Source organism: Tripterygium wilfordii, chromosome 2 (genome assembly GCF_013401445.1).
Source record: "Tripterygium wilfordii isolate XIE 37 chromosome 2, ASM1340144v1, whole genome shotgun sequence".
Classification (NCBI taxonomy): domain Eukaryota; kingdom Viridiplantae; phylum Streptophyta; class Magnoliopsida; order Celastrales; family Celastraceae; genus Tripterygium; species Tripterygium wilfordii.
Genome location: NC_052233.1, coordinates 1,680,476 through 1,736,565, shown reverse-complemented (window position 1 = coordinate 1,736,565; position 56,090 = coordinate 1,680,476). Strand labels below are relative to the sequence as shown.

The window sequence follows — 56,090 nt, the reverse complement described above, 5'->3', positions numbered from 1 at the left end:
CATCCTTGAGATGCCTACATTCTTCAGTGTCATGACCATGATCCCTATGGAACAGACAATACTTATCTGAAGTATGATTTTCTGCCGGGGCCCTCATTTTCTTAGGCCACTTCATTATATCCCTGTTACTTATTTCAAGAAGGATATTATGCAATGAATTATTAAGAGGAGTATAGGAACTATACCGAGGGACTGGACCCTGGTCAGTCTTCCTACTCTTCCTACCAGACTGATCATCCTTCCTCTTGTCATTCTTTCCTTCTACTCTTCCTTGCTTCTTGCTTGGAGGGGGTAAGTCTTTCTCAGTCTTTCCCAAGGCGCTCGAGCCTTTTTTGGCAGGGGTCGAGGAAGAATAGAACTGAGAAATTTTCATCATGTCCTCAGACTGCATGAATTTATCCCCCCTAGCGTAGAGTTCTCCCATGCTCTTCGGACGCTTCTTTGTTAATGAACGTACATATGCTTCATCCCTTACCGTTCTTACTAGGGCCGAAATAGCTACCTCTACTTGGACATATGGGATCGCCAAGCATGCTCTGTTGAACCTAGCAAGAAAAGATCGAAGTGATTCTCCTGGCTCATGGTCTAGATTCATCAGGTCTAAACTTGTCTTTGCTGTTCTACGTGCGGCGGAGAAGTGAAGGGTAAGTTTCTCGGACAAGTCCCCAAAACTAGTTATACTATGTCTTGGTAATTGATTGAACCATGTTCTTGCTGGCCCGAAAAGGGTTGATGGGAAGATCTTACACATTATGAGGGCATTTGCCCCCCGACACTCCATCATTGATTTGAAACCCTGGATATGGTCACAGGGGTCAGTCAACCCTTCATACTTCTCCAGTTTTAGAACAATAAGGTGACGTGGCATTTCAGCTTCAAGTATCTCCGAAGCTAAGGGTGTTAACGTACTGTCCCACACTCCCTCCATTGGGGACACTCCTTGTAGTGCTGCAATCTTTTTGTTCATTTCATCTAGGTGTCGGCCGACATCTTCATTGTAGTTTGTTCCCCTTCTAGTACTTTCTCCAACAGTACCCTCGGGGTTCACTCTCCTGGTTGTTTCTTTAGATTTATCGGAGTGCGAACTTCTTACTTCCTCATTATCCCGAATTTCTTGGTTTTGTGGGGGAATTTCTTGTCGACCTCCAGGCTGATTCGCTTGTGACTGCTGGTTCATGATTAGTTCGGTCAACATTTGCACCTGATGAGAGAGTTGTTGGAACTGTTCCTGAGTGCAAGGTACTTGGGACGGTTCGGCTTCCCGGTTATGTCGATTGGTTCGGTCAGCAGCATCCCCCTGGCGTTCTACCTCCTGACGGGGGTGATCACCCTGTTCCCGGTGGGGATCATTAGGGTCAGCAACTCGACGGCTTGTTTCTGAAGTAGTAGCGACGTTCCTTCTCGATCTGACCATTGTGAGTTTCTTTGGGAAAGTGTACCTTCTTTCCCACAGACGGCGCCAAACTGATGACGTCTGAAACAGGTCTACCCTATTAGACGGATCAGCCAAGTCAGACTGAGCATGAATAACTAGCTTCTCCTTTGCGGGTACGTGATCTCTTCCTTCCTTCCTGCACAAGAAGCGAACGTAAGCTTCGGTAGGGCCCCGAGGGTGTACTCGGGGGGACCTCTCCGACGCTCAAGTCAGTACAGTACTAAACTTAGGAGGATGGCTCGTTGCTTCGAGCGTTGCCTCTTGCTCAGTAAGTATTTTAGAGTGCAGGAGTTAGATAGCTTACCTGAGGGCAGAGGTTCCCCTTTTATATGAGTTTGAAGTGTTTGAGTTGTAGTAGGAGTCAGACTCTCTCTCATTGGTTTTCCAGAGGGTTTCTCGGATGGTAAATTCCATCCGTATCCCTTTCCAAAGGGGAGTAGGACTCTTCTATAACTAAACCTTGTTTACCGAAGTAGCCCCTTTCGTCATCCACTGAGATGGACACTTCGGTTGAACCGAAGCATCTCATTGCTTGTAGTACCGAAGTGTATACTTCGGCTAAGAACCGAAGTACACCCTTCGGTTCACCTTCAGCCACAGCTTTTCTCGCGTTCTTTCCGTCACGTGGCCCTCATTAATTCATGAGGGTTATTTTAGGAATATCAATGGTTTTATTATTTAATTTTTTTTGTCTTTGGCTTTCTTTAGAGTCTGAACGGTGAATAGTTGTATTTACTAGACAAGTTGTTTGGTTTGTTCCAACTTAATGAATTATAGGGTGTGTTTATCCTTAAAAAAAAAAAGTTGAAGATTTACCTAGATTTAAAATATACAATTTACTCGAATAATGAAAAAAAAATAAAAAGAAGCATGCAACCGTTGCATCGTCAATAAAATTATAAAATTTGAAGCCATACAACTAACTTCAAATATTTAATGAAAAAATTAAAAAAATATATAATGTCCAAATAAAAAACTAAATTCCTTCCCAAAAAAGCAAGCCACATCACATATTATGATCAAAGTTCAACACAAGATGACAAAAACTACCGTTTCAGAGCCTGAAGAGTCAATCTGTGTTCGTAAGGGGGGACCATTAAATTAACTTGTGGATTTTTATAAGCTGATTAGTTATTATTAAATCATTATATATTCATGTTTATCATAAACCTTGACTTTTCCAGCTAACCCGAGCCGCCCACGTGGCTAACTTATATCGAAGGCACGCCATAAGCCTAATCACAGGGATTTGGACAATATCCTCTATGCATTATAAACAGATCTTATGATTACATTCATTGAGACCTCACATACCCACTAACAATAAACAATTGCCATTTCAATTGCCTTTGTCGGGAAGCCAGATCCAACGGTCCTAATCCTCCCACCTATCACGCTTCCATTGGCTACACATCACATCATTTCTCAAGGCCTTCTCTGATTCGTACACGTTGCGCGACCTACGTTGGCAATTGTCTTAAAAAAAGAAATTAAAAAAAATTTGGAAAAACAGAAAAGCTGGAGACTTGGAGTTGCTTAAATAGGCGACTTGTGTTGTGGCGGCAATAGACACTTGTCGCCTCCATCGAAGACCAGGCCACCCGAGCTCGGAGAAAGGACACTTCCCGATTTTCCTCAGAGGAGAAAAAAAAAAAGGAAAAGCGAGGTAAAAGCGCGATAAATTTGAATTAGATTGTTATTTTTTTTTTACAGTGATGTTCAATAGTAACTGTACTGAATTTGAATTAGGTTGTTTTTCGCTCTTCTTGCATTAACATTTTCTTCATCTTGTTATTTCTTTTGATGAATTGAAGGAAGTATATTGATTTGGATTAGAATTTTTTTTGCTTCTTAATTTGGGTGTAAAATTTTAATTTGCAAGTGATTTTTACGGAAGATAGTTGTTGTTAGTTACTCTTCAGTTTCGATGAGATTTTTGGATCTAAAACGGACAACATCGAGGACGATAGCTGCTCGCTCAGATTTTACAGGAACGGCAGCTATTGATTCTTCTTTTGTAAGAAAGATTTGTTGAAACTTTGAGGTTTAGTGGTTTTTAGTGTTTACTCTGTTTCAATCTGTGAATAAATTTTGGTTTCTCATATCTTGGAATCGACTGACAAAATTATTTTTGATGATATGCTCTTGCTCAGATTGATTTATTTTGATGGAGTATGATTTTCCATGGTTTTATCTTCTTGACGCTGTAATTTGACTGTTTCATTTTCATGATGGGTGTTTTTTTAATGGTCTTCTGCAATATCCTTTCCAATTTTCCAGCTTAAGTATCTAGTTAATTTAATCTGGGTTCTAAAATTATTTACTGTAAATATTCTCTGTTACTTACCCACATCTTTTTTGCACTCATCTTTTTTTGGGCTTTTTGAATGATTGGATCATGATTTGAAGACTGCTAAATTCATAGAATTGGGTTCAATTGGGAAAAGATAAAGAACTACTAGGTTGGCTCAGCTATTGGCACCAATTCAGGACTTTCAATTATGGGGTCTCATTTAAACTTCAAAAGCTTTGGTGATATGCCCCTGGGAGAAGGGAATAGTGGGAAGTCACCGGGCAGTTTTACATTGACTCGACAGTCTTCGTTGTACTCATTGACATTTGATGAGTTACAGAACACCTTCAGTGGACCTGGAAAGGATTTTGGATCAATGAACATGGATGAACTTTTGAAAAGTATATGGACTGCTGAAGAAGGTCAAGCAGTGACATCTGCAGCTGGAGGCGCTGAAGGAAATGTCACTGGTGGGAACTTGCAGAGGCAAGGATCATTAACTTTGCCAAGGACCTTAAGTCAAAAAACTGTCGATGAGGTTTGGAGGGACTTCATGAAAGAAACTGTTGGTGTTAAGGATGGGAGTACTGTTGGGGGAGGAGGATCAAATATGCCACAAAGACAACCGACTTTGGGAGAGATGACTTTGGAGGAGTTCTTGGCGAGGGCAGGAGTTGCAAGAGAAGATACGCAACAAATTGGAAGGCCTATTGATAGTGGATTTTATGCTGAATTGTCAAAACCCAACAACAATGCTGGTTTGGTTCTTGGGTTTCAACAGGCCAATCAAAACAATGGTCTAGTAGCTAATCGGATGATGGAAAATAATAATTCAGTTCCTCTCCAACCTCATAGTTTCGCACTGAATGATGGTGGAATCAGATCATCTCAGCAATACCCTCAGCAGTTGCTGCTGCAGCAACAGCAGCAGCTGCACCACCATCAGCCCTTGCAGCAACGTCATCAGCAGCCAATATTTCCTAACCAAGCAACCGTGGCGTTTTCCTCTCCTATGCATTTGGCGAGCAGTGCTCAGCTTGCTAGCCCATCAGTAAGGCCCTCAGCTGTTGGCACAGTAGACCCCTCTCTGAACAATAATTTGGCCCAGGTTTCTGGGTTGGAGAGTGGGGGAATGAAGATGGTTGGTTTAGGAGCTGGGGGTATTACTGTTGCCTCAGGATCTCCAGCAGGTCAGTTATCACCTGATGTGATTGCAAAGAATAATGTAGACACACTATCACCGGTACCTTATGTGTTTACCCGGGGAAGAAAAGCCAACCCTGCTGTAGAGAAAGTAGTTGAGAGAAGGAAAAAGAGAATGATTAAAAACAGGGAGTCAGCTGCAAGATCGAGAGCTCGGAAGCAGGTGAGCTTGGTGATTAAGCCATTATAAATATCTCTGCTTTTGCAAATTACTTCCTATGTTTTTTATTGTATCAACCCTTCATTTCGTCGTTCTTTTCATCTAAGATACTGTTGAAAGGAAATATGTCAACTCTCGTGGTAATGGTTTTTTGAAATTTGAATGTCCGATAGATACCTTTCATGCATATCATAGAAGTCCAGAGACACTGTTTTGCGCACATTTTTTTGTCTTAATTAGATGTACTAGTGGTTAGTGAAAATGTAGTTTGTACTTGCCATTTTTAAAGAAACTAATTTTTTTTTCCTGAAAGATTACTCGTATCAGTAATCATTTGAAGAAAGGATAGACTTAAGATTAGTCCAGTTTGAAATTGTCAGGGCAGTAAAAATCAGCCGTAGTTGTGTTCTTGATGTTACTTGTGGTTATTGGTTAACATTGGTTATTTTCTCTCGTCAACATGCCCGCTGCCTGAAAATTTATGTACTGCGGTCTCTGGAAGCTAAGAGAATGATGCCATTCCTGAAGATTGTAGGCAATAACTTGAAATAGAATCTCGAACAGGTGGAGATTTTTGCGTTTTTGGTTTATCTAGTTTCCTTGATACGCTTCTCCTTTAGGACTCGTATAAAGCATGCATCTGGAATGGGTACAATGGTGGTTTTATGTGCAGATCACGATAAATAAATTTATTTATTGCAACTCAGAAAACAAATATTTGCTTGTTAAACCAAAATGAGTTTTAGAAATTCATAATATACTTTCACACCAAGGTCAATTTAAGCTAGTTTGCTAATCGTAATTTTGTTTCTTTGAAGCAAACAATTATTTATGGTAGTTACCTCTTTTGGTTTCTGGCAGGCCTATACCTTGGAATTGGAAGCAGAAATTGCAAAACTTAAAGAATCGAATGAAGAACTGCAGAGAAAACAGGTCTGTTCTTTCCTAAGTTTTAACTTTCAGGCCTTTATTTGGAGAGCCTTCCTTGAGCTGCTGAACTTTGTTTGCTGCAGGTGGAAATTATGGAAATGCAGAAAAATCAGGTATGCATCACGCCACTGTTGTCATTGACTTCGCTTTTATTTGTCAGCAGTTCTCTTCTTTTTGTTCAAGAAGTATAGAGAAACCATACCCGTTTCCTTGCTGGAATCCTGGTAACTTGTTTTGGATGTTCCATTGATAAGTCACACTCCTATACAAACAACTAATGATTTTTTCCGCTCTATAGAAGTGCTTGTTCTGTTATTCCTTTTTAACCATGGTAGCCTTTATCAACATGAATAGTTAAAAAAAAGGAGCTCTTGGCCTAAACTGCCTTGTGGTAGTCTGTCCTTGAGATTCCGAACAGGTTTGAACTTTGACGGTTTGCATCTGCTCACACGTCAAAAATGATCAACAATAAAATGAATATATACTTCATCAATTAATTGTATTGATACTGCTGGTTCTTCCAACTAAAATCAGCTATGCTTTTTACTCATCTTCTTTTCTTGTTCTCTTCTGCCTCGTGTCTTTTTAAATGCTTGGCTCGAAATCTTGTTGGACCAACCAGTTAATCTCTCGGCCAAAATTGGAAAACAATTACAGTAGTAGAAGTTGCTAGTGAGCCATAAAACTGAAATTTCCACCAATTCTGGCGCAGTTAGGAAAATCTATTGATAATACAAGGGTCTGTTTCCTAATTACATATTTAAAAATCACGAGTTGAAACATATACTTCTAATGAGCTCTCACCATCATCCTGCTCTTTCTTTTTGTCTTTCCTTTCTGCAGATTATAGAGTCAGTCCATCGGCCGTGGGGACTTAAAAGACAAGGCTTGAGGAGGACATGTACAGGCCCTTGGTAGAGTAAATTTGGTTTGAAGGCTGTAGAACTTCTCTAGATAGTGTTGGACTGTGCATCTGTGACTTGTCTTGTACTTCAAACAGTAGGTAGAAGTTGAGTAGGAGATTAGGTGGTTCAGTTGTGTATCATGCACTATACTAGTTCAGAGATGCAGATCAAACCTTATATCCTTGTGCGCTCTGTTTGCTTCTCATTTTACCAGTGAGGCTGTGGAGTACTGTAACAAGAAGTATGCTTTGTTATATGACACTGCTATACATCTTGATTTGAGACAAATAATAGAAATTTGTTTACCTCATGTCAGTATATTTTTTATCAAGCTAAGTGGGTATTTACAAATTTCTGGAATGTGGAGGTGATAAGGAGTTTTGGGATGTTGATGTTAGCAAGCACCAATGGATTTATTGGCTCAAACTTGACTATCGTTATAAGATAGTGTCCGCTTTCTCAAGCCCAACCCATTACAAGACTTCTAGGGACAAAACCCAACTCATCACAGAGCTTTCATGGCTCACGACTTTAAAGCACGTCTTACTAATAGCCTTGAATGTCCTAGATAAACTAGCTAATAAGCTCCAAAATCATAAAATAATTTTTGTTTTGTTTTTTTTTGTTCTCCTTTTTTTTCCTTTCTTCTTTTCTTTCATTAAGATCATATGTTGTATATATATAATATTATAAACTTTTTAAATTTTTATTTTATTTTATTTATATAAAAATGTCTTGTAATTTATAAAATTAAAATTAAAATTGAATTTAATAAAAATATTATGATAAAAATAAAGAAATTTACCATAACATAACAAACTACAAGGCTTTCTCAAGCCCAACCCATCACAAGGCTTCTAGGGACAAAACCCAACTCATCACAAAGCTTTCATGGTTCACGACTTTAAAGTACGTCTTACTAATAGCCTTGAATGTCCTAGATAAACTAGCTAATAAGCTCCAAAATCATAAAATAACTTTTGTTTGTTTTTTTTTTCCTTTTTTCTTTTCTTTCATTAAGATCATGTTGTATGTATAATATTATAAAATTTTTAATTATTATTTTATTTTATTTATATAAAAATGTCTTCTAATTTATAAAATTAAAATTAAAATTGAATTTAATTTAATAAAAATATTATGATAAAAATAAAGAAATTTACTATAAAATAACAAAGTACAATGATTTATAGCGTTCTCATTTTTTTTGTCTAGACTTTTCACAGCTTATAAATTAGCGTATAAGTTTTACCAAACACCTCACAGAGTATAAACTAACTTATTTTGACAACAAATAAAAACTTAGCCAAATGTAAATCAACGAAACTGAGCTTATAACATGTCCATTAAATCTTTATTTTCGCGACGTGAGATTTTTCTCAACAATTTTCTCCTCATTTGTGAGTCGGGGTCAAGCCCATCAAGTGGAACTAGGAATCCCACAATTACAAAGCACTTTCAAACTAAACAACCAGGTTCTGATACCACTTTTAGGAAACATCAATGGACTCACTTGCCCAAACCAAACTTGACTATCATCGTAAGATGGCTGCTTCTATTTACAGACTCCTATTTTGTTAACTTAAGGCCTCTACTATATAGGTTTTTACAAAAAAAATTATTGCACTTGTTTTTATTCCTCGAATGTGACATTTAACCAGCTTTTTGTCAAATGAAATATGCAACTCGTGACTTTCTTAATAACTTTTATAATGATTTTATTTTAAATTGATTTTAATGAATCCAAACACACGTGCAATAGATCATGCCCATTGAATTAAATCGTCACGATAATTAAACACCTATAAAAAAAGAACATGATTAGTATACGATATAAATTTTTTGTACATTTATTCTTATCGTATATGTTATAAATTGCTCTGTGTAATCAACTTTCTGTCTAAATGTTCTCTTATGATTTCTGTTTCATGACGTTCAATCGATCATGCTGATTATGGTAAGGAACATTAAACATATGTGAACAGTCTATATGTGTGTGTATATACATGCCTTTGTAAGTATGAAATTGGTATAAAAGTACCTCACTTGACCATCCGCTAGATAAATGCAAATCTTGAGCCCATAATCGAATATCATTATCCTTATTTTATACTCATAAAAGAGAAGATGTACTAAAAATTTAAGAAAGACCACTCAGATCTAAAAAACTAGACATGTTGAAAGAATTAACAATGATAAAAGTTTTTATAGTTAATTTCGTTGGAGTGATAATGTAATTTTATTTATTAAATTATTGGAGTTAATATTGTACTTGTATGTTTGTAATAATTGCAGTTATTGACAAATTTTGAATAAATACTTAATAAAGATGCAGATTGAATAAAAGCTGCGTGACTATAAAAATAAAAGAAAAAATAATAGTAAAATTTGGAGTGTAGCAAAATAATTGAACCTGCAAAAAAAAGAATATTGATGATTGTATTTTGAACAAACACTCAACAAAGTCAGGTGAATCTTGTCTTTTTTATTGGTTTATTAATAAAAATACCAAAAGAAATATATATTCATTAAAATTAATTCAAAACAAAATCATTATAAAATTTATAAAAAAAGTCACGGATTGCATATTTGATTTGACAACAAACTGTAAAATGTCACATTCAATGAATAAAATCAAGTGCAATAAAGAAATTTGAGAAAGCCTATTTAGTAGAGGTCTTAAGTTAGCATGATAAGAGTGTGTAAATAGAAGCACCCTTGTAAGACAATGTCCATTTTCCCCAACCCAAATCCAAAATCAACCAATTACGAGGCTTCCAGAGCTTTTTAGGACTCACGGATTAATGTGACTTTAAAATATGTCTTACTAAGAAAACCCACAAGTTTATAGCATGTACATTAAATCTTTATTTTAACGATGTGAGACTTTCCGCAATAATTGATACACTACTAATCAATAGGGAAATGAAAATCATTCATCATTTTTGCAAATTAAATGAGTACTCCTCCCTATAGTTGGAAGGCATCTTTATGTTCAAGATCATACAATTTTCTCCCAATGAAAATGTCCACAGAAATACAACATTAATCTCGGACCTTTCACAGAGCCAATGCCATCCTCTTATCTTAACTTCAAAAGGAGGGAAATGCAATATGACAATCAGCAATGGCATGAACTTTATTGGCTCTTGAAGCGGAGCACATTTGGCATTGTTCCCATAGGAGATAGGAAGCTTTTCTATTCCTCAGACCTCTTCATAGGAAAATTTCCAGTTTACTGACTGATGCAAGTCGGACGGGAGAATCTTGTCTTCGTCGTTTAAGATTGCTTTCATCCACAGGGACTCTATATTAGACTTCTTAACTTCTGGGTAACTCGAAAACAAGGCCTTCAGCAACACTCCTTGCCCTTGCCAGACCAAAAAGCTTGGTTACAATGGCCATCGCAAAATCAGTGACGGTACCAAATCCTCGGCCCGTGATTAGTTTTCCGTCGATGACTACTCTGGCATCATTTATAACTTCATTGGTTAGTTTGCTTACGACAGAAGGATGAGCAGTGGCTCGTTTATCCTGCAATCAATGACGGAACATAAATTTAAACATATGGTCTTCGACGCAGGAAGAATTCAACAAGTTGGAAAGTACCTTCAGCAAACCCTGTTTATCCAACACCACTGGCGAAGAGCACACTGCTCCATAGATTCTTCCAGCAGTATTCTGTTCTCTAAGCAGTTTTTTTAGAATCCTGGATTTCTGCAGTCTTTCGGCCCCTGCAACTCCTCCCTGAAAGTACAAATTATGCACAGCTTTAAAGTCTCAAAACCGAAGAGATAGGGGGAATAACTTGGAAAAAATAACATTTAAGCTCAAAAGATATTAGCTAAAAAGGCGTATACAAATTTGTAAATTAAAATGGATACCACCATCCTATAAAATTAACTTCCTGCGAAAAGATTCAATAAGCCAAGGAAATGATCTAGAGAATGCGAAAATATCAACGGCAAATGCTTTCAAATCAACCAAAAGGTAGGCACATACACATCAAAATATCAAATTATAACATAAGCTCGGCTCACAAAAAAAATCTTCTATACATCCTTTCACGACTTCAATATTCATTTCATCGGTTTGTTCCACACTATGACCTTATTTTATTTACCCTTCCAATTTTCAATTGTATTGAATTTTTTTTTAAGCTTTGTTTGCTCAAAAATATTGATGTCAAAAGTGGGGAATTCAAATACCAACGGAAAATCTCTAAATGCGGCATCAATATTGAAGAGAATGCAAGGCAAGCCAATAATGCCAGTAAATTTTGGTTCATCTCACCGGAAGAATAATTATATCATATATTGAGCCCGCAGCATCACCAATTAATTTGTCAGCAATAATTCTTGTGCCTTGAGATGCCAAGATAGGTAAAGATCTTTCAACTGAAACAACTGTAACTTCCACCTTTGCACGGCGCAAAATATCTGCAATAGTTACTACTTCCGACTCCTCTGAACCATTCGCAACAGGAATGAGAACCTGTAATATTTCAATGATGATGCAACACCTTAGACTTTGGGCAATGCAGGCAATACATCTTTTTGATGATCACACTTCAAAACAAGAAAAAGCACTTATAAGTGAAAGCATTATTACCATAGAAAACGACATAAATTTATAAATCAGATCATCCTGCATTTGCAGAATCCTACATCGCTTATGGTTCTTTTTAAAAATGTCAATAGAAGCTTGTAATGAACAGAAACAAGAGCAAAGATTGGCTTACTTGAGGGGTGTGATTAACAGACCATTCAACACTGTTGAACTCTTTCTTTCTATTATCAGCTCTGTGCAACATCTAATAAAGGAGGCAAAAAATCATTAGCTACATTTGATTAGCCATACTGCATCTTAAGAGGCGAAAAATTAGAACACATGAGAGAAAAAACAAGATTAAATGAAAGATGAGTTTGCTGCTACATATGGTAAGTCAAAAGTTGCAAAGAAGTTCCTAAACATATAGCCAAAAAACATTTATTAATGACCCCCACGGTCCCACCCAAAACAAATTCTCAATTTCTTTTTACCATTATAATCTGTGCATTTGCGAACCTCATCTAGTATGGGCTGTCAAAATTGTTTCTTGGAGAGTATTACCCCCCTACTTTTAGGAGTATTAAGGGACATCCACAATGCTAGAAACCTTAACTTCTACCATCCTAATTACATTACCAATTACCATGTTCACTCCAGTAACTAAATTCCTACTAATTTATAAATGACATCAACATCTGAGGACAAAAAGCTTTTATGAAGCTAACAAAAAATAGAGCCAGATAACCAGAATTGAGTGTTTATGTGCCAGCCAAAAGTATGCAGGAGGACATCCTGATTTACACACAGAGACAATAATCTTATGAAACCCAGGAGAAATGCGATATACTTACGCCCTCCAGAGTAACGGCATATTCGTGTACTTGTCGTACCTCCTTGTGAACGTCCTTCTCTATGAAGAGATTATGTTTTTATAGCCAAGTGAAGCATTGTCACAGCTGGGATAATACATATCATTAAACTCAACTTTCACTCATCTGTACATGAGGTCTCTCAGTGTTAAACAAAATGACCAGGCTACCAACTAAATATTAAAGTCTCCTAGATGTAAAACATTTTAAGGCATCTAAGAGTCTAAGCTGCAAATCCTTGATGTCATGCAAGCACAACAAAAAAGGAAAGGGACCATACGTTCTGCTTGGACAGGACTTCTAACAGCAAAGAACTTTTATTGACATACAAGACATCTATATAGCAACTTAGCTAAAGTATACCGGGCAAATATACCGGAAAATGAATATATTAGAAGAAGATCATACTAGCGATTCTCCAATCTTGCTGGCAACACTCTCGCCAAAAAGCTGCTCTACTAAAGATAAAGCAAATTCAAAAGAAGTTCCAGGTCCACGGCTTGTTGTGAGCTCCCCTGAAACTTGAATATTTGATTTCACAGCCCAGAAAGTTGGGAGTTTGTCCATGAATGCAGGGTGACATGTTATCTAGCATCACATAGTAGAGAAAAATTAGCAAACCAAACCTTATTTGTATGAATCTATTCATCAAAAAAATTTCACATTCAAATGAAGTAGCCTACCTGCTTTTTTCTTGAGAGGCCCCATGGCAGAAGCGTGACAGCTGGAGCAGCACATATTGCTCCATATAGTCTCTTCTCCTCAGCCTGTCTGCTAGTAATTTGTTTGAGGATTTCACATTCTCTTAATCGCACTGAGCCAGGCATTCCACCCTTAAACAATGAAATAAGCACTAGATGAAATAGACAGGCAAACCAATTCACCGGATATATTATAATGACACCTGAAGTCCCAGAACCAACACAGATCTCATTGTTCATTGTTCTCTCTGCTTAAGGCATTTCAATTGCTAATAACATTCAATGATTTCCTTGTCCAGATTGCTTATTTCTTCAACAGTATACCTCATACCCAGTGCCTATCTTCATTACTCTTGGCCACTAATTATTGATCACAGAGTTTGTAACTTCGAGTTAAAAATATTCATTTATACCAACATAAATTATTGCTTCAAGTCATTAAATTGGAATAACTACTTGAAACTCTCACTGATTAAGTGCATTTGGATGAACTATATATATACACACACCAAAAGAAAACTTGAGGTCATTAAAGTACTAACCGGCAATGCCACAAGATCGAAAACCTGATCAGAGCAGGTGGAGATAAAGGTATCAGCAACAAGTCTAGTGCCACCTGAAGCTTCAACCTCAAGCTGTGGCTCCACTGATGCCACAGTCACTTGTGCACCTGAACGCCGCAGAACATCAACCATAATAACAGCTTCCATTTCTTCTGTGCCAAACCCAATTGGAACAAGAACCTGCCAAAGAGAACAATTCACACCTAGCAGGGCAGTAAACATTAGGCCGTCGAAACACCCCAAGGAAAACCCACCATTTGATTTTTAAACTACTTGTCTTTCCTTTTGTTTCTAATAACTATCTATAATTACCATTTTTTCACTACCCAACTACACAAAAAGATATCCCTATTTTTTCATTTAGCACAAAAAAGAAAATACCTTCTTGGGAGGAATGGAGGTGGAGGAGGAGGTGGCGGCTGCATCTGAACTGGTGGTTGTTGTTGTTGGAGACTCGGTTTTGATAATTTCGGCAGAGCGTTTTCGCGGTTTGGGTGGTTTTCTCTGTGGGGACGAGACAGAAGCAAATGATGCAGAGAACGCAACTGTACAGAGCTTAGGAGAATAGAACCTGAGAGAAGCAGAAGCAGAAGGAGGTGGTGCTGATAACAAACTCGACACCGACTCCATTAACAATTGCTTACTGGCCCTTCCGTAGTAGCCGCTGCCGCTCAAATTGACAAGGGAGAAGTGGAAAAAAAAAATCCACACTGAACCTCAAACGCAACAAATTACTGAAATTAGTCTAATTTCGGTTTAACAGAAAAACGAAAAATAAATATTTATCTTAAATAACTTTTATTATTAAATTAATTTTATTTACACCACAAATATTTTAAAATTTACACCATTTTTAAAATCTTTTTTATTTACATCCATATCCTATATGAAATTCCTATTTCCTAATATCCCCTAAATATAAATAAATCTTAAAAATATGTATTGTTAGAGTATATGTACTATTCTTGATGGAGTTCTTGGTTTCTTCGGTGTGCTCTGTGGGACTTTTAATCGGTATATGATTCCACCCAGATTTCTTGGAGAATAGATTTTAAAGAAAGCCAAGAATTTCAAGTGGTTTATCCAAATTTTGAATCTCTTAAAGGGTACTTCTTGTTTCTACGTTCTCTCTTTGAATTTATTAATTTTAGGGATTACTAATCACTCGTTTGATTACTACTTATTCTCTAAAAAAACCCATTGAATTGTCTCCCCTGATTTTCTCTTTCGCTTGGATTGTTCATATCGCTTTGTCACTAAGAGAGAGGAGGAAGAATCATTGGAATTTCAGAGGCTTTTGCGGAGCAAAAACATCAATTTCTCCAAGGTTCACACAAACCCATCTTTGACTATCTGTTTCACTATAATTTTCATGGTTGTCATGATTTCTATTGTGTAGCACACTGATCGTTTTCGTTCTTGTATGCGATTCTTTGTCTGGTTTTGTGTGTTTTTCTTGATGGTTTCTCTCTAAGTGAGATATTTTAGGTTAATCATTATTAATTTGGTGTAAATTTATAGTAATAGATTGTTGTAAATTTGAAATTTTGTTTTGTAAACTTAATTATATATATATAGGGCTAGTTTGGTAGAGCATTTATAAAGTAACAGATATGCCAACAGAAATGATGGTAGCAGAAATGTTGGACAATTTTAGTAGCAGATATGCTGCTTGAATGCTGGATAGGTGTTTGGTTGAACTTTTATTGTTAACATTTGTGTTGTATAGCATATTGAATAAATTACGTGTAAGGGTATTTTACATTTTAGTTGTAAAAGAAAAATATAACTGATTGTATCTAAACATAAATATTAATTTATAAAATTCATATAATGAATTAAAATAAATTAAAGATATTTAATTTATTAAAAATAAATTACAGTAGTTACAGTAGTTATTTAATTTATTTAACGAATTAAAATAAATTAAAGACATGGGTAAAGAGGGAATATCTTTTTAGGGGTATAATGAGAATAATAATGAAATACTAAGGATATAATTGGAAAAAGAATCAAAATGCTATCAAAATTGTTTTTTCAAATAGCATATGAAAAGTAATAGAAAATACTATTAAAAAATGTGTTATGTACCAAAAAAATACCTGTTCAGATGAAAGTAGCATTTATATTATAAAGTAATATAAATGCTACTACAAAAACCTTACCAAACTCACCCATATATATGTTCACGTCTTATCCTGTAAACGTCTTATCCTGTACACGTATATATATAATAAAAAAAACTCTTATCGTCATCGGGTTCTGAATTATTGTTTGATTCTTTCATAAACATGTATGGTTTGTATCCCGCTCTCTCTATAAGAGCGATTGCTGTCTACCATCTACTACTCTTCTTTCTTCGCTGTCCTGTTTTGGTTCTTTCAATTTGATTTCTCTTTTTCCTTAGAGTGGGTATCTGGGTTTATTTTTCGATCTTTGTTTCCGGGGGACCAAGAGCAGAACTCCAAAGCAGCCGGCCGCCGCTATGATCTTCAATGGGAGGTACTTTCTACGACTCTGTCTCCGGTACCAGTTTCTGTTAATTGATGATTGAAGTTCTCAGCTTTTCGAAAGTTTTGGGTCTCTGCAAAAGACTTGTTAAAGAGAATAAAATTGTGTTTTGAATTTTGGGTTTTGATTCTTGGGAAGCTTGCCTATTGAAAGATTTCACATATAAATAACTTCAATAGGGAAGTAAAAGCAATATGACCAACACACCATAGTAGTAAAGCCAAAAGCTAAGGGCTTGTTGGAACAATTGAAAGAAGAACTTCACTAACAAGTGTAGTTGGTGCTTCGTGACACCTCTGATTTATGCATTGTAGATGCTTGGAACATTTGCTGATGGAATTGTTATGAGGGCTTTACTATGCTTATCTATCATGTGATTCTCAAAAGAAATTAAATTGGTCAGATTTACCCGTTATTCACATGTTTATCACGCTTGTATGAGGTGTATGTTGAACAGAAAATTTAGGATAAAGGATTTTGGTTTGCTGCAATGGATGGCAGGCGATTTTTGACATGGAAAACATGTGTGGGATCACATTGCGACCATAGGACTTGGAAAACATGTGTGGGTGTGGGATCATATGGTGAGAAATGAGAATAGAAGGATGCAGGATATTAACTTTGACTCTTGGATGATTCTATTTAAATGGTTGTGTTTTTTTTCCCCATTTGTGAAGGTTAGCTGTCATTACCAGCTCACTCCCCTCCTAACTTGTACCATTTTAAAAGGGAAAAACACGCTAGAGGAACTATCCTTTCTATCTTTGGGTATGTTGAGAATTTCGCTCTCCTTTGTAACTTTGTTAAGCATATAAGTAGACAGTCAGAAAGGACCAAGATAAACTATCCTTGTGATCTCATTCCTTCACGTTTAGAGCCATCACGTAGTCATGGTTGACGACAAGATTGACAAAAAATCTTTGAGGACCCCTACCCTCCAGTAGTTTTGTTCCAACTGTACACTAATATTTGCATATATATTTATATTTGGATATGTATAGATAATATACTCACATCTATATATGTATGCGTAAAAGAAATAAATGTATATATGCAAATATACTTGAGCATACATTAATTTTTTTTTATATTTTTATTCGTACCATATGTTAAGAAAAGTGATAAATATTATATATAACTAACATATACCCTTCCCCTGTCTTCTCTCATGGAGTAGAAAACGTGGATTCCACTCAATCTTTGTAGAAGGAGCTATCAAGAGCCAAATGTGTTAGCTTGGTATTGTCAAAAAATCGGAAGTCGTAAAATGATAAGGAATTTAGCAAAGAGAGGAGTATCTGCTACTGCTTCTTCTTACTTGAATTCGAATTCATGGACCATAGCAAACCCAAACCAGATTCGACTTCTTCAGAAATGTAACTTCAGCTCAGGAGTCCTCCCAAACAACGTGGATCGCAACTCGGAGGCCTTTGCTCGTAACTCGATGGCCATGGAAAGCCTCATCTCTCAACTGCAATCCCACATCCAGAAAGTACAAATTTCTTATGTATTGTATACATGCACGTTGTCGGTGTATATTTAAGAGAATTATGTGGTTATATTTGGTGTTAGGTTTTGGCTGGAGGAGGAGAGGAAGCTGTGAAGAGGAACCAGAGCAGGAACAAGCTTCTGCCTAGAGAGCGAGTTGATCGTCTTCTAGATCCTGGTTCTTCTTTCCTTGAGCTTTCTCAGGTTTTGCTTTCTCCTAGTTGCTGTTTCTAATGCTCATATTCGGATGAATCTAAATTCTAAAATAACATCAATATAGTTGTGCATAATTAATTTCAAATGGTTGATGAAAATGTAGGAAGCATGAGGGATTTTCATTATTATTTTTTAGTTTATGTGGCCTAGTGGTAAAGTTGCAAGGGTGCAACCTGTATGTTTTTGATTCAATTCCTGAAACAACATCTCTACATATTATGTGGGGGTAAGGTCTGCACACATTTTGTTTGTCACCAACTCAGCTCAATGCGGGAGCCTTATGCACGGGAGTTGTTTACATTTTAAACCTAGTTCATGGTATGTGGATGTTAGTCTAGTACCATCATAATGCATGCCAGTAGCCTGCAATTCAGATAATGCACAACTACTTGCAACCTTTGGGTCCAATCTCATTGAGGAGGTTTTAGATTGTCATTTAATTTATTTGTTGTGCTAGTCGGCATTGTTTCTTAAGATTCGAAGTGCATGCTGGTCTAAACTTGGGGATTTTAGTTAGTTGAGTTAAATTTTATACAATAGATCAAGAACTTTGGTGGACTAGTTGGTTTCGACTTGGGGATAATGAACGAAATAAGCTAAAAGCTCAGTAACCAGTGGCAAGATCAATGTCGTTATCTACATAAAAAGTAAATAACTCCCATGCGCAAGACTCCCATAGTGGGCAGATTCGGGGACAAGCAAGATGTATGCACATCCCCCTGCATAATATATTAATATGTAGAAAGGTTGTTTCTGGGGTTTGAACTTGTGACCACTAAGTCACACCTCTGCACCTTAACCCACATGTTCGCCTGTGCTAGGGAATTTTTACGTGGATGGTGATTAAGCACATATTCACTTCACCAAAAAGGAGGCTTGATAAATATTTTAGGATTTTGTTTGTATCAAATTTTCTTGTTTATTTAAACCTTTTGGATTTAGCTTGCAGGCCATGAATTATATGAAGAACCATTACCATCTGGTGGCATAGTTACTGGAATAGGTCCAGTTCATGGACGACTTTGCATGTTTGTAGCGAATGACCCTACTGTCAAAGGAGGAACTTATTATCCCATAACTGTTAAGAAACATCTTAGAGCACAAGAAATTGCTGCTCAATGCAAATTACCGTGCATATACCTTGTTGATAGTGGAGGGGCCTTTCTTCCAAAGCAAGCTGAGGTCTTCCCCGACAGGGATAATTTTGGTAGAATTTTTTATAACCAAGCTGTCATGTCTGCTGAAGGAATTCCTCAAATTGCACTGGTATTAGGCTCTTGCACTGCTGGAGGTGCCTACATCCCTGCCATGGCTGATGAAAGTGTGATGGTCAAAGGAAATGGTACCATATTTCTTGCTGGACCCCCTTTAGTGAAGGTTAGTTTTAGATGTTCTGGTGTTCTATAATACTTGAGGCAGCAATTTCTAGTGCTCATACATAATTATTTTTTTTGTTTTTCTTTGTGCGTGGCAGAATTTATAAAGCTGGTTTTTGTACATGTATTATGCATGCTAATTTTGCCCTAGGAATATGAATTCACTTCTTTGTAAAATGATTTATGGATGTATATTATAATTATCTTTCCCACTAAAGAAAAAAAAAAGTTTTGATAGGCTGCTACCGGCGAGGAAGTCACTGCTGAGGATCTCGGGGGCGCTACTGTGCACTGCAAGACATCTGGAGTTTCAGATTATTTTGCCCAAGGTATTGATCACGGTGTTAATTGATTGTGGAAGGTTTATATAAGTTATTGATACAATATAGTGGTAATTGATTTGTGAAATTAACATCGGTTTTTTAGGACATGAGATATTTTATTTTGAAGCCTAAAAGAACGCCTATGTATGGGTCAAGCCCCTTTATTGGTCTTATCGTTGATATTTGTGCCTTCTCACAGATGAACTGCATGGACTTGCTCTTGGAAGGAACATTGTTAAGAACCTGCACATGGCTGGGAAAGAAAGCATGGCAATGGGATCACAAAATAATAGCTTGGATTATGAAGAGCCATTATATGATGTGAAAGAGCTTCGTTCTATTGCACCAGTAGACCTTAAGCAGAGCTTTGATATCCGATCAGTTATTGCCCGTATTGTTGATGGCAGTGAATTTGATGAATTCAAGAAATTGTATGGCACTGTGAGGACATTTATATCACTTGACTTTTCAGCTTCTGCATTCCCTGTCATATAAAATTGTGATTGCAATTCTGTCCGTGCAGACTCTTGTGACAGGATTTGCTAGAATTTTTGGACGGCCTGTAGGAATAATTGGGAACAATGGAATATTATTTAATGAATCAGCTTTGAAGGGTGCTCATTTCATTGAATTATGCACCCAACGGAACATTCCTTTGGTCTTCCTTCAGAACATCACAGGGTTTATGGTATGTCACTCTGCGGTCTCTTTCTACTGATCATTTCAGGAGGCTTCTTACTTCATTTTGGCTTTCATAGTAGGATTATAATCAAAAACTATGATAAAAGTTTCATATGCCCAGCTTTCAAGTGTATATTCTAGAATGTGTCACATGAGTAGTGAGATAAGGCTATTTGATTCAAAATTCCCAGTGGTTGGGTATTCAAGGTTTTGTCAATCTTGACTTTCTTTCATTCAACAACGGAACAACCAATCCGGGCAAATGAATGATTGCATTTAGACAACTTAAATTAGCCTTCCTGTCCTTTTGATGTGGTTCTAATAGCTTTTCTTTTAGAAAAAGGGCATTTCAGGACAAATCAGAGTTCTCCCTAGATTGGAATTCATATTGTTGATGCTAGTCATCATCTGGTAGTTGGAAAGTTGTAGATGTAGTTGTAATCTCCACTGTGTTTTCCTCATGTGTAGGTTGGCTCAAGATCTGAGGCTAATGGTATTGCAAAGTCTGGAGCAAAGATGGTGATGGCCGTTTCGTGTGCAAAGGTTGACTCTCTTTCTCGCATTCTACACTTTCTATTCTCCTTACTGCGAAGAATGCTTTAAAAGTTTGCATGAATCATGTTTATAATGGGTAACTCATTATCAACATTTTTCTCTTCAAAACAATGAGTCATGAATCATGATTATAATGGGGAACTCATGAAAGTTAGATTATTTTACCGCTCTCCTTTTCCGGTCAATGTCTGCACAGGTCCCCAAGGTTACAATTATTGTTGGTGGAAGCTTTGGTGCTGGAAATTATGCCATGTGTGGTCGAGCATATAGTCCCGATTTCATGTTTCTTTGGCCAAATGCTCAAATATCCGTGATGGGTGGTGCTCAGGTAGCTCTCAAGTGTCAAGTTTTACGTGAATGTGAAGTTTATTGATTTTTTTAGTACACCTTTTTCTGACCATATGATTATGAGGCCCATCAAAAGCCAAATATAGATTATGAACCTTACATTATAGCTTATTAGCAGTCTGTATATACGATTTCGTTCTGAATCCATCACTAAATTATTCAGGCTGCCGGTGTGCTGTCGCAAATAGAGAAGGCAAACAAGAAAAAGCAAGGAATTCAGGTAACGGAAAGAAAACAATGCGCATCTGAGTTGGAGTTCCAAACCGTGGTTGTACTAATTTGCTTGTACATTCAAATAAAATGTATTGCAGTGGACAAAGGAAGAGGAAGAATCATTCAAGACAAAAGTTGTGGAGGCATATGAGAAGGAAGGGAATGCTTATTACTCAACAGCCAGGCTGTGGGATGATGGAATCATCGATCCGGCTGACACTAGAAAAATCATAGGTCTATGCATCTCTGCTTCCATGAACCGTCCGCCGGAACCCACCAAGTTTGGTGTCTTTAGAATGTAAAAGCCCTTCAGTAATAAGAGGCAATGCAAAAGTCAACTACCTGCTCTGCTCCCTTTGATTCAAAAATGAACTCCAAGAATGTTGCTTTGCTTCATTTTGTTCTTCTGCTGAAAAAGTTGATGACTTAAAAGGGAATATAACTCTCATCAGGATTTAGCACAACCCTATCTGGAGGACTAAGTTGAAAAAATCTCATCTTTTGGTGTTCACAAATTTAATTCTCTCGTTAAATTTAGTACTTGAAGCCTGAAGGTAGGGTTGTCTTGAACCAACAAGTCTTAATTGAGCAGTTTGGGCTCGAGCTTAATTAGTAAAAGTTTGATCTTTACCAAATTCAAATTGAACGAATGCGATGCGGGTTGTCTTTGAGCTTGAACTCGAGTATTAATTGGAGTCGGTCTCCTTTAGGACTTAGTTTTCTGGTGTTTGGTCACACCAATTCCCGAGGTGATTTCACTGGACCGTCCTCTGCCGAGGTACTTTTCTCTTGATTTTCTTGCTTCATGCGTCCTGTCTGCAGGCGCCTCGAGTACTATTACTTGGGTTGGCACCTTGGTATTGTCTTCATCGGCAGCTCGAGGGATGCCACTTCGATACCTAGATCACATAGGTATACTTGACATCTCGGTGTCGTGCCATTCCCTTATGCCACATGTCAGCATATTGGTGGGAAGATATTTTCATTATTATCACATACTAGTGGTGAACTTGCGTGTTGCACGAGCATTATTTATTTGTAACTCCGTAAATGAAGCTTTGAAGTTGTTTTCGATTAAAAAATTTGTAATGTTTGTTTATAGAGAAATATAGAATCCAATGTGTCTAAATTCCAATGTTTATCGTATATGCACTAGCATAGTTAACATTCCAACGTGTCTGAATTTTAGTCTTAATTATCATATCAGAGCAGTCACTCGATTTTCCATCAACGAAAGGAGGAAATGATGGTGAGGAAAATTGTCTTTAGACATAATGAGAGAAAGTTGAGAGGAAAATTGTGTAGGATTGGAGTATTTTTCTTTTTAATTGATATCTAATACATTAAATATGCCAGGATAAGATTGTAATGGTCATTTCCTTCTCCTTTTCCTTTTTTTTTCTCTCTCTTTTTAATTGATACATTCAACTCATAGATTTGAAAGAACCCTTTCGAATTGTAAGATATCATTTTCCTTTTCTTTTAAATTGATATTTAATGTATTGAATAATTGATATATTATTTTTAAATTTGATAATAATCCATGTGTCCAAATCCTATGAAGTTTATTTGATGATGTGGTAACATGAGGATGCGATTCCACTTCTTTCAACATGGGGATGCTTTTTTTTTTCGAGCTTGAGTTCGAGTTTAACGTTTCTAAAATGATATATGTTCATAATTTTTTCATCCATAAATTTATATAATCTGAATGACAAACTAGATAGATATGTCACATGTTTACAAAAATTTATGAATATTTATTTTATAGATGTATAGTGCTTTAGCTAAAGTTTTGATAAGCTGAAACGAGCCGAACGCAAGTTTTAGATGCGGGTCCTCCAACTATGTTTGAACTTTGAATTCACATATCAAGTTTGAATCGAGCTCGAGCTTAAACTGGAGCCGAACTCAAATACCCAAGAGTTCGGCTCAGCTCGAGTAGAGAACCACGTGACGGGGTGTTTATGGAAATAAACCAAACTTCAGGGCTATTGTCGTATATTAGCATTTCTTCCTCGACAAATCATTTTCACACTTCTACTATTCCAAACACAAAAACGTGTTCGTTTTGGTGTTTTCTGGCCGTCGTCGTTATTTCCCATCTCTGATCTGCGACTGATTGATTCCTCTATGATCTGCGACAACGACTGAAATCTCCAAAATCCTTCTTCTCTCTTCTCTCGCAGAGATTCTGTCATGGCCTCCTGTTCTTCTGCTTCAATAGCCAGTGGCGGCACTACTTTCTGTTCGACTTACTATTCTGCTTCACCACGTTCTCTCCTGAATCCAGTGCCACTGTCGTCTTCCTTCTCTTGCACCAGATTTCAATCGAATCCATACTGTTTACGCGCCAGAGCTGGAGTTAGGGTCAGTAATAGGAACACACCTCGATCCCTGCAAGTCCACTGCATGCGTGAGTCGCGAGGTAACTAACATATGATTCTCTGTCGTATCTGATTTTGATTTTGTGTTTCTTTTCATTGACTGTAAAAGTGATCTGATTCTGAGAGTTTCTGTGGTGCTGTAATGCTTGGTTTATGCGCTTGATATTCTTAGGAATTAGATCTCACAAAACCTATAAATACCAGAAAGTATTTGAAGGAGGAAATGCTTTGTTCTCAAATCTAATGAATTTAGAACTCGATTTTCAGTGATCGAAAGTTCTGAGAATTTGGAATCAACCAATATATTCATCTGTGATATGGATTGGAGTTGGAATGGTGGAGAGTCTTCTCAGTTCTTAACTCTTATGAAATTAGTAAAAACAGTTTATGCCAGTTATTTATATACTATAGTTATTAAACAGATAAAAAAATTATTTAATACTAACCTCAAAAATTCAAAGGTCAAATTATTTAAGATAGCTACTGGTTTTAGCGAATAATGTTGAAGAATCCCATCGTGACATGGTAATTTATGTTCAAAACAGAAAAATGATTTATGGTATGGTAATAAATGGTGAAAGTTAAGTTTGCAAGGTAATCTCTCTTTTTTTTTTTTTTTTTTTTTTTTTGCTTAGATTGTTAATGATTGTTAGGTAGTAGGAGATATCGTCCTGCTGTTAATTTTTTGTTCTTGTGATTCTGTTTTGTTTGCCTATTTATTGGTAAACTATTGGTGTAAGACATTTGAAATTCGTAGGTTAGTTTCTTTGTCCATATAACCGAACAACACGCATGCCCCCGCTTACGCACATAAGTTTGTTAAATGCTATTTGAACTCTTTAGATGATTGTTCTTATTTGGTTTTGTGTGCTAATTTTCGTGCATAATTTGGAACCATTTACTGGTGCATATGTCTCTTCTTTTTATCAAATTAATGTTAAATTTGGGTTTTACTTTTTACTTCCTTGGTTAGTGTCGCCATTTTTCACATACATCCAACTCATCAGGATACGTATTTATTTTGTGCTAAACATACTCTTTAACAGTTTTGACATTTCTACTCTGTTCTTATACCTCCCCACCCCCCCCTCCCGCCCCCAAAAAAAAAAAAGATTCTTGCATAGTTAGTTTCGTTGGTGGGTTGATTTCTCAATGCAGTTGATAGCATGAATTTTTGATGGCTTATTGGAACTCTTTTCTTGATTGCACGGATGAGTTTTTAAAAGATATCCTCTTACTGCATTGTTGGTAGGGTCCTTTTTTTATCAATTGAAATATTTGGTGAGCTAAAGAAAGTATTTTTAACTTTTTAAGGATTAGTTAAGAGCTTCAATGTTCATAAGAGAGGATGAAGTCCATGGTGTCTTACATGGAACTAGGATACAGTTCCTCACAAAAAGCGTAGTTGTTTGATTATATGTCGTATAAAATGCTTATCTTGCTACCGTTTAGATTTATTGGTGCTCCACACATGGTGTGTTATTCTTTTATCTTGTCTAATTAGGTAATTAATTGGAAACAATTATATTTGAAAAAGATGTCTATGGAATGATAGGTGTTAGGGCCTGATCTCATGCTATGTTTAGTTGGCGTGCTACTTATTCTTTTGATATTTTCTTTGGCTGCTTATGTTCTTCTGAAAGGTAGAAGCTTGATATTGAGGTTGCTTTCATACAAGCTTAAGTCAAAGTTTAATTTCATATTCTTCTACAGGTGATTCTGTAGCCATTTGAAAAGTATTTGCAATTTATCTAAGGTGTTTCTTTGTTGAACATTCGAAGTTAGTTTAGGATTTACAGGATAGATTACCTTTGGTTAAATATTTACTGAAAAATTTGGTCACGTTGCATTCTGACATGGGAATAAGTGAAATTTGAATAAGTGAAATTAGGTTAATTAGATTAAGGATTTAAGTTCAAATCACAAACAGCTCACGTGGTGGTGTAACTCTCAGATGGATGAAGATTTAATGAACATAATTTAATAATTTATGATTGTGGCATCATGTGAGAAATGATGATCTGGAGGGAGAGGAATTGTAGATCAACTCAGTAGCGTCTGGTTTTGATAGTTTCATATTCAGCTGGTTTAGTTGCCTTAAACTTTGGTGTACTTCCCATTGTAACAATGTTCTCGACACTAAGTTTAGCAGCTATGTAATCTCTAGTCTGCAGTTGCTTGGTGCCTTGATAAAATTTTCTATCCAAAAAAAACAAAAGAAAAAATGACATGCTGAATAGAACTTTAGATTCATCTCTTAATGATTCTATGTTTGAAATGTGCAGCTCCAGTGATTACCAAAGAGTCATGGGAGAAAACGATTTTGCAAAGTGATATCCCTGTTTTGGTTGAGTTCTATGCGAGTTGGTGTGGACCATGCAGGATGGTCCACCGAGTGATTGATGAGATTGCAGGAGACTATGCTGGGAGGCTTAAATGCTTTGTCGTCAATACTGATAGCGACTTACCAATTGCTGAGGAGTACGAAATTAAGGCTGTTCCGGTGGTTTTGCTGTTTAAAGATGGGGAAAAGCGTGAATCTGTGGTGGGCACCATGCCAAAGGAATTCTACATTTCTGCTATTGAGAGAGTCCTGACAATGTAATTGCTGTTCATTGCATGACTAAATCATCAAGTGCGATTCCATCAATTTCATCCGTACATAACACGAGAGTTCTGTGCTTTTCTTGAATCCCAACTGGGTGTTTAGTCCTGTGAGTTCTCTTGATTTGGTTCTCCGGTACATTGCCTGTACATTCTTTGGATGGATGATCTCGGATTACCCCTAGTAAGTACTAGGCTTTGGTGGATATTTCTTTTGTGCGGATTATTTTGCAACACTTTGTTGTATAAATGCGTCTTTGTTGATCTAAATGTAGTGTGTATCTGAAAGACTGAAACTAAACTCTCAGAAGAATGTGACTGGAAATAATATTCATTGGGCGAAACTGGATTTATGCGCACCGTTTTGGAGTTTAAGCTTAATATTCTAGTCAAAATGTGAAGTTTTTATCTCTTTCTTTTATTTTTCATCATGTGCCACGGCAATTTAAATATAGACCTCATGAGTTCCAAACTCCAAAACCCCATTTGCCTAAAAAAAAGAACATGTCAAGCAATACAGGATAAGGAAGCAAAGGTCTCCTCCCATCCCTGGAGAGCAACCCGAGTAGAGTAAATACATATTTTGGTCATCAAAAGACATGGTCTGTTTCAATTCTGTTATTAAGTTTTTGAATTTCTTAACTCGATCACTCATTGTTCAAAATTTAAATTAAATACACGTCAATAGCTGATTGGGTAAAAATTGACAAGTGTCATTTCGGCTATGTCACGTGACATTCCGATTTCCAGGTGTCATTTCCGGTGACAGGGTGACCTATCGTGAGAAAAAATTTAAGAATGAGTGATCAAATTGAAAAATTTGAAAACTTGATTGATAATACCAAAATACCCTTCAATAAAACACTGACATGTGTCTAGCCTACAAAGAACTATGTTGGGGATCACCTAGGTTTAATATGTTGTCACCTCGGTCAGTATCTCCTCGGTCACTAAGGAAACCTTCGTGAACAGATAGGTTAACATCCTGCCATAAAGGTGGTGCTCATCTTTAGCTCGCAAGATCTCAAAAAGGGCGGTTACAACCGCAAAGGAGCGGTTACAAACATAAAGCAGTGGACCAGTGGTTACACAAGGAACATATAAAAAGGGGATCTCCACTCAGGTAACTCTCTCACTTTTTCACTTTCAGCTACTAGTTAAAGAGAAAGCTCTCATACCGAGCAGTCTCCTTGCCTTCTACATTACTGAACTAACTTGAGCGTCAAAGTGTCCCTGAGGAAAACCTCGAGGACCCCGTAGTTCACGTTCGTTACCTGTGCAGCGAAGAATAACTTACCAAATAATCAATTGATATGCACGCAATATCAAGAAGTTGACAACCGATCATTCATCCAATTCTGTTCGTCATCATTGGTGACTTAATTTAAAGGAGCCATATGTATCGGGGTTGCTGCTACAGCAGCCCCAGCTGTAGTTTAATCGGATGGTGGGTATTGATCTTCACAATCGGATGGCCAGCAATTAAAGCATCTTTATATTCCCTTTTTAATGAAATTAAATCACAAAAGATGCTGACTTTTCCCCAAAATCCCTCTTCGTCGTTCCCTCTTCCTCGTTTCCCTCTTCTTTTGGAAAACTCGTTCCCCCTCTTCCATTGTACGACATCCTCTTCCTCGTTTCCCTCTTCTTTTGGAAAACTTATTCCCCCCTCTTCCATTGTACGATTTCAGAGATGCAGAACTCGAGTCCCCCCTCCTCAATTGTACAATGTCGGAGATGTATCAAATGGAGGCCGATGTCAATAAGCGAATCGACATCACAAACAATAGTTCTCTCAAAATAACGAGTCTGGTAATGATACTGACCTTCCCACTAATTCTGGATCATGATTACAGGGCAAAACCACTTCAAGATTGGTAATGGTTTTTTATATGTTTATTTTACATAGGACCTTGATTATGAAGATTTTCAAAAGGATTATTGTGTAGATAAAGAAGTAAATTATCCAGAAAAGATTATTGAGGAAGAAGGAGATGGAAAGCCTAAAATTGGGATGGAGTTTGTCAATTTAGCAGAAGCTTGGGAATTTTGGAAGAAGTATGGGAAATTTGTGGGGTTTGGAGTGCGAAAGGATTACATCAATCGAAGCAAAAAGGATGGATGTGTACTAGTGCAGTTTTTGTTTGTTGCAAAGAAGGTAAAAGACAGGAGGACAAACGGAGGATTGGTAGCATTTATCGTTGAGAAACAAGATCACAATGCCAAGTAAAGGTGAACATAGTTTTGGACAGAGGGAGTCAGAAATACAAGATTAAAAATTTTGTTGAGGAACACAATCATGAACTTGAGCCTCCAGAGACTCATCATATGATAAGATCCCACAGAGAAGTGGGTGCAATTTATGGTTTGGCAATTGAGTTGACTAGCGATTCTGGACTCACTCCTAGAGCAACCCCTGAGTTATTATGTAAAGAAGTAGGGGGAGGGCAAGACTTGAGTTCATCATGGAAGATCAAAGGAGTTATTAGCGATCAAAGAGAGAAAAAAAAATATGGCAATGGTGAGTTGGGAAATATTGTGAAATGCTTTGAGGAGAAAAAAATGAAGGATCATGGATTCTTTTATTCTATGCAATTTGATAGTGATGAATTAGTCACTAATTTATTCTGGTCTGATTTGAGAATGATTGTTGATTATGTTGACTTTGGGGATGTACTCACCTTTGACACTACATGTGGCACCAACAAAGAGTTAAGACTGTTGGGTGCATTTGTTGGATATATATATAGCATGCATAAGTCAATATAGTAATAATTGCATAAACAATGACCAAGTTACACAAATAGTAACATACATTAACAAAATAGTAACATAAATGCAATTGTTTATATTAAAGAATACCAAATCAAAACGTCAAGACAATTGATAGGAGAACAGCAAGGAAGAGCGAGGTACAGTGTGCACCGAATCTCCTTAAGGTGAATTTGCCCCAGCCACTTAGTGTCAACACTTCCGGACAAGCACCTCCCAAGATACAACGCTCTTTTTGTGTAGGTAAGTGACACTTCAATACCACACAACACTTTCGAACCAAGAAAATGAATGTACTCTCAGATTTGTGAACAAAAGAATAAGAGGAGAATAATGGTTTTTGTAGTCTCTCAACTCTACAACTAAGCTCTCTATTTATAGTAGAGCATTTCATCAAAATGGTCCACAAAATCAGCAATATGGACTGATTTTTAGGACTCATTATTGACCCACTTTCATGGTAAAATTATCTCCACTAATCATTGACCATAAACAAACCAAGAAATTTGTGGGAGGACCTTAACTAACTTTGAATTGGTCATATTATGCACCAATGTATATGAGAATTACACATGAGTGGAAAATGTGTCTTGGAATGAAGTATATTTCATTCAACTACACTTAATGATATTTAATATCATTATTTTCCAACAATCCCCCACATTGAATGATAATAGACGATAATTCAGACACGGAAGTTAGTCTGAGAGTACATTAGGAGAAGTACTGCATCGAGATAGGTAGCTTTTGGCTTTGAACCTTCCTTAGTGAAAACTTATCGGACTCACTTAACTAGTCAGTGGACTAATGCCTTGAACTGCCAGTTGTTTATGTAAGCCTAGTCAATAAATCTCACACAGCACTAATCCAATTCATAATTGGTTCTCGGTTGTGTTCATTATTTCGGCCCTGAACATCTTTGGTTCAGTGAGTGCTTTAGAAAATCCTGCCTTTAAAGATTTTCATAGAGTCGGCCTTACTCTTCACTCACATAGGTGATATTCTATCAAGAGTATCCTCTAATACTCCACTTGTATTTACAAGATATAGGTATCATTAAAAGCATTGCTTAACCTTGATACTCGCTTAGCACTTAGTGCATCCAAGGAATGGGTTGGAATTAAAATTCCAAAGTACTCACTTGAGTTACACAAACTTGTGTTGTCCTATTGAACCTAGTCCATGGGATCTCCAATTGCTAGGTTAGGTTTCCATCTGGATAACTCATTATTATAAGGCTTTCAAGCCCATCCCCCTCGATGCGCAATCAATTTGCTCTCTACTCAACCCCTTTGTAAACGGATCCGCTAAATTGTCTTTAGACTTCACAAAGTCCATGGAAATTATTCCATTTGAGAGCAACTGCCTAACGGTATTATGTCTACGACGAATATGTCTGGACTTACCGTTATATATCATATTTTGTGCCCTTGCAATTGCAGCTTGATTATCACAGTGAATGCAAATTGTAGGCACAGGTTTCGGCCATATGAGAATATCCTCTAAAAAGTGACGAAGCCACTCTGCTTCTTCACCAGCTTTATCCAAAGCGATGAACTCCGATTCCATCGTTGAACGTGCTATGCACGTCTGTTTTGAGGATTTCCAAGATATTGTCGCACCCCCTAAGGTGAATACATAACCGCTAGTTGATTTCGACTCCTTGGAGTCTGAAATCCAATTAGCATCACTATACCCTTCTAGAACAGCCGGGTATTTACCATAATGCAAAGCATTCTCCTTGGTTTTATTCAAATACCCTAATACTCTTAATAGAGCTTTCCAATGTTCATGTCCAGGATTGCTTGTGTACCTGCTTAGTTTACTGACAGAGTACGCAATGTCTGGCCTCGTGCAGTTCATAATATACATGAGACTGCCTATAACCCAAGAGTATTCCAACTGTTCAATACTGTTACCAGTATTTTTATGTAAGACTAGATGAGGGAGAAAAGGATTATTAGCATCCTTGATGCCATGTCCTTTAAACCTTTCAATCACTTTCTCAAAATAATGTGATTGAGATAAAGCTAGACTTTCCGAATTTCTGGAAATTTTAATGCCCAGTATCACATCAACTTCACCCAAGTCTTTCATATCAAAATTTTTTGATAGCATTTTATTGGTACTATTGATTATCTCAATATTACGTCCAAGAATTAGCATATCATCGACGTATAGACAAACAATTACACATTCATCGTTAACGACTTTGGTGTAAACACATTTGTCACACTCATTGATTTGGAATCCGTTCCGAATCATCACTTGGTCAAATTTCTCATGCCATTGTTTAGGAACTTGTTTAAGTCCATATAACGACTTGACAAGCCTACATACTTTGTGTTCTTGTCCTTTGACCTTAAACCCTTCAGGTTGTTCCATATAGATCTCCTCATCGAGTTCACCGTTCAAGAATGCAGTTTTTACATCCATTTGATGTATCTGCAATTCATATAGTGAGGCTATGACAATTAGCATCCGAATGGATGTAATTCTCGTGACCGGTGAATAAGTATCAAAGTAGTCTAGACCCTCTTTTTGTCTAAACCCCTTGGCTACAAGCCTTGCTTTGTACTTATCTATAGAACCATCAGCTTTAAGCTTCTTTTTGAAAATCCATTTACATCCAATTGGTTTATTCCCCAGAGGGAGATCAACCAATTCCCAAGTATAATTACTTAGAATGGATTCTATTTCGTTGTTTACAGCTTCTTTCCAAAATGGAGCTTCTGGAGTTGACATTGCCTCATTGAATGTCTGAGGCTCACTATCTATCATGTATGTTAGATAGTCTTAACCAAAGGATTTAGAGATTTTTGATCTCTTGCTCCTTCTTGGTTCTATTTCATCAGCCTCTTGATTCTCATTCTCAGAATTCGATTCTCTAACCCTTTTCTGAGAGTTTTCTGTATTTTTATAAGGAAATGTTTCCTCAAAAAATTCAGCATCTCTTGTTTCCATGATTGTATTAACATGGATGTCATCAATTTCAGATTTGTGTACCATAAATCTGAATGCACTACTATTTTGTGCAAATCCTATAAATATGCAATCAACTGTCTTAGGTCCAAGTTTAACTTGCTTTGGTGGAGGTACTGCCACCTTAGCAAGACACCCTCACACTTTCAAGTATTTGAAAGAAGGTGTTCTTCCTTTCCACATTTCATATGGAATACTGCCTGTCTTTTTGTGGGGCATTCTGTTAAGAATATAATTAGCAGTTAAAACTGCTTCCCCCCACAAGTTTTGAGGTAAATCAGAACTTATTAACATGGCATTAACCATCTCCTTTAATGTCCTGTTTTTTCTTTCAGCAATCCCATTTTGCTGAGGAGTGTATGGTGTAGTAGTTTGGTGGATTATTCTAAAATTTGCACATAACTCATCAAATGAGGCAGAATCATATTCTCCACCTCTATCGGACCTAAGAGATTTGATCTTTTTATCAAGTTGAGTTTCGACCTCATTTTTATACTTGATAAAAGCGTCCAAAGCTTCATTTTTGCTCGCTAATAAATAGACATAGCAAAACCGAGTACAATCATCTATGAAAGTGATGAAGTATTTCTTTCCACCTCTACCTTGAATAAATTTCAAATCGCATAAATCACTATGGATTAATGCTAGAGGCTCAGTGCTTCCTTCAATATTGGAAAGGGTTTCTTGGCAAACTTTTCTCCAACACAAGTTTCACATTTGTGATTGACATCCAAATTGAATTTGGGAATTAAACCTAAGTTTGCCAATTTCTACATTGTACCATAGTTTACATGTCCTAATCTACCATGTCATAGAAAAGAAGACACAACCATGTAAGCTGAAGACTTTTATTTATTAATAATAGTCTTTGGGTACAAGAATTTAGACTTTTCGTCTATTACAAGGCAGTTGGCTTTAAAAAGGCCATCAGCTATTCTTGTCCTTATTAGGACGCTTCCTGCAATCTTTGGCCCTATGTCCAGGTTTGTCGCAGACAAAACAGGTGCCCTGGAACTTGTTGGTTTTCTCTTTAGGCTTCCCTTTTTCTCTTCCCATGCTTGGGCTTGGAAGTTTCCACCAGGTGGGCCTTAGGATTTCTTGGAAGTGCTGCCTTCTTCCTGTTGTCCTCCTCAATTCTCAGGCGGATTGTCAAGTCCTCCATGTTCATCTCCTTGCGTTTTTGCTTCAAGTAATTCTTGAAATCAGCCCAGCTAGGAGGTAGCTTATCAATGACTGCCGCCACTTGGAATGACTCACATATAGACATTCCCTCAGCCAGTAACTCATGTACAATGATGTGGAATTCTTCAACTTGGGTGATGACAGACTTGCCATCCACCATGTTGAAGTCAAGAAATTTGTTCACCACAAATTTCTTAGTACCAGCGTCCTCAGTTTCGTACTTCTTTTCAAGAGAGTCCCAAAGCTCTTTGGCTGAAGAGATGTTGGAGTAAACATTGTACAGGTCATCAACTAATCCATTAAGGATATAGTTCCTACACAGATATTCATTATCCTTCCACAACTGGACTGCTGCTATAGTCGTTCTGTCTTTCTCTCCTGGTGACAAAATTGGACACACCTCCTTGAGGTACTTGGCAAGACTCAATGTGGTCAAATAAAACCGCGTCTTTAGTTGCCATCGCTTAAAGTCATTGCCGGTAAATTTTTCCGGCTTTTCAGCAGGAACCATTACACAGCCAACTAGAGGAGTCACAGTCCTCTCATCAGCATAAGCTGGAGCAGCAGGCTCAACAGGAGCAGTCTTAGGCTCGCCTCCGTTAGGAGCAGCCATACCTCCAATAGGAGCAGTCACACCACTTGGGTTGTTCAAACCACCAAGCGTTTTTTCATCACCTCCAAGAAGGACGATGGGTTTCTTAGTGTTTTGATTTTGAGCCATTGTTTTTCTACACAAATCAAAGTGTAGAATGAGTAACACCACAAAATTAACACAGAATTTAAAGTCACAAAAACGCTTTGTCGGCTTTCTCAATTAGAGACTAACAACTTTAGCAACCAGATCGTTCCCAGGTAAGAGCGGCCTTCCGTATATTACGACGCACAATTAAATAACCTCTTTCCTAGATAGAACTTTCTAGACATTGCTTAGTCATTGTTAATCACTAAAAAGATTACCAAAAAATTTTAGATAATTAAATCAATTAAACTTTGTTTTAATAAAATCAATATAACACACTGAATCATGCAGTTAGATATGTCACAAATATTATCAAATAAGCATGCAATAATAACACCGTGTACTTTAAACAACCTTGATTTATACAAAGAAATATTATTTGTTATTATTTAACAAGTTTGATACAGGTTGCATATAGACATACAAGTAATACACATGCAAAGCACTTAATACAAGTACAAGTAACAAAATTTGATTGGCTTACTCAATATGCACATACAGGTAAACAAAATTTGTAGCAATTCACTGATTAAAAACAAATAGATCAAGTTGAAAAACTTTATCGAATTCATACAATGACAGTTTTAATAGAATCAAAATCGATAATAAACACTTAACAAAAATTTCAGTTGTAATAACTAAAGTAATGATAAAAACCGATTAATAGTACTTGATTGAATTTGTGTATCACATATATTGAGACATACACGGTTAAAAAAAATTTAATTTAATTTTTCATTTGGCAGAGAAGCAGTTAAGCATATAGCATGCTTTGTTCCATTGAAATCAATCCAACTATAACAATTGCACCGAACCAACACAGTAGTAATTATATGACAATTCACATGCACAAACTTATATGACAATTCATTGATTCTGCACTAATCGTTTTTTTTTAATCAAGTTGATATGCACGTACATATAAAGATGGACAGATGCAAAGTTCGTTCAATATGCATGCACCAGTAATTTTATACAAATAAATGATATAGCAAGTTATAGGCGAAATACACGTTTTACCAGATGCAAAATTTGTTCAATACACTTTCAATATATGCAAGCATGCCAGATTTAACAAAGATACAAAAGCCAAACTTCACCTTAAGATTGTTGGATATATATATAGCATGCATAAGTCAATATAGTAATAATTGCATAAACAATGACCAAGTTACACAAACAGTAACATACATTAACAAAACAGTAACATAAATGCAATTGTTTATATTAAAGAATACCAAACCAAAACGTCAAGAAAATTGATAGGAGAACAGCAAGGAAGAGCGAGGTACGGTGTGCACCGAATCTCCTTAAGGTGAATTTGCCCCAGCCACTTGGTGTCAACACTTCCGGACAAACACCTCCCAAGATACAACGCTCTTTTTGTGTAGGTAAGTGACACTTCAATACCACACAACACTTTCGAACCAAGAAAATGAATGTACTCTCAGATTTGTGAACAAAAGAATAAGAGGAGAATAATGGTTTTTGTAGTCTCTCAACTCTACAACTAAGCTCTCTACTTATAGCAGAGCATTTCAACAAAATGGTCCACAAAATCAGCAATATGGACTGATTTTTAGGACTCATTATTGACCCACTTTCATGGTAAAATTATCTCCACTAATCATTGACCATAAACAAACCAAGAAATTTGTGGGCGGACCTTAGCTAACTTTGAATTGGTCATATTATGCACCAATGTATATGAGAATTACACATGAGTGGAAAATGTGTCTTGGAATGAAGTATATTTCATTCAACTACACTTAATGATATTTAATATCATTATTTTCCAACATTAGTCACTAATTTATTCTGGTCTGATTTGAGAATGATTGTTGATTATGTTGACTTTGGGGATGTACTCACCTTTGACACTACATGTGGCACCAACAAAGAGTTAAGACCGTTGGGTGCATTTGTTGGTTTTAACCATCACAAGCAAATGGTGATTTTTGATGGCGCTCTTATGTATGATGAAACTTCTAATTCGTTTGCATGGTTATTTGAAACTTTCTTGAAGGCTCATGGTGGTAAGAGGCCTCAAACAGTGTTTACAGATCAAGATGCTGCTATGTTGAATGCATTGCAGAGAGTGTGGCCTGATACAAGACATGGGTTATGCATTTGGTATTTAAATCAAAATGGAATCAAGCATTTGGGTTGGCGAATGAAAGAAGGTTCTACATTTTTGACTGACTTAAAAAAGTTTATGTTTGAATATGGCGAGGAGGTTGAATTTGAAAGGGAATGGAAGATGTTGCTTGAGAAATATAGTTTGAAGGATAATGAGTGGTTACTTCGTATGTATAGTTGGAAGAAGAAATGGGCAAGATGCTACATGAAGTATGCATTTACGTTGGGTATACGAAGCACACAACTTAGTGAAAGCTTGAATAGTGACTTGAAAGACTACTTGAAGTGTGACTTCAATATCACTGATTTTTTCAAAAATTTTGATAGAGTGGTTGAGCAGAAGCATGAGAAAGAGTTAGAGGCTGAGTTTAAAGCTCACCAAAGGGTACCTCTAGTGGAGTTCTCTGATTCTCCTCTTTTACAACAAGCGGCACAAAGATACACACCACCAATTTTCGCACCTTTTCAAACTCACCTTCAACATGCATTAAGAATGGTGTTTAAAATGAAGGGATCCGGCATGTTTCAACCTTAACCAAATGGAGCTGCCATGTTCCCACAATATTTAAGCAGCCTACATCAAAGTCAAGAATGCTAACTGTTATACCTTTTTTTTTTTAACACTTGAAGTGTGAATAGGATGGTGATTCTTTATTTTCCTTTTGCCTACAGTCTTAGGATACAACCCCTCATCTATGGTCCAATGTGGTATATGATCCCAAGATTTCATTGGAATTTCTAAATTATCCATACCATGGTTAGGTAATCCAAAGAAAATTCTCTGATTCTCCTCTTCTTCTTTTTTAATGGCTAATTTTCCTTTTTTCCAGGGACTTTCCCCAATGAATCATCCACAAGCTAGAATGCCACTGCATAACTTGAACCCTTCATTATATGGTCCCTCCAATGACTCTCTCCAAAATGGTTTCTAAGAGTTAGTTTTGTAAGATGGCTCATGCCACTGCAATATAGACAAAGCTCCAAGTAGGGATTGGATCAACTTGTGTTTATTTTTGTGTAAGATGGTTCAAAATGGCTCATGTCACTGCATGTACTTGTTTATCAACTTGTGTATATTTAGTGTAAGACGATTGTATATAACTAAATATAACAAGGTTTGTGGAGGTCAAGTGATGCGCTTCAATGAGAGGTTCTCCATTCCTTGAATCCCAAGAATAGGATTTGGGAATCCTATTCAACGCAAAATCAGAGAATCAAACAGAGAATTCCACTCAAAATCAGTTCAACGCGTGAGTAGAAAGAGGCAATGTTTGGCAATTTCCACTCAAAGCATCCAATTCAATTTAATGAAAAATTTTCTGAGACAGGGGAATCATATTGAAAAAAATAGACAAGGGAATCGGTCTGATGACTCTCAGGAGAAGTCTGACAGGTCCACACTCTCATGGCTTGTGCAGAGCCGGTTCAACAAGAAAACTTGAAGCTCACGATGCATCGGAGAAACATGTCGGGATCCCAACAGCTTTACAAGCCGGCGCGATAAGGAAGGTCGGATCCTACTTTGTCGAAGCCCCGGCTCACCGGTGGGTGGTAGTTGGTGGTTGTGGGTCTATTGCCTGAACAGTCCATGCGCCGCTGTGGCCTGAGAAGAGGGGGCCGACAAGAGGAAACGTGATTTAGGGATTTTCGCGAAAATGAGGTCCTTTAAGTGATTTAATTTGATCAAAAAAATATTGTAAAAATAAATTAATTGCTGGCCATCCGATTGTGAAGATCAATACCCACCATCTGATTAAACTACAATTGGGGTTGCTGTAGCAGCAGGAACCCTATGTACCGGTGACCAAAATGTATATTTACTCAACCTGAGTCCGCAATCCACGTTTTCCACGCATTCTTTATATCTTGTCAAGATAAGACTTCTATGATTCTTAATGGCCTTGGCGTTTTGCATGTGTGGGTTGATATATATGAACACGTGCAAACGAAGGCCTTATTTTTTTATATTATTTTATGTTTGATTTGATATTTAATTCATTTGATTTGCCTCTAATTTGACATTGTATTCATATTCATATAATTGGTTTTCTCATCCCAACAATTAAATAAAATAACTTATTATATCACATCAAAGTAGATTGACGGATACATTTAATGTATACTACAAGTTGTTCACTGTACAGAGTGATAATAATAGTAATAACTACTTATTACCATAAATAACTAGTTATTAGTGATAATAACTAGTGAGACTATGTAGTTATTAGTGGTAATAATTACTTATTAGACATTAGTGGTAGTAAGTAGTTATTACCTTTAATAATTATTTATTATTGATAATTAGTAGTCACTACCATTTATAACTATTTATCAGTAGTAATAACTACTTATTACCATAAATAAATAGTTATTAGTGGTAATAACTACTTATTAGTGGTAGTAAGTAGTTATTACCCATTATGGTGCTCTAACACTAAATTTTTGGATAAAGTGCAATTTGAAGTGTTGAATATAGCACCCATTGGAGTTGCTCTAACAAGCAAGATAAACATCATAAGTAAATTGACCATACCGGCATACCCCCACTTGTTAAGCCCCACATAGATATGCATACCACCTCGAGAAATAAACAGGTTCAATATAAGCATGGTGAGAACTGGATGTCAATGCCAGATATGAGTAACTTGATTGCTTCTAAGTACAATGTGGTGTTACACCTTCTTAGTTATGAACAATGCTTGACTTTTTTGCCCCTACGTTCTATACCTCCACCTCGACATGAACGTATAACTATCGTAATGGGATTTACGAATGGTAATCACTTCGTTCAGTTGGCATTGACAGATGATTATTCGATGACTCCTATTATGATTCAATGGTTTAGATATAAGTATGATGTTGCAAACGAATGGGTCACTCCGTACAGTGAACAACTTGCGGCATACATTAAATGTACCCGTCAATCTACTTTAATGTGATATAATAAATTACTTTATTTAATTGTTGGGGGTAAGAAAATCAATTATAAGAGATGAGAAAACCAATTATGTGAATATGAATCTAATTTCAAATCGAACGTAAATCAAAGGAATTAATATCAAATCAAACATAAAATAATATAAAAAAAATTTAAACCAATTATTGGGAGTGGGATTACTAGAAAGGGGGTGAGGATACTACTTCTCTTTAGCAAAACGCTGGACCTATTTTTGTTTTAGGTTCCAATCCATCACCCTTTTTAACCTCGTAAAGGGAAGAAAGGGGAAATGAGAAAGAAATAAATGTAGAAATAGAAACAATTTTTTAAACCAAAGGACCAAATGATGAACCTTTTATACAAATTTTATAGCAATGTTTTTGGGTAGTTCTAAATACACATTATTTTTACTTTGTACACACACATTGTTAAATGTGTTGATTTGACACTCTATTATGTCTCTTTGTCCATCATATTATCACGAAATTTTTTTATATAAATATGTAGCATTGAAATCGGTGATTAGACATAAGCATGTCTCTGCCATCCCCTCCCTTCTCAGTCAAAAACTGCGACTTATTCGTGTGACCCCACCTCACCCAAACCAACTAATTACCCTACACAGACTCAAATATATACATACATACATATATATATATAATAAAGTAAAAAAGACAAGCAATTGTAATGAAAATGCAAATACAAGGAAAACTAAACAATGATGACTCTCTCGCTCACGCTCACACCGCCTGTGAGACGGACCCCCCCTCATCATACATCTATGCTCCAACTCTATAAAGTAAAAAAGACAAGCAATTGTAATGAAAATGCAAATACAAGGAAAACTAAACAATGATGACTCTCTCGCTCACGCTCACACCGCCTGTGAGACGGACCCCCCTCATCATACATCTATGCTCCAACTCTATATGTCTATGTCCATTGTCTCTACTACCTCTCTCTCTGTCTCTCTTAGCTTACTCCACGCCATTATAAGGGATGCTAGTGTTTCTACAATGGCAATATCTTTCCTCAAAGTTATTCATCCTCTCTTTGATCCCAGAAAAAAAAACTTGCTTGTTCACAAAGTATTTGTTTATTTTTCTCTTTTATCTCTAAGAGATGATGAAGAGGAGATACTAGCAAAATGGGCTATAATGGCGTGGAGTACGTTTTTCAGTCGAGCCATCTACGTAGGTACGTTTGTGTTTTTTTTATTTAATTTTTTTATCGTTTGACATGAATCATGAAATTAATATAGCACACTAGATATTTATATTTATTTATTGTAAGCAAAATATAATTAAGTCTCCATTGTTCAACAGCTATAGTTTCTCAAGCACCGCCTTGTTTGATAGGACGGACAGAGTGCTCAATCCGTAGCTTGGTCCAGTGTTTGTCCAGTGTTCTAAGGAAGTGAGTCCCTCTTTTAAGTTATTCCAGTTGTCATCTTGTCAGAGAAGATTCGTACGCCTGTGGATGTAAACTTCGTACAAGCTACGGACTACCGTGTGCGCACGACCTTTCAATATACGTAAATGATAGTCAACCTATACCACTTGCTTCAATCGATGCATTCTGGAAGAAACTTGAACTATCGCCATGTGTTTCTCTTAGAGATGATGACATCGATTGTACTATTGAGCTACAAACATTTGCAGAACAATTTAAGCGTCACTCACGACCAGGAAAGTTCAGTCTACTACGGAAGATCAGGGAGATAATTAAACCCTCAACTACTATCGTACAAGATCCAGTTGTTTTGAAAAGTACACGTGGACGTCCCTCTTCTAAGAAAAAAGCAGAATTACATACTCATTGTAATCCTATCACACCCGACTCCGTAGAACACGATTTTCTTCAATCATACCAACAAAGTAGACACAGTATTTCAATGGGACGTCAATCCTCGAAGAAAAAGGCAGGTAAAGTAACTCATACAGAACCAGGGAGACACAGTTGCTCATCCCTCTACGGTACTCCACCACTCCCTACACAAAGGAGTTCCAGATCAAGTAACGTTACGCATGAACATATTTATGTTCATCAGTTTCCCCCAATATTACATCCTTACATTGGGTCTGTACAAGATGTAATACCTGATGGAAATTGCGGCTTTCGGACAATAGCTGTTTGTCTTGGTTTTGGCGAACATGCATGGGATACTGTCCGTCGTGACTTGATAGGTGAGTTGAGCGCATTCTGGCATGAATATGTTGCAATGTTTGGTAGTGAAGAGCATGCATTGGGTGTTCACAACTCACTGAACTTCTTTGAACTAGATAGAGCAGCACCAGTTCAGCATTGGATGACAATGCCAAACATGGGTCTCTTGATTGCTTCGAGGTACAATGTCATACTACACGTTCTTAGTTTTGCACAGAGCTTCACGTATTTACCACTGCGATCAACTCCCCCACCGCAGTATCAGCATGTAGCTATCGCTATCGGACACGTTAATAATAATCACTACGTCCAGGTTTCCTTAGCTGGGGGTTACCCAATGCCTACCATTATGCCTCAGTGGAATTACTTCAGGTATGAGTGCGCAGCTGCATGGGTTTTACCATATATGGAACAACTTGATGTATACATGCAGCATACTCGTTCTAGGTTTCCTCCTGAAACTATTGTGGTAGAAAATTAGTAATGTAACAAATGCTATTATGCTTAAATAGAGTATTTGTTAATAGACTCTGATGTGAATGCTTTAATACATGAAAAATAAAGATTTTTTTTAGCGTAAAAAAATGGCTTGAATTAGTGTACCAAAAAAAAATAAACACCTAATAGTATTTGATTGATCGAAAAAATATGAACAACTAATAAAAACCAATGAATCGGGAGCCTCAGCCTTTTTTTCTCAATTAAAGTATTATAATATTAGATTTCATAATTTTTATAGTAAATTTTGTTATTTTGTTATTAAATTTAATCTAATAATATAATTTTTATTATTATTAAAATTTAGTTTAAACATAGTTATTTTTATTAATATAATGATTTTATAATAATTTTTATTTTTATTAATCTTACATTTAATTTACTAAATTAAATTTACTAATAAAATTAATGTTAAATATAACATCATATTTTTCTTTAAAAAAAATGTAAAAAACTATCCAATCCATGTGGCACGGTCTTTTGACAAGTTAACATCAATGTGATATGATGGATAGAGAGACAAAAAACTATCCATGTCTCGTGTCTCTCTCTAGCAAAAAGAAGGGTAGTTCTACTCACTGTGTGTACTAAGTAAATGCACATTGTTTTTACATTGACTGAGAAGGGAGGGGATGGCAGACATGTTTATGCCTAATCATTGTCTAGTCACTGTGTGTACTAAGTAAAACGTGTGTGTATTTAGCAATTACCTTTTTTATATCAAAACAACTAGAGAATTCAAATCATATTCTTGGTATCTGTGTTGATCCCACTATCTTGAATCTTGAATGCGTGTTGGATTGTATTGTTGAGCTTGTCCTTTTATTTGCCATTCAAAATAAAGGGGTTAATAGAATTTTTGATAATTGAAAGATGACATGTGTTTCAAATTGGTTCCTAATTCTCAAATTGTGCAAATTTAATCATCGAAAGTTTAATTTATTCTAAATTAGACACCAGAGTAGAATTGGGCAATTTCGGTCAGTCAACCTGCTGAGGTGGTAGAATTGAGCAATTTTGGTCATTTGGGTCATTTCATTTACTTGCTTTTATTTGCTATTCATTGCGTTTATTAGTGTTAGTTAGTCATTTGCATATCATTCATCACCAAATTTGTATTGCTTCCTCGTGGATCGATATCGGATTCACCGGTTTATTACTTGTCAATACCCTACACTTGGGGTAAGTACACACACTTTGATATCGGTCATCCGATCCGAATTAAACCAAGTTTGGATATAAGTTATATGTCTGAAATCCAGGTCTAAGTAAATATTTTGTGTCCGATTTAAAACCGGGTCCGAGTCCAAATATAGAAATTTTATTCGATTTACTTGTCTGGATTTAAACCAATCTACGTCCGAAGTCCAATCCGGATTAGCCTCTGGACATGTAAATATTTCATAAACACGTGTTGTTGTCTGACCTGAAACCGATTTTTTTTTTGGGTCGCCCCAACACTAAAATACCAATTAGATTTGGCAATAAATAAATGCTTTTAATATGCATGATACTGTCGGTAATGGGCCAAGCTAAGCCCAAAAAAAAATCTGAACACAATTCCAACCTTTGAAAACTACAACGGCAGATCGTATTTTACTATTTTATTCCATAGTGCAGAGAGATCAACTCTCGAGTCCTCATAGATTATATTCTACTGAAACCCTCCATCTTTTGTCAGAGAATCCCCGCCCCCGTTACCGGAAGTAGAAGAAGAGTGTTGATGAAAACATTCCTTTCTTCTGAGGTTTCCTAATTTTGTTCTCTTTAATTCAAATTCTCGATTTGATTTTGATTTCTCGGTTTATATTTGGATGTTTGTTTGATTGATTGTTATTCGATCTTTCTTTTTGATCTTTTTGTCAGGGTCTGTTTGTACTGGTTTTTGGGTGACAGGAGCGTTACTTGCAGCCTCTATGGTCTCCGATCAGATGTTGTTTGTATGTCTCCATCTTTTGTGCTAGTTTCTGTTCGTTGATTCATTGAATTTACTTTGGCGATTGTAATTCTTTTATCTTATCGGAAGGTTTGAGCTTCTGCGTAGTCGCAGTTAAAGGCAGATATAACTACTGCGTTCGATTTTGGGGGTTTGAATATTTGGGTAGCTGACCCTACTTGACGATTTCACTTATTTGAGTTCTTTCGGATACTCCTTTAATAATATGTTCCCTTTGGTTTGCAGAAGTGCCCTTAGACTTGATTATACCTCATAATAGTGATGCCCGAAGGTTAGGACTTGTTAGGTAGGAAGGAAAAAGGGAAAAAAAAAATAAAAAAGGAAGGAAGAAGATAATTCATACCCATTTCCCTAAGTGACTCTTTTTTTTCGAATTATTAGACATCATACAATATTGCAATATCAAATTTAACTAATAATACCCTTTTGAAACAGTGATTTTTGCAATAACTTGCAAAACAGAAATTCCTTCTGCCTTTTGCATCCTTGTTGTCAGAGATTGAATCTAACTGGATTTCTTTTTATGGTGATGAAAGCTGTTTTCTGAACTGCAGGCTGAGATGTGTGAAGGGACTGTTATTAGCATCTGAATTCTGAACGTGTGTGTGAGTGTGATGACCATTTTTGTAGGAGTTGTCTAAATGCAATCAGCTAAGCAGCAGTAAGACTATTTGGATAATTATTGTTGTGTTGTGATTGTGTTACAACTACGTACTTCACTGCAAAACCACCTTTTGGTCTTTCTCTTTGTTTCCTATGGTTGGTTTTGTCTCAGTATGGGTGAAAGTTAATTTGCTAAGTGTAGATGCAAGTATGTACTGAAGGGTAAAGAGTCTGAATCTTTGATGAAGTTTGCTTGAAATTCCGATGTGAAGTGAGTTTTTGTGGATGTTAATTTTTGCTTGGCTGTTGGTATTTCCATTCACACAAACAAGTGCCTGAATGAATTTTAATCTTCAATATTCATCCGTGTAAGATGTTTGATAAGGAGATGAATTTTTGGGTGGTTAGGAGACTGTTATGCACTGTAATTATTGGGGGTGGTGATGTGATAGAGTAAGAGGACCATCACTCAATAACCAAGCCCCAACCCATCCACAGGCCATTGGCCCTGGCCCAGACCATGCAGTCCAAGGCCCAATGGGGGTTGTAGCCAGACCCTTCTCTGGGAAAAGCCTGGTTACTAAGGAGAGAGAATACCTCTCACCTATATACAACACTTCCTCCCCTCTCCTAACCGATGTGGGACTCTATCAATACCCACCCCTTCAAGACCAACGTCCACGTTGGTCGAGCACCTTGGCCTGCCATGGCAGGGTATTCAGACTCAGGACCCTTCCCTATCCCTATCCTTTCGGCCCCATATAACAGAACACCAAGGTCGGCCACTCCGCGGACGCGGCCCCAAGGACCAGGGGCACAAGGCCCATGGATACTAGAGCTCCCCACAGGGCTCGAACGAGGGCTCCGATACCAATGATAGAGTAAGAGGACCATCACTTAATAACCAAGCCCCAACCCATCCACAGGCCATTGGCCCTGGCCCAGACCATGCGGTCCAAGGCCCAATGGGGGTTGTAGCCAGACCCTTCTCTGGGAAAAGCCTGGTTACTAAGGAAAGGGAATACCTCTCACCTATATACAACACTTCCTCCCCTCTCCTAACTGATGTGGGACTCTATCAATATGATATTTTTATGGAAGGAAGGTAGAGCGTAGATTAAGCAGCGATTTTACTTTCTATCTCAAGGCTGTTGGTGCTTGATGAACCCATATCACTTGGACTTAACTGCTATTGAATGTCATTAAAAATGATCGGTATGATATATGTGATATGTAATCTTGCTATATTGACTCCGTTTTGTAGAACTTATATTTGGGAAAAATAAGCTAGCTTATAAGTTGTCAAAAATAAGCTAGCTTATAAAGTGCCAAGTGTTTGGTGATAGTTTTAAGGCTCGTAGAGTTTATATTTGGATAAAATAGGAGAAACTTGTGTGCGAGCGTAACTGTAGAAATAAGCTTCATTTAGTAGCTTCTAATTTTGAAACACATGCGCTAGCGTATTTAGGTGGAATTTTCAAGCTAGCCTAATCGCTCCACCAAACGGAGCCTGTAATGTTTTGGCTGCTGTGATGATGTGTTCCTTCTGCCATGTACACCCCAAGATGGGATGCATACTCGCAAAATTTTGCCCCAATCTGTCCTATCTATGTAGTAAATAGTGACTTGAAGTTTAGTTAATATGTTGATATCACTCTTTTTCTCATTACTGAAGTAGAGAGATGCAATAGTTGAATGCACATCTTAACTTGCCTTTTGGGAAGTAGGAGTTGCATTTGGTGGTGGTCTAATTTTGCTCATGTTGCCTTATAAAGTTTCCTCACAATAAAAAGAAAAAAAGTACTCATGTTAATACTGATGTTATAATTCAGCTGGGATTGTGGGTGTGAGAAAACATTAGAAAATGATAGATCCAATTTCCTTCCTAGGTGCTGTGCATGTGATGGTCAGAGTTTTCTGTGCTTTTGTTATGGATGTCTTGTTTTTTCTATTGTTTGGTCATTTATATTATCTTCTTTTGTCCTTAAGTAATTTAGGATTATTTTGAGAAAAAGCAATGGCCAATGCGAATACATCAGCACCAATCATCTCTTCAGAGTCCTTGGAACAAAGAGGTGTGCATTTGACAAATTCGAACATGAACATAGTTCAACCTCCGTTAAGCCAACAGGGTCAAATCTCTTCTGATGGTCCTGTGGGTATTCTCTGGGATATTGAGAACTGCCCTGTCCCAAGTGATGTCCGTCCTGAAGATGTAGCTGGAAACATCAGAATGGCTTTGCGGGTACACCCAGTCATTAAAGGAGCTCTGATGATGTTTTCTGCATATGGGGATTTTAATGCCTTCCCCAGGCGACTCAGAGAGGGCTGTCAGAGAACTGGTGTCAAACTCATTGATGTCCCAAATGGTAGGAAGGATGCTGCTGACAAGGCTATTTTGGTTGACATGTTTCTCTTTGCCCTTGACAACCCTCCGCCATCTTCTATTGTGCTCATCTCTGGGGATGTTGATTTTGCTCCTGCACTTCACATACTCGGTCAACGTGGATATACTGTAATCCTTGTTATCCCTTCTGGGGTAGGTGTTTCATCTGCTCTGAGCAGTGCTGGTAAGTTTGTCTGGGACTGGCCTAGTGTGGCTCGTGGGGAAGGTTTTGTTCCACGGACTAAACCTTTATTTCCTCCTCGTAGTGGTCCAGTTGACATTGCTGGATATCTCAAGGGATGCCATATCAGTGACAATTTTGATGGTCAAAATGAAGAGGAGGCAATTGTGTATAGAGGATTCTCTCAAAGTTATTGCAACACTAGAGATTTCTCTATGTTGTCACGGTCGCTTTCTGAATACAACAGCAGTTGTTCAATTGCCATGCCTTGTTTTCCCTCAACTTTGAGGTCACAAAGCCTCCCCTCTGGTTTGAATGAAGTGTCTGCAGGCCCTGTTTCTTCTGTTGATCAAGTCGAACCAATTATGTGGGTACAGCCAGGGGACATAAATGGTCTGAAGATGCAGCTGGTAAAGTTGCTTGAGCTTTTTGGAGGGTGTCTGCCTCTTACCCGTGTTCCTTCTGAATATCAGAAAACTTTTGGGCGGCCTCTTTATGTATCAGAATATGGGGTGCCCAAACTCGTAAATCTTTTCAAGAAAATGAGTGATGCCATGGCAATGGATGGGAAGGGCAAAAAGAAATTTGTCTACCTCCGAAACTGGAAGGCAGGCCCAAGTGCACCGCCTTTGCCCTTGGCCAGGAAGGTTAAAAAGGGGAAAGGTGCTCAGGAAGAGTGTATTGATGTTGTTATAGGTAATGGTTCCTCAGATGAGTTTTCAGATGAGGAAAGAGTACTGATTGAGGAACATGATGAGATGAGGAACAGTGCAGCAGCTCGGTCAAATATTGATGATGATGATCTTGGGCAATTCAAGCTTGAGCTGCAAGAAATTCTCGTTAGCTACTCTTGTAGGATTATTTTGGGCAGTTTTGAGGCGATATACCAGCAACGATACAAGAAACCATTGGATTATCAAAAGTTTGGTGTGGATCAGCTGGAGGAGCTGTTTGAGAAGGTGAGAGATGTTGTGGTCTTGCATGAAGAACCAGTAACCAAGAAGAAGTTCCTGGAAGCAGTTGGCGGCTAGAAAAGTGGCAGCTGCTGCATCTTGTAAGATTTAACTCTTCTGACCAATATATTGATCAGACATCTAAGGTATGCTAATGATTGGCTGTTCTCTTCAATTCATTAAAATTTTTTTCCCTTTTTCTAACTCATAGTACATAGTTAATAACTGGACAAACCGAGAACATGCATGCTTATTTTTATGCTTGTCACTAAGTTGATATGAAGGTTAATTTCAATGTAAGGCTCGTGCCTAGTCGTTATAACTCTGGAATGTTAGTCTGAATCCATTTGTAAATTGAAATCATTTTGTTTAATGGTGTTCCCAACTACTCCATGTAGTGGCATTTGTAAAGACCTGCATGTGTAAATTGAAAAGCGAAGAACAAAATGCCAGGGATGCTTTGAATGTTCGGTACAGTTCAACCACTTGGTGAAACACAGAGAATTCATCAGTGAATTCACAGAAGAGGTATTTACCTGTGACGTCAGCGAATTTGATGCTCGTCACCCTTGGCGATGGAGTTGTATCCATCTTTTGTAATAAGTTTCGCTACAACACCTGTTGCTCTAGCTAATTGTCCGCCCTTTTCAAGTGTGATTTCTGTGTTATGTATGGCCATGCCCAAGGACATTTGGTTGAAGTGGATTCTTCGTTTTGATCAATCAAAACCTCTTCCCTAATTGTACGAGTTTATTCCAAAGCATGAATTTGGATATGTTAGTTGTTTGTTCGATATGTTAATTACTTGTTCTCATCCTCTGCTAAATTTGCATCCACAGATTAGTTTCTTGTTGCAGTGAGGGGTTAAATTCCGTCCCAGTTTCGCATACTCCATGCCACCGTTTCGGCATTTCCATTGTCATTGAAGCGCTCACTTTCTGCTCAATTTCCAGTATCAAGAGCACCAATGATCATGTTACTGCCAAACCCTGCAGCTTGTCACAATCCATGACCTTTTTTTCAGGCCAAGAAATTTGGGGTATGGGTGGTATGGAGGAAGCCAAATGTTTCTGGGTAGGCTCTAATAAAACCTGGCAATGATCGGACTCTCGAGGTGAGACTCGGACAACACGGCGCTGAAGCCATCGATCGCATGTTTGTAGGTGTAGAGATGGATTTGAAGGTCATGAGGTCACATGCACTGGCAGGTCAATTTAAAGCAATGCAAGCAATAAAAACTAAGAGAAAATGAATCAAATTTTACAGAAAGTCAGCAAGCTTGTAAGCAGAAGTCCCCTGAATGCCGGTATTCATCGAAACGCTGGGAAGGATCTGAAATTCATACAATAATCAGTACTTATAATTCATCTATGGCGACAATGTTCCAATGTGTTCTAGGATAAAGGCAAAAGAGTGTCCCTTAATTTACACACTCAAGGAAGTGACTACTGCTACAAGCATCATTCAATGGCTACTTGTGTAACTCAAGATCGTCGTCGTCGCCACAAAAACAGTCAAGCAATCAGAAATGATGAACAGAACAAGTCCACCATAGGTCAAGAATGCCCTACAACAAGAGATAATCATTTGATTTACTGATCTAAAACATCATAACAATCCACGGTGCAAAGACGTCACAATTTTGAAACACTTCTCAAGTTCAATTTCATGTATGGAGAAGATCTGCTTCTGTTAAGACATTTCTTCTTTCCATAATTCACTCAAGAAGAAGAATGGCAGTATAAATGTCTAAATTTGTGAAACACTACAAAATTGCAAGATCGTCGTACCAAAACAAAAAACACTTGCAATGAATTACTTCAAAAATGCCTTTTCCCTTCAACAGGATGTAATATATAAAATACCTGTCAACTCAAAACACGACTTGTCATTTGATGCTGTATAAACCTGAATTTTCTGAAGCTCCAGGGAATAATTACAATGACAGGTGACTGAAGTGAGAAAATGATTTCCTCAAATGGACGGTACATTTGAAGGAGATTGTGGAGAGCCAGTTTCAAGTAGAAAACTTCTACTGCAATGCGATCTAGATGTACTTGAAGAAGAAGCAAGGTATCTTCCATCCCCGCTGTGAAAACCAGATTCACTCCTATGCATTTTGCCCTTGCTTGCTCTTCCTCTACCTTCACTTCCTCCATATTCTTCATCTTCCATAGCTTGGACGAACCCACTATGCATGACGTCTGAGCTTTCATATAAAAGCCGAAGGACCTGTTTGATTGAAGGCCTAGCCCGCCCTTCTTTCTGGGTGCACCATTCCGCAATAGTTGCAACTGTTTGAAGCTGTTCTAAGTCAACTGAGTCTCTAATACGAGGATCTACCAATTCATGTAGGTCTGATTCTGGTTCCATGAATGTTTGAGACCATTCTACCAAATTCTTGCTGTCTTGAATAGCTCGTCTTCCAGTTATGATCTCCAACAGTACCACCCCATAGCTATATACATCACTCTTCTCAGTGAGCTCTTGAGTGACCACATACTCGGGATCCATGTAACCTGGAGCCATACAAAATCCTTATTGTTAGCAGAATAACATTTAAGAACTGTGTTTATGCTATCTAATTACTTCTTGACAAACCTGGAGTCCCCCGGATATCAGTATTTATCGGTTCAAAGCTTACAAACCCATCTTTTGAGGCCTGCGCAAGGCCAAAATCTGCAACCTGGAAGGTGGAAGCATGGTGTAAAGTACTTATTTCATATCTTTTTACACATAAAAATGGTATTGGGAAGAGAATAGAAAAAATCAAACTTTAATTACGCTACTTTCCGTGTCCGAGGATACCATTAGGTCAAAGAATTGGAGAAAGACAATTGGAAAGCTAAGAGTGTGTCTAGCAAGTACTGAACAAAGATAAATTCTTCTCAAAGAAAAAACAAAGATTAATTGCATTCATAATAATTCTTCAAAATTTCCAATTTGATCCAAAAAAGAACAAGCTCAATACACGACAACAAATGCAGACCTCCCTTAACAACCTTAGCAACAAAATTCTCATCAAGCAAAATGTTGCTGGATTTAATGTCCCTATGGCATAGCGGTGGATCACAATAGAAATGAAGGTACTCCTGCATGCCAAAACAATGGATAAGGATGAGAGATCAACCCAAAATCCCAGTATTCTAATATACAAAATATAATAGCAAACCACGATGATAACTACTTGGCGATACCAGGGCATTAGCCACATCAATGGCAATTTGGATTCTGATCTGCCAACTCAAAGGGGTTTTTCCTGGACCTGCAAGAATATAAGGTCAAAATAATTTAGAAGACATCATGTAATCAGGAAGATTTGAAAATTTGTAGTATAATAATAAGCTTTCTTGAGGTCTGCAGTATGCATGATTCATCTATAATGAAATCATCGCCAATATTTGACAGTATGTAAACAGCTAAACATTCTATATATACATTGTTGCTAGATATACTCATTAATATTGTGAGAGAGAAAGAAAGTCATCATCAGAGATCAACACATTGAAAAACATGAATTCATTGGTAAACAACTCATGTGCACAAGGCTCCCGCAGTGGGCAGGGTCAGGGACAGACAAGATGTACACAGCCTTCCAGCACATAATATGCAGAGAGGCTGTTTATGGGGTTTGAACCCATGACCTCTAAGTTGCACCTCTGAAGCTTAATCATCGGGCCACATTTTCGCCTATTAAAAAAAAGTGAATTCATTGTGAGGGAAATTAATGGGATTGTTGAACTTCAATGGAGTAGCTTTCAACTAATCCTTGCATCGCATCCTCCTCCCACCCAAGAAGAAAAGCGATAAGAGCTTGATAAAAAAGAACCAAAAAACTAAATATATATACGCGAATGAAAGAGCAAAAGTTTCTGAAAAATATGGAGAAGCATACAATGAAGATGATCCTTTAAGCTTCCATTCGACATATATTCATACAGAAGAAACCTGCCATGAAACAAGTAGAATATCTTACCTTGCATGTACTTTAAGGTCAATCACTCACATATAAAAACAAAAATAGACCACCTCTCATGCTTTTCAATGCAAAAGCCTCTTAGAGAAACAAGATGACGATGATGCAATCTAGCAACAAGTTCTATCTCTCTGCAGAATTCATCCTCAGCCTGCTCTGAAACTTTGTTCATCCTCTTCACTGCTGCCACTAAACCATCAGCAAACTGACTCTTGTATACAGTTCCAAACCCCCCTTGTCCAATGATAATGTCGAAATTGTCTGTAGCCTTCTTTATCTCCTTGTAGCTAAATTTTCGAAACATTGATGGACCTGCATTTAAACAAAACCGACACACACAAGTACACATGAGAGAGAGAGAGAGAGAGATTTCGTCTACGTCAGCTTTTAGTTTTTTAGAAAAGCACATAACCAGAAATAAAACTTACAACTGTACCTTCTTGAAATTTCCTTGTAGGCCGCGAAGGATGCAAAACTTTTGATGAAATCCCATCTAAATTCCCTGGATCTTCAAGCTCTTTGCTTTTTTGACGTATAAGTATAATCAAGACAACGAGCATTATAAGAGCAACTGCTGTAACAGTGATACCTATACCCGGGATTAATGTGAGGTGGTAGTGATGATGACCTTCATTCAGGTGTGGACCCGACATAAGGTGGTTTGGACTAGCGGCAATCAATGGACTGGGAGAAGCCTCAGGGGCCGATGGCGAGGAAGGTGGCTGTGAAACTAGCAAAGAAAATTGCAGTAAAATAATAGCTAATGTTGGATTCTGGAGCAACAAGAATAAATAGGACTTCTGGGTACACTACAACCATAGAAAAACTGTTCAAAGCTTGATAGGTTTTTCCAGGAAGGGATATGAGATCTGAAGCTTGGAAAAAAATCCCTCCTTGTTCCATACATTTTCTCAATGACTACTACCCCATTCATAATTCGTTTATTGCCGAAGTTTTATCCTAGTTCCCTTTTATTGAGCATTTGATGTGATTTCTTAAGTCTCAGTTGAGCTCTTTGCCACTATTCTGTAAAGAATACGTGTAGTGTGTACTATAAGGCATTAAGGGCTGCATCACTGTGTTGGCTTTTTTACTTTTTTGTTTTTTGAATAATTAAAATTTTATTGAAGCAATCAAGCAACTAGAAGGTGCAGCAGAAACTACAAAGAGGCCAACTAATTTCCTCAAACAAACTGTTACAAAATAAAGAAGACCAAAATTTGACACAATGAAACCAATTATCGATAAATACATCCACCAAGATATGCATAGACGAAAACATCCTATTATTTCTTTTCATAAAGAAGACCAATGTATTTGCTTTTTCCTTTTTCTTTTCCTAAAATAAATTATAAACAAGACTCAAATAGTGAAGTAACATGAAGGCATGCGCAAGGAAATAGTTTGCAAAATTAGGGGGAGCAAAATTATCTCTCTCATCTATACTAGTCATACCTGGAGGTATGTTAAGCCCTTCAACTCCAAAAAAGCAGCTTGCAATTTCAACAGCTGAACCATCGTCCATTTGGCTTGCAAGTGCAGCAAAAGTAGCATCACGGCATGTACTAAATGTCACATTATCTTCAGTGGCCCCCAACAAATGATGAAGGTATGTGATTCCAGCATTTACACACTTCTTGCATTTACTTTCCACTGAAAGGGGTACTTTACAGTTTTCCGTAACATCTTCAAACTTTGGCGATAGCAGCATTTGTGTGACACTTGTCCGACCCTTACACTCATAATTTACTGGAATTTTTGTCCCAAAACCACAAAAAGCTGTTGCATTTCGAGGAACACCATAGAGTTCCATGGTTTGTGATATAGAACTGAGGCAAATGTCAGATATGTTTGAAGGAACCCCTAAGCTGCCAGTTGCATTTGCATAACGAGCAATAGAAAGGGCAACAAAAGTATTAATATAGCGGCAGCACTTTCCCCTCTCGTCTTTATTGGAGCATGCAGAGGCCGCTAGAGTAAAGTTTGAACCCCTCAAATCTAAGGGGCAATCTGCAAAAGAAGCAAGAGTGATCATCAACGGTAAGACACCAATTATTTGGTTCGGTATTAACCACCCAAGGCCCGGACAATTGACCACCAGGTTAGCACCAGTAAATTGTTCAAATGAATAGCAATCAGTCTCAGATTTAATGAAACCGTCAAATCATTAATGTAAAAGGTTGATTAATGTAAAAGGCATCAAAAAAGCCCTCCCTTTTTTTTTTTACTATTTAAGAGTTTCCAAGACATAGAGTTTTACCATGTATGCCAGACTGCAATCCATTATACATTGAGGTCCTAAACAACAAGGCAAATCAATAATCATGGAATTTCATACAACAAAAAAAAAATTCATTTGTTCATTTGTATTGAGCAGAAACACAAAGTAATCCCGAAAGCATTACACTAATACACAAACAAATCAAGGAAACCGCAAAAACTCACAGGCCACAGCAAGTACCTGCCGTAAGTTATTCATATCAGTTACCCTTTTTACCAGTAATACATAAAGAAGAAAAACGAAGTACCAATCTTCAATGACCTAGACAGGGAGTCAAATTTAGAACACCAAAAGCCAGAATGAAGAGCAATGTATACAAGTTTCAAGTCACACGCATCTGCAAAATAACAGTGTTACTGAGGAAGACACAGAATTACTCATCTAGTCACATTCAAAATGCATTCACAATCAAACCAGGCAAGAAAACAAAGAATAGCAGAAGAATTTTGAAGTACTAAAATCAACCCCATGCCAAACATTCCTCGAAGAAAGAAACAAGAAGTAACTAATTGCAGAATGAACCCAGACCTCCATTTTCAGAATACAACAATGGATTCAGGCGTTCTTACATAATTACAAAAGAAGAAACAAATAAGCCATAAAACCACAAGGGCCATCTAATCAGAACACATTATCGTAATGAAAATAGAAACAACGAAAATAACTAACAAAAATAGACACACAAAAGAAGCTCAGATGATTCAAGCCAAAACCCAAAACCCAAAACCCATTTCCATCAAATGCATAGAAAAGAATGGGTCGCAATTCTTAGTGATTTACGAAGAGTAAAGCAGAGGTACTAGGTAACAAATAAATGAAAGAGCCACCAACCCACCTGCCATTATTGAAGGGACCTTCATTAGGAGAAATCCTAGCACTGACAACAAGAAGGCCTGTACGTACACTCCCATTGTTGAGGCTGGAGAAAAAAAGTCGAGCCCACAGAGATGGAGAGAGAGAGAGAGAGAGAGAGAGCGAGTGCTTAAAGCTTATACTAACACATTATTCAGTAGAGAAGAGTGAGTGAAGACTGAGAGGGACGGCACGCAGTTGTTCATGAAAACCCTCTTGACTCTCCTCTGCTCTCTCTCTCCAGACCAGAGTCGATGAAATTCATAATAATTTAATTGACATTGAAAATACTGGGTCTGGGACTCTGGGGTGGGAGTGCGTGGACCCACTGAGTGAGAAAAGCGTCATCATCTTCTGATCTATTGCTCCCAAGTGATTTTGTGCAGTGAGTATCCAATATTAACGTAACCCAGTTGGCTTGATTCCAGATAAATCACATGCGAAGTCTGTCTATGATTCCAGAGCTTTGAGTTTGGAAGTATTAAAATCACTGTTCTTGTCTTATTTCAGAGAGTTTAGTGAAGATGGTGGCCATGTTTTTGACAGCTAAAGTAAGGATTTTGAGATTGACCCACCTCAATTATCCTTGCAATGCACGCCTGGAATGTAGTGGATTACATGTTTATGAAACTTTTTTTGTGCAAATTCCTTGCAAGCTACTCCTGAATTCAGAAAAAGGAAACAAAAAAGAGAAATACTTTGCTTCTCCTGAACCAAAAAGCAAAAAAGACGTCAGTATAGTCTGGAATCTGGATACCAAAAAAGAGAGCTGTGAGGCCCATGGGCTTGTGAGTAACTAGATTTGGGCCACAGAAGCCCATCAAGCAATAAACACAAAGCCCAAATGCATGAGTATTGGTCTATGTAAACACTGAATACTTGGATCATCCATTCTCCCCAAATATCTAACAATCAAAAGTGTTGATGTGAAAAATTGAACTTTATTCTCTAAATAGATATTTTATTCCCAACCAACTCGACCACATGGGTGTTTTGTAGAGTAAATTGATTAGAGAAGGATAAGGAAGCACTAATGGCGACTTGTAAGTATCAAATTTGTAGAAAAAGACTACTACTTTTTCATGACATAATAGACGATTGAGAATGAAATTAGAATTACAGAAAGAACTAGCAACATACCCGCGTTACGCTGCGAGAATTACATTTTTACTT

General features: G+C 37.3%; 9 protein-coding genes across 18 annotated transcripts; 7 read left to right on the top strand and 2 right to left on the bottom strand.

The window, feature by feature from the left end:
* The first annotated feature begins 2,944 nt into the window (after positions 1-2,944).
* On the top strand, positions 2,945-7,236 carry LOC120014525 (bZIP transcription factor TRAB1-like). Of its 2 annotated transcripts, none has more exons than XM_038866498.1 (5): positions 2,945-3,101; positions 3,845-5,094; positions 5,953-6,024; positions 6,105-6,134; positions 6,865-7,236. In XM_038866498.1, the coding sequence occupies exons 2-5, from the start codon at positions 3,937-3,939 to the stop codon at positions 6,937-6,939; spliced, it is 1,335 nt and encodes a 444-aa protein (XP_038722426.1). In that variant the 5' UTR covers positions 2,945-3,101; positions 3,845-3,936; the 3' UTR covers positions 6,940-7,236. The 2 variants fall into 2 exon arrangements, with proteins under 2 accessions (XP_038722426.1, XP_038722435.1); XM_038866507.1 differs by having other exon boundaries at positions 2,957-3,101; positions 3,861-5,094.
* Positions 7,237-9,842: 2,606 nt separating this feature from the next.
* Positions 9,843-14,320, bottom strand: LOC120007135 (protein DJ-1 homolog C). 2 transcript variants are annotated; one of them, XM_038857329.1, is made up of 8 exons: positions 13,992-14,320; positions 13,590-13,790; positions 13,030-13,179; positions 12,755-12,934; positions 11,668-11,739; positions 11,220-11,420; positions 10,536-10,673; positions 9,843-10,460 (listed from the first exon to the last, which is right to left on the bottom strand). In XM_038857329.1, exons 1-8 carry the CDS (start codon positions 14,238-14,240, stop codon positions 10,248-10,250), a joined length of 1,404 nt encoding a protein of 467 aa, XP_038713257.1. In that variant the 5' UTR covers positions 14,241-14,320; the 3' UTR covers positions 9,843-10,247. The 2 variants fall into 2 exon arrangements, with proteins under 2 accessions (XP_038713257.1, XP_038713263.1); XM_038857335.1 differs by having other exon boundaries at positions 13,590-13,813; positions 13,992-14,165.
* A 1,528-nt stretch (positions 14,321-15,848) lies between these two features.
* On the top strand, positions 15,849-22,450 carry LOC119982300 (methylcrotonoyl-CoA carboxylase beta chain, mitochondrial). Of its 5 annotated transcripts, none has more exons than XM_038825611.1 (11): positions 15,849-16,112; positions 17,296-17,613; positions 17,694-17,813; positions 18,768-19,202; positions 19,440-19,530; positions 19,724-19,965; positions 20,048-20,212; positions 20,674-20,748; positions 20,957-21,088; positions 21,272-21,328; positions 21,420-21,623. In XM_038825611.1, the coding sequence occupies exons 2-11, from the start codon at positions 17,389-17,391 to the stop codon at positions 21,621-21,623; spliced, it is 1,746 nt and encodes a 581-aa protein (XP_038681539.1). In that variant the 5' UTR covers positions 15,849-16,112; positions 17,296-17,388. The 5 variants fall into 5 exon arrangements, with proteins under 5 accessions (XP_038681539.1, XP_038681532.1, XP_038681560.1 ...); XM_038825604.1 differs by having other exon boundaries at positions 15,850-16,112; positions 17,299-17,613; XM_038825632.1 differs by lacking the exon at positions 15,849-16,112 and adding an exon at positions 21,959-22,450 and having other exon boundaries at positions 17,389-17,613; positions 21,420-21,649.
* Positions 22,451-23,361: 911 nt separating this feature from the next.
* On the top strand, positions 23,362-26,681 carry LOC120005566 (thioredoxin M3, chloroplastic). Its single transcript, XM_038855271.1, has 2 exons — positions 23,362-23,749; positions 25,994-26,681. Exons 1-2 carry the CDS (start codon positions 23,521-23,523, stop codon positions 26,311-26,313), a joined length of 549 nt encoding a protein of 182 aa, XP_038711199.1. The 5' UTR covers positions 23,362-23,520; the 3' UTR covers positions 26,314-26,681.
* A 1,359-nt stretch (positions 26,682-28,040) lies between these two features.
* LOC119980389 (protein FAR1-RELATED SEQUENCE 5-like) lies at positions 28,041-30,307 on the top strand. The gene is made up of 6 exons (XM_038823071.1): positions 28,041-28,124; positions 28,222-28,500; positions 28,545-29,032; positions 29,170-29,251; positions 30,135-30,197; positions 30,287-30,307. Exons 1-6 carry the CDS (start codon positions 28,041-28,043, stop codon positions 30,305-30,307), a joined length of 1,017 nt encoding a protein of 338 aa, XP_038678999.1.
* A 5,514-nt stretch (positions 30,308-35,821) lies between these two features.
* On the top strand, positions 35,822-37,707 carry LOC119980376 (protein FAR1-RELATED SEQUENCE 5-like). Its single transcript, XM_038823052.1, has 3 exons — positions 35,822-36,644; positions 37,306-37,390; positions 37,455-37,707. Exons 1-3 carry the CDS (start codon positions 35,822-35,824, stop codon positions 37,705-37,707), a joined length of 1,161 nt encoding a protein of 386 aa, XP_038678980.1.
* Positions 37,708-39,926: 2,219 nt separating this feature from the next.
* Positions 39,927-41,720, top strand: LOC120004931. Its single transcript, XM_038854289.1, has 2 exons — positions 39,927-40,261; positions 40,390-41,720. Exon 2 carries the CDS (start codon positions 40,959-40,961, stop codon positions 41,709-41,711), a length of 753 nt encoding a protein of 250 aa, XP_038710217.1. The 5' UTR covers positions 39,927-40,261; positions 40,390-40,958; the 3' UTR covers positions 41,712-41,720.
* Positions 41,721-43,312: 1,592 nt separating this feature from the next.
* Positions 43,313-48,199, top strand: LOC119983286. Of its 3 annotated transcripts, XM_038826958.1 has the most exons (4): positions 43,314-43,475; positions 43,595-43,668; positions 44,240-44,346; positions 46,278-48,199. In XM_038826958.1, exon 4 carries the CDS (start codon positions 46,306-46,308, stop codon positions 47,884-47,886), a length of 1,581 nt encoding a protein of 526 aa, XP_038682886.1. In that variant the 5' UTR covers positions 43,314-43,475; positions 43,595-43,668; positions 44,240-44,346; positions 46,278-46,305; the 3' UTR covers positions 47,887-48,199. The 3 variants fall into 3 exon arrangements, with proteins under 3 accessions (XP_038682893.1, XP_038682886.1, XP_038682878.1); XM_038826965.1 differs by lacking the exon at positions 44,240-44,346 and having other exon boundaries at positions 43,313-43,475; positions 46,286-48,199; XM_038826950.1 differs by lacking the exon at positions 44,240-44,346 and having other exon boundaries at positions 43,315-43,475.
* Positions 48,200-49,639: 1,440 nt separating this feature from the next.
* LOC119983270 (probable receptor-like protein kinase At1g49730) lies at positions 49,640-55,595 on the bottom strand. 2 transcript variants are annotated; one of them, XM_038826931.1, is made up of 9 exons: positions 54,901-55,591; positions 53,240-53,794; positions 52,221-52,514; positions 51,838-52,096; positions 51,704-51,756; positions 51,006-51,073; positions 50,811-50,900; positions 50,410-50,494; positions 49,640-50,327 (listed from the first exon to the last, which is right to left on the bottom strand). In XM_038826931.1, the coding sequence occupies exons 1-9, from the start codon at positions 54,974-54,976 to the stop codon at positions 49,783-49,785; spliced, it is 2,025 nt and encodes a 674-aa protein (XP_038682859.1). In that variant the 5' UTR covers positions 54,977-55,591; the 3' UTR covers positions 49,640-49,782. The 2 variants fall into 2 exon arrangements, with proteins under 2 accessions (XP_038682859.1, XP_038682867.1); XM_038826939.1 differs by having other exon boundaries at positions 50,190-50,327; positions 50,798-50,900; positions 54,901-55,595.
* Positions 55,596-56,090: the final 495 nt, after the last annotated feature.

Bases quoted from the DNA above. Each gene is read 5' to 3' on its own strand.
- LOC120014525 (XM_038866498.1), top strand. From the start codon at position 3,937: ATGGGGTCTCATTTAAACTTCAAAAGCTTTGGTGATATGCCCCTGGGA. The intron at 5,095-5,952 runs GTGAGCTTGGTG...GGTTTCTGGCAG, and splicing joins GATCGAGAGCTCGGAAGCAG to GCCTATACCTTGGAATTGGA. The intron at 6,025-6,104 runs GTCTGTTCTTTC...TGTTTGCTGCAG, and splicing joins AAGAACTGCAGAGAAAACAG to GTGGAAATTATGGAAATGCA.
- LOC120007135 (XM_038857329.1), bottom strand. From the start codon at position 14,240: ATGGAGTCGGTGTCGAGTTTGTTATCAGCACCACCTCCTTCTGCTTCT. The intron at 10,674-11,219 runs GTGAGATGAACC...TTGTACTTTCAG, and splicing joins ATGATATAATTATTCTTCCG to GGAGGAGTTGCAGGGGCCGA. The intron at 10,461-10,535 runs GTACTTTCCAAC...CATTGATTGCAG, and splicing joins ATAAACAGGGTTTGCTGAAG to GATAAACGAGCCACTGCTCA.
- LOC119982300 (XM_038825632.1), top strand. From the start codon at position 17,389: ATGATAAGGAATTTAGCAAAGAGAGGAGTATCTGCTACTGCTTCTTCT. The intron at 17,814-18,767 runs GTTTTGCTTTCT...TTTTGGATTTAG, and splicing joins CTTTCCTTGAGCTTTCTCAG to CTTGCAGGCCATGAATTATA. The intron at 19,531-19,723 runs GTATTGATCACG...GCCTTCTCACAG, and splicing joins TTCAGATTATTTTGCCCAAG to ATGAACTGCATGGACTTGCT.
- LOC120005566 (XM_038855271.1), top strand. From the start codon at position 23,521: ATGGCCTCCTGTTCTTCTGCTTCAATAGCCAGTGGCGGCACTACTTTC. The intron at 23,750-25,993 runs GTAACTAACATA...TGAAATGTGCAG, and splicing joins CTGCATGCGTGAGTCGCGAG to CTCCAGTGATTACCAAAGAG.
- LOC119980389 (XM_038823071.1), top strand. From the start codon at position 28,041: ATGTCGGAGATGTATCAAATGGAGGCCGATGTCAATAAGCGAATCGAC. The intron at 29,033-29,169 runs GTTGGGTGCATT...TTTATATTAAAG, and splicing joins ACCAACAAAGAGTTAAGACT to AATACCAAATCAAAACGTCA. The intron at 30,198-30,286 runs GTTGGAATTAAA...TCCAATTGCTAG, and splicing joins TTAGTGCATCCAAGGAATGG to GTTAGGTTTCCATCTGGATA.
- LOC119980376 (XM_038823052.1), top strand. From the start codon at position 35,822: ATGATTGTTGATTATGTTGACTTTGGGGATGTACTCACCTTTGACACT. The intron at 36,645-37,305 runs GCATGTTTCAAC...TCCCAAGAATAG, and splicing joins GTTTAAAATGAAGGGATCCG to GATTTGGGAATCCTATTCAA. The intron at 37,391-37,454 runs GCAATGTTTGGC...TTTCTGAGACAG, and splicing joins CAACGCGTGAGTAGAAAGAG to GGGAATCATATTGAAAAAAA.
- LOC120004931 (XM_038854289.1), top strand. From the start codon at position 40,959: ATGGGACGTCAATCCTCGAAGAAAAAGGCAGGTAAAGTAACTCATACA.
- LOC119983286 (XM_038826965.1), top strand. From the start codon at position 46,306: ATGGCCAATGCGAATACATCAGCACCAATCATCTCTTCAGAGTCCTTG.
- LOC119983270 (XM_038826931.1), bottom strand. From the start codon at position 54,976: ATGGGAGTGTACGTACAGGCCTTCTTGTTGTCAGTGCTAGGATTTCTC. The intron at 52,515-53,239 runs GTATGACTAGTA...TTTCTTTGCTAG, and splicing joins AGGGCTTAACATACCTCCAG to TTTCACAGCCACCTTCCTCG. The intron at 51,757-51,837 runs GTGGTCTATTTT...GTTTCATGGCAG, and splicing joins TGCATTGAAAAGCATGAGAG to GTTTCTTCTGTATGAATATA.